This window comes from Vigna angularis, chromosome 4 (genome assembly GCF_016808095.1).
Source record: "Vigna angularis cultivar LongXiaoDou No.4 chromosome 4, ASM1680809v1, whole genome shotgun sequence".
Taxonomy (NCBI): domain Eukaryota; kingdom Viridiplantae; phylum Streptophyta; class Magnoliopsida; order Fabales; family Fabaceae; genus Vigna; species Vigna angularis.
Window position 1 is genome coordinate 14,061,883 of NC_068973.1, and position 72,089 is coordinate 14,133,971.

At 32.5% G+C, this 72,089-nt stretch overlaps 6 protein-coding genes across 15 annotated transcripts; 4 read left to right on the top strand and 2 right to left on the bottom strand.

Moving 5' to 3' along the window:
• Positions 1-10,720: 10,720 nt before the first annotated feature.
• Positions 10,721-18,566, top strand: LOC108332080 (lipase-like PAD4). The gene is made up of 4 exons (XM_017567187.2): positions 10,721-10,827; positions 10,959-11,283; positions 16,546-17,271; positions 17,517-18,566. The coding sequence occupies exons 1-4, from the start codon at positions 10,805-10,807 to the stop codon at positions 18,330-18,332; spliced, it is 1,890 nt and encodes a 629-aa protein (XP_017422676.2). The 5' UTR covers positions 10,721-10,804; the 3' UTR covers positions 18,333-18,566.
• LOC108332081 (amino-acid permease BAT1 homolog) lies at positions 18,543-21,827 on the bottom strand. 3 transcript variants are annotated; one of them, XM_017567190.2, is made up of 8 exons: positions 21,563-21,827; positions 21,403-21,476; positions 21,076-21,258; positions 20,747-20,866; positions 20,485-20,676; positions 19,586-19,891; positions 19,244-19,426; positions 18,543-19,084 (listed from the first exon to the last, which is right to left on the bottom strand). In XM_017567190.2, the coding sequence occupies exons 2-8, from the start codon at positions 21,463-21,465 to the stop codon at positions 18,593-18,595; spliced, it is 1,539 nt and encodes a 512-aa protein (XP_017422679.1). In that variant the 5' UTR covers positions 21,466-21,476; positions 21,563-21,827; the 3' UTR covers positions 18,543-18,592. The 3 variants fall into 3 exon arrangements, with proteins under 3 accessions (XP_017422679.1, XP_017422678.1, XP_052732884.1); XM_017567189.2 differs by having other exon boundaries at positions 21,403-21,482; XM_052876924.1 differs by lacking the exon at positions 21,563-21,827 and having other exon boundaries at positions 21,403-21,555.
• A 7,789-nt stretch (positions 21,828-29,616) lies between these two features.
• Positions 29,617-33,277, top strand: LOC108332008 (TITAN-like protein). 8 transcript variants are annotated; one of them, XR_008248557.1, is made up of 9 exons: positions 29,617-29,897; positions 29,989-30,115; positions 30,195-30,495; positions 30,626-30,699; positions 30,768-30,800; positions 31,034-31,079; positions 31,324-31,721; positions 32,675-32,786; positions 33,120-33,277. XR_008248557.1 is itself a non-coding variant. In XM_017567088.2 (8 exons), the coding sequence occupies exons 1-8, from the start codon at positions 29,644-29,646 to the stop codon at positions 32,708-32,710; spliced, it is 1,269 nt and encodes a 422-aa protein (XP_017422577.1). In that variant the 5' UTR covers positions 29,617-29,643; the 3' UTR covers positions 32,711-33,139. The 8 variants fall into 8 exon arrangements, 4 of the variants coding, with proteins under 4 accessions (XP_017422577.1, XP_052732885.1, XP_017422578.1 ...); XR_008248556.1 differs by having other exon boundaries at positions 33,138-33,277; XR_008248555.1 differs by having other exon boundaries at positions 33,045-33,139.
• Positions 33,278-35,575: 2,298 nt separating this feature from the next.
• On the top strand, positions 35,576-38,555 carry LOC108330269 (uncharacterized). Its single transcript, XM_017564764.2, has 5 exons — positions 35,576-37,494; positions 37,577-37,738; positions 37,995-38,070; positions 38,258-38,353; positions 38,428-38,555. The coding sequence occupies exons 1-5, from the start codon at positions 37,346-37,348 to the stop codon at positions 38,485-38,487; spliced, it is 543 nt and encodes a 180-aa protein (XP_017420253.1). The 5' UTR covers positions 35,576-37,345; the 3' UTR covers positions 38,488-38,555.
• Positions 38,556-40,103: 1,548 nt separating this feature from the next.
• LOC108331221 (uncharacterized) lies at positions 40,104-42,196 on the top strand. The gene is made up of 3 exons (XM_017565868.2): positions 40,104-40,578; positions 40,665-40,757; positions 40,841-42,196. Exons 1-3 carry the CDS (start codon positions 40,531-40,533, stop codon positions 41,774-41,776), a joined length of 1,077 nt encoding a protein of 358 aa, XP_017421357.1. The 5' UTR covers positions 40,104-40,530; the 3' UTR covers positions 41,777-42,196.
• A 2,354-nt stretch (positions 42,197-44,550) lies between these two features.
• LOC108329887 (acetolactate synthase 3, chloroplastic) lies at positions 44,551-46,825 on the bottom strand. Its single transcript, XM_017564258.2, has one exon. The coding sequence runs from the start codon at positions 46,803-46,805 to the stop codon at positions 44,823-44,825; it is 1,983 nt and encodes a 660-aa protein (XP_017419747.1). The 5' UTR covers positions 46,806-46,825; the 3' UTR covers positions 44,551-44,822.
• Positions 46,826-72,089: the final 25,264 nt, after the last annotated feature.

A 72,089-nucleotide genomic window follows, 5' to 3' on the forward strand; every position in this document is an offset into this window, starting at 1 on the left:
TATAATATATAAATTATGAAATTTCAAGTGTGAGATTTGGGGATGTTACATTACTTACTTAACATGTATACATTTTTTAAATTAAAATAATTAAAAAAAATGATAAACTTATCAATTAATTATTTATACAACGTTAAATTGAACATTAAAGAAATTAGAATGTTATTAAAAAAATATTAAAACTGAGTTGAGAAAATACTATTTCATTGCGGACAAAAAAAATTTAAGAGAAATTATTCTATATATCGAAACATTTTGATCAATTTTAATTCTTCTAACCTAAAATAATAAATTACAATCCTCGTCCTCTTTTTATTACAAATATTTATACAAAAACAACAGTATAAGGTGACAATATATATATATATATATATATATATATATATATATATATATATATATATATATATATATATATTAAAATAAATTATCAGAATAGATAATTACATTAATTAAAATAATTATAAATAATGAATGTATTTCAATTTTAGTTAACTAAAATAATATGTACTTTGTGAATAAAATTAGGAAAATTAGTCATTACTATGCTTTGCTAGAAATGAAGATAAGTTTCACACTACCATACAATTTCAGTGGTATTCAATTCATATTAATAAAAAATTATGTTAATTATAAAACTACACCATATTTTGATAATATATATTTTATATTAAGTTTATTTAAAAAAAAAATATGTGTTAGGTGTAATATTTTTGGTATATCTAACATGGTCATTATTTAGTTTTAGTCTCTTGATATTCTTTTTCGTTAATTAAGTTTCTTTTTTTAATTTATCAATTTTGGTTCTGTTAGTTTTATTCTCTGTTTGAAATGTTACCTTTTTTTTATAATAAAAATATTTATAAATTGAATTGTTTAGTTTTCTTCCGTCTGATATTTTCAAAATTTTGAAATATGAATTTAAATAAATATCTTTCTTCTAGGTAGTATTAGATCAAGAGTTCATGCCGCAGTTGCCAAAATCTGATCAGGAATTAACAGAGAAATTAACAGTTCCAGAGAGTGCTGGAGAAGTGAGTAATCAGACAATATTCTGGAATCTCGATTAGGATGAAAATAGCCACATTAATTGCTTCACCCATATGATGTATTCAAAATTATTCAAAAACTGCGGCATCCCAGAAAAGCAGAGGAGAGAAAAGAAAAAGTGCATCACATAACTTGGGAGTTAATTTTGTTTCTATCCATTTAACGGAAGAGACTTGATTCATACAATTTTAATAACTTTGAAATTCAATATATGCACTTTTAAAACCAGGTACTAAATTGAAAAAAAAAATACTTAACATAGAAACAAAGTAAACTAAATTCAAAAGCTACAACATTGAAACATGAAGCCTGAGCCAAAAAGAAAAGACATTTGGGAGGAAACCTTTACGGTTAGAGGTACACTACTCAAGCCACACCATGGACAGTTTATGAAAACAAATTTGCTTTTCTAGTTTTAAAGAGTGAAGAGAGATTTCAAAATAGACTCTTAGAGAGACTTTTAAAGAGTTTCTTAGACATTTACCTTTGTAAGTAGAGAACATTATTAGAGGTTGTAAGAGAGGATGACTCTTCCTTATTTTGTATTCTTTCCATCTACTATAAGGAGCTAATGTAAGACCCATGAAAAATATTTGCCTTAATAGTAACAATTTTATTACTAATAGTAATAAATTTCTTTATGAATGGAAAATATAATAAGTTTATAAAATGTGTAAAGTTAAATAAGAAATTTTGGTAACTTAATTGGTAGAAAAATTTGGTGATGGGTTCAAACTCTTTTCTACCTCTTTGTAAAAAAAAAAAGTAAAATAAAATTTAATGGAGAAAGCATTTATATTTGAAGTCATTATTAAGGAATCCATTATGAATATATTATGTAAGTGGTGAATCCATTATGTAAGTGGTGAATCCATTATGTAAGTAGTAAATCCATTATGTAAGTGGTGAAATTAAAATAATAAATAATATTAAAAAAAATGATGAATAGTAAAATTTTTGGACTATAAATTGCAAGCATGGGGGAAGGCTGAAACTTGCACCAAAAATTTAGAAAAATTTTGAGAGAAGAGAGTTGGAGGAAATTCTAGTTGCAAAGGAGAAATTCTGAAAGTTTTCGGGGAACAATTTCTAAGCACGAGATTAAGTCTGGAATAGAGATAGGGGAGCTAATCCTTCTTATATATGATTTTTATACATGTTATGATCATGAATATGAGTTATGAACATGTTAAAATTTTGGTAATGGTAGTTATCTATTCACTTATATAAATTTAGTTTTCATGATTATAATTTTCTTATTTTCGAATTACTATGGTAAAACCTTCCTTTTAATTATTTTTACCATTGGATTTAGCTAAAAGTTTAATATATGAATCCTAAGACCTATTTCTTCACTTTGACCGTTCGGATCATCAATTAGAAGTCTGTACTTGGAGAAATAAATCCTTCATGTTTGAGTAAATTAATTACCCCTGTAGTTCAGTTACTGAGTCCTCTCGGTAAAATATAGATTCTGACCTATTTGACCGTTAGATCAACATGAAAATTTGATATATTATTCTTAGGATATATTACTACACTTTGACCGATCGGATTTGTAATTGGAAGTCTATGTTTTGAGAAAGTAATTTTGAAAGTTTGAAAAATCTGATGAACACTATATTTCTATTCTTAAGTTATCATGGTAAAAACTTCAGATATATTTCATTTACCGTTAGATTGAGCCCAAACTTTACTATGTAGTTCATAAGACATATTAAGTCATCTTGACCGTTCCGATTTGTAATAAGATGTCTGTGCTTAGAGGAATTGGTTCCGCATTTTGAGTATAACCGAAAACCACTTAAAATTCTGTCCCTGAGTTACCTCGGTAAAACCTCAATATCTATGTAGTTAACCGTTGGATCAACCGAAAAGTTTAATATGTAGTTTTTAACACATAGTGAATTACTTTGACCGTTCAGATTTGAAATCCGAGTTACAGATTTAGAGATATTAATTTTGTATCTTCTTAGGGATCTTAATATTGCTTAATTTCTGTTTTTGGACCATTTATACAAAACTTATGAGTTCTGCCTTATTAACCGTTGGATTGGACTGAAAATTTTACCACATGATATAAACATGTTGTTAATTAGTTTGATTGGTTCAGATATTTAATTAATGATATGAGTGAAGAGAAATGTTTTCACGAAATAGTAAATTTATTTGAATTGAGTAAAATCTTGAATAATTATATTCTTAAATTTTATTTGTAGTTGTATTTTGAAGATTGGAAGATGAGTAATACAATATATTATATATTAGAAAATTAAATTATATTGAATTTCGGTGTTAATATTATATGCTGTTGTTTTAAATTTGTAAATAAGAAATTTGTTAAAAACTAGTTGATGAACACTTTGGCTAAGGAAAGACTTGGTACTTAAGTTGTCCATTGTGACACATCTCTCTTTCCTGGAAGTCTACTCGACAAGTTTTTAACTCAAATCATATTGAACAGATTATGTACTGTTAAATTATTGTATAATATATCTTGTTGGAATGGAAATGTCTGATGAATTCATGTTATTATGGTAGATATGGAATTATGAATTATAATTGTGATGATTGGATTTAAATTTATGCATCTGAACATGATATGAGAATTATGGAGAGATTTCGTAATCGTATAATATGAGTTGAGGAATGTGAGCATGGTATGAGTCTCGTGGAGAGATTCTGTAATGTCATGGTATGTATGTATATGTTGATGTTGAGGGTCATGAAGTTGGAGGTTATCCTGATACTTTAATAATCATCCAGTCTCAAGTAGAGAAGGATGAATTATGTTGTGAGAGGGGCAGAAGGTCCTGGTCTATGTGCCGGTTTTGGACATAGTGAGGGGACTAACCTTGTGGATGGTATGGAAAGCAGGATGTCCTGGTCTATGTGCCGGTTTCGGACATAGTAAGGGGACTAAGAATGACATCACAAGTGCGGAACCTCCCATTGATCGCTCATCAACATATCGTCGGGGATAAGTGTCTATTGGGTATTGTGGAATAAATGTCTATTGGGTATTGTGGAATGAGTGTATATCGAGTGTATCAAAGTAATGAATGAGTATCTATGATGAGATTGTTGTATGATGGTATGAGTGTGTTTTACATAATTATTATACGAGGTTGGTTGAGTGCATCAAAGTAAATATGCATGTTTCATAAATGATTGATTGCATGTTAGCTCACCCTACTTGTTTGTGTTTGTGTTTGGGTATGTGCGATGATCGTATAATTCGTTATACGGGAGCAGAGGAAGGAATGTCGTCTGACTCACTACCAATGAAGAGAAAGATAGAAGAATAAAGTAGAAGAACTCAACTCATAATGTTGTAGTTGAAATCTGAGTCTAAAATATGTATAGACATATATTAACTATGAATTTTTAAGTGTGAGATTACAGAATATTACCGTAAATGTAATGTTACAATATATAAATTATGAATTTTCAAGTGTGAGAATTTTGGGATGTTACAACTAAACCTCTTAAAGTGTTAAAACAAATATGTAATCCTTTGAACTCTCTTGTATTGATATTGTTTTATTTATCGAAGTATGCTTTTATTATATGTTTGTGAATTAGTTTATATTCATTGTTGGATGAACTGGTCACTCATCTTATTTCACTGACTTGAGATTGAGTGGGAGTTGGTTCCAAGTTGTGGTCCAACTAATTCTCCTATTGCTTTTAAATGCTAGGAATATACCTAAGGCTAGTTGGTTATAGAATCATGAACTTAATGCAAGCGATTCATTTAAGCAATCATTGAGGAATCATACTGAAGTTTGGTGATCTTAGGCTCTATATATAAGAAATGAACCTAGAGTTACATTCAAAGTGAACTCCCAAGACATGATTAATTACATCTTTATAAATAATAACTAAACCATTACAAGAGAGGGAACAATTGGTGAAATCTAGCTTCAACACATCTTGATCATCTTGAAGTCAATATATTTAATTACAAACTGCTTTATAGCTTGTCATTTTGGGAATTTAACTTTATTTTCTCATATAAAATATGTTTTCACACCTTTATCCACCTTTCTATTGTTTTATTCAAGTCAAGCTAGTTTAAACTTTGTGTATTCTACCAAATCCTTATGGATACAACTTATCACCCACAAACTCAATGGAAAATATAGTCACACACTCAAGGAAAGACTACTATTTGAAATTAACACATTAGGGGCTTACAGAACAACATTCAAGACCTTTATAGGTCTTACTCCATTTAATCTAGTATGTGGGTATCAATACCCAATTTCGTTCGGATAAATAAGGTTTCACAAAAATAAATAAAAAAAAGAACAAAAGAATAAAAAATATATATATTATTTGTTTTTCCACATCATATACCCTTTTCATTTATTTTTTCCACCTCATTTTCTTATTAATTTTTTATATACCAACTTCTCTAATTATTCCACTTACATTTTTGTAATCATATCTTCTCCACCAACATATTTTATTATTTCCTTAATCCATTTTCTCCATCTACTTTTCCACCCCACTTTTATATTAATTTCTCTTACTAACTTTTATTTATTCCATCTACTTTCCTAAATTATATTTTATCCACCACCTTCTCCACCAACTTATTTTATTATTTCTTTCATTCATTTTCTCCATCTACTTTTCCACCCCACTTTTATATTAATTTCTCTTACTAACTTTTATTTATTCTATCTACTTTCCTAAATTATATTTTATCCACCACCTTCTCCACCAACTTATTTTATTATTTCTTTCATCCATTTTTCTCCATCTACTTTTCCACCCCACTTTTATATTAATTTCTCTTACTAACTTTTATTTATTCCATCTACTTTCCTAAATTATATTTTATCCACCACCTTCTCCACCAACTTATTTTATTATTTCTTTCATTCATTTTCTCCATCTACTTTTCCACCACACTTTTATATTAATTTCTCTTACTAACTTTTATTTATTCTATCTACTTTCCTAAATTATATTTTATCCACCACCTTCTCCACCAACTTATTTTATTATTTCTTTCATCCATTTTTCTCCATCTACTTTTCCACCCCACTTTTATATTAATTTCTTTTACTAACTTTTATTTATTTCATCTACTTTCCTAAATTATATTTTATCCACCACCTTCTCCACCAACTGATTTTATTATTTTTTTCATCTATTTTTCTCCATCTACCTTTCCACCCCACTTTTATATTTCATATAATTCGTTATAGGAGAGCAGATGAAGGAATGTCGTCTGAACCAATGGCAAGGAAGGGAGAGATAGAAGAACTCAAGTTATAATTAGGATTTTTGAAATCTGAGCTTAAAACATGTATAGACATATATCAGCTATGAATTATTCAATGTGAGATTCTGGGATGTTACAATTTGCTAGTAGAGCTTGAGCACAAAGGGCTTTGAAGGCCCTTAATTTTGACTTAAAAGCTATTGGAGAAAAAAGAAAGATTAAGATGCAAGAACTTGAAGAATTAAGGCTACAAGCTTATGAATCCACAAGAATTTACATGTCAAAGATGAAAGTCTACCATGACAAGAAGATTTTAAAGTAAGAATTCAAAAGAATGGGGAGAAGAGAGAAATAGTAGATGCGTCAACATCTAGGAGCATGTACTAAGGGGAAGTACACCAGAAGTTAGGATAACATAGAATCTGAAGGAGTTTCTCCAGATTCTTAGAGTTCATCTTAGGAAGTCCATGTTTACATTCATGTAATCTATTTTTGTGTTTTAATAAAACATTGTTGGTTATTGTTTTTTTGTTTACTGTTCATTTTATTTGTTGTTTAATTTATATCGTCGCTTATCACTTCTATCTTTATACGCAATATTGTTAAGACAAAATCGTTTATACGCCTAAATGCTCTCATGTTTTGAAGTTTAATCAAATAACATTAAAACGGGATAATAATCAATGAACAATAGAAGGTGAAAACACAAGACCTAGAACTAGAATCCCCAAACATAGAAAACCGGTTACCAATGAGCAGTATTGGTGTCTTGAAGATATTATAGGTTTTGATGATACTACAGGATGAAGAACTTGAAGACTTTAGTTGTAATTTCTTTAAAATCATTTTGTAGAATTAATTGTATAGGAATAACTTTGTTTATGTAAGAACACTTAGAAGTTTTCCTGCTTAGAAGATGTTTGCGCAGATAATTGATTATTTCGTGTAATAATCGATTATCACGAGCTCATTTGAAAAAGAGTTGCTCGTGCAAATAATTGATTATTGCTCAGAATAACCGATTATTTCAGTATAAGTCAGTATTGCCTAAGTCGCACAAATAATCGATTATTCCTCAAGATAATTGATTATCACTTTTTGAAAACCCCATAACAAGACACAAATAATCATTTATCACTTATGATAATCAATTATCACTGGCAATTGAGAGGTGTCTTTTCAGTTTTTGACCCTGCACGAACCTAGGCTTATAAATAGAGGTAATCACAGCTCTTAGAAGGTAACTTTTCATTTTGAGAGTATTAGAGTTGTGTGCCTAATGGAAGCTTTCTGAGAGTGAAAAGAAATCTAAGCTACTTGAAAATATAGAAACGCTCTGAGGAAGTTTTCAAGTGTTAAAAGTTCTCAAATCAAGTCTTATGAATAGGAGAAGTTTGCACTTAGTGGGTCTAAGGTCGAAGCGGTTCTCTTCAAGTTGATTGAGCAATTTCTTCTGTTCGTTTGTCGAAGGAAGGTGTTTTCTGTTCTTACTTTTTATTCCATCCTATTGTAATCTATGAACAATATTTTAGTGAAAAGTTAATCACTATTTATAGTGATTAACGACTGGACGTAGAATCTTCTGATTCAAACTAGGATAAAATATTTTGGTGTGATCTTCTTTTACTCTGCTCTTGTTATTTACAAACTGTTCGATAAAAGTTCTAAGAGAAAAACACAATTTATAAAAGAACCATTTTATCTAGGTTATTGACTGTAACACGCTTTTTGGCTCTAAAAACTCTTTCTGCTACGTGAGACACTAATACCTACAAAACCTACACAAAGACTTAGGACTAGAATCAACAACATAGAAAAGCTTAGGAAAGAACTTAGGATCTTAGGTAACAGAAAAACATCTAGGCTAAAACTTCCAGATATATGACTGAATGCTATTGTGTCTAAAGCGTCTAAGAGAGTTGATGATAAATGCTTGATGCTTATCATACATGAAAGATGTATTCAACATAACTCTCGGAAGAAAAATAGTCGAGACGATGTCTCTGACAAAACACTTTAAAAGACTTTAATTATTAAAATATAAAAAGAAATATTTAACAAGTTAAATGTTATCTAAGGAAGAGACAAAACCAAAAGAAGCATTTACTTGACTAAATGATACCACAAGCTTAAACAATACTTCGTCCAACGATGAAGTCTCCATATAATTCTTGGTATCTTTAAAAAAAGCTTAATTGAAAAATTCTACCTAACTGTACAAAATCAAAAAGCATTTTGTGGTTATGAGTAAGCATTAAATGACATTAAATGCTCAACGTTTAAAAATAACAAAAGTGATAAGAAAAGACATATCTGCTGCATGCACAATTTACTCTACTATTTGCAAATAAGCTATTCTACACGCATCTAGAGAGCTATAAATCAAATATTAAAAGTGGACGTTAGAGACAAAGGAGACATTCACATAATGTTCTTCACTTGAACTCATGCCTAAAAGGAACGTACAACCTACTTCAAGCAAAGTACTGAAAAACATGTTTGCTCTAACAAGTTGACTTACCTAACGACTGTTGTACAAAGAAGAAAGAGAAAGCACGAGTATCAAGGCTAAAAGCTCAGCCTAACGGACAAATACTCATGAAATGTTTAAATTGAAGAACCTTCAAAAGGAAATTCAAGAGGATAGCTTAAGAGGATAGTCAAGTGAGAAGCTTACAACAAAATATTCATCCACAAGCATTCAAGAGAGAAGAAAACAAAGAGCTCAATAAAAAGAATACATCTGAGTTAAAGAAGAGAAAAATAGAAGAGAAAAGAAGAGAAGGGAAGAGAAAAAGAGAAAAGAAATCCTCTCAAACTTCATTGTTGTATTGCTTACTATTGTAAGAGAAAAGAGAGAAACACCTACGAGTGTTTAGACTACTTTGTATTGTAATCACATCCTCTTTGCGAGAGATATAGTCTGAACTACTTGTAAGTAATCATTGATTGCAATTCTGAAAAGAATTAAAATGCTTACAACTAAACTCAGTTTGAGTTAAGGAATCTTAGCAAGGTTGCTAAGTACCATGAGTGGTGCGAATACTCAAAGGAAATCTCGACTAGGGTTGTTGAGTATCAGGAGTGGTGCAAATACACAAAGGAAATCTCGGCTAGGGTTGTTGAGTACCAAGAGTGGTGCTAATACTCAAAGACCAGAAATGGTTCTAATACTCATTTGTAATCGTGTGAATATTATAGTGGAACCCTCTACAGAGGAAACTGGACGTAACTCCGTTGGAGCGAACCAGTATAAAATCACTTGCGTAATTATCTCTTCTCTTGTCTAAATGATCCTCTCACAAAAACTTGTAGTTGCTCTTTATTTTCTAAACAAAAGAATCTTTCAAGCTAAACGATTAATTTTCATAAAGGAAGTTCTTACAAAATGATATAATATATATTCTGAATAACATGTCAAAATTTATTATCGCTCATACATATTTATCAAGTCGAGCATCTAAGCATTTAAAAGAAAATTTCAAGAGCTCAACAATGTGCTATATCAGAAGAGTTGCGAAAAGTTTTCCATTAGCACTATTCAACTCCCCTTCTAGTGTTTTTCAGGTACTTCAATTTCGCAACTTGGATAATTTACTTTCATCCTTTGAATGATCAAACTTTAATTTCAATTGCATAAATAAACATTAGAATATCCAAGAATAATTTATGTAACTAAAAATCAATTTTTAAGACCTTTTAATTGTTAAACTCAATAAGTTCACTTAACACAAATCTTATTCAAATCAACCATTTAAACAGAATAATTTCATAAAAAATTTGAATTTAAATCATAAATGTGGACATAAATATGCACTCATAATCTATTTATTCTCCAATTAGATAAGTCTTGTAATATATATTAGATGAGTTTAATAATACACATTAGATAAATACATCTTGATTAGACGAGTATAATAACACATATTAAAGAAGTTTGTCTATGCATTAACTAGACAAGTTTAACAATACACATCATATTAGTTTGTTTATACACTAATTTATATTTTTTTAGGAAATTTACTCTACATATATTTATGCATATCTTTATATTTTTATAGGGAATTTTTATACTCTATATTTTTTTGGTCGAATTTACAACTAGTAATGTGTAAAGAAATTGAGAATATAAAACAAAAAGAAATAAACATACTAATAAATGTGAAGAATGAAAAGAAATAAAAAATAATATAAAAATGGTTAAATAAAAAAACATTATCATGAGACTGAATAAAATAGAAAATAAAAAAAAATATATTAATTCAAATTAAAAAAAATCTAATTTAAGTAATATTTAGAGAAAAAGTTAACAATATAAAATAATTATATATAATATATATATATATATATATATAAGAAATTTGTTGATGTTTTATATTAAATATAGCATTTTTGTATGAAAATTAATAATGGAGGAAATATTTGTATAAAAGCACCACCATTGAAAAAGTTCATCCCACTGTCATCTTCGATCACATAAATTCTCTCCACAAGACTTCAACCCAAGAATCTCCCATGGTGGCCGACGAAGCTTCATCGTAAGTCTTCACTCTCCTCACCACTCACAAACTCTTCAAAATCAAAAATAACTTCAAAATTTTCCAACTAAAACCAAAGTCGCGCTAATTTGTTAAACTTTTCTTGCTAATAACTTCAAACGATGTGTCAGATTCGAGACGAGCGAGATGCTCGCCACGTTCCTGGCTTCAACACCGCTGTTGTCGGAGTCGTGGAGGCTGTGCACCACCACGGCCACCTCCCCGCCACGGAGTTTCCTGACAGAGCAAGGTGTCGGCGGCGTGGTGTACATCGCTTTCCCCGGCATCGAAATGGTGGCGGCGGACTCTAGCTGGAGAACCTTGGTTCCGTTGGTTAGCATAGGTGACGTAACACTCTTCTCAGCTCGTCGCGACAAGGAAGACGATGATCCTGTGATGGTGCATGCTGGGATGCTGAATCTCTTATTCAACGTTTTCGATCAATTTCAAAATCAGGTTTCATAATTCTCAACTCTGATTAAAGATTTGTTAATTTTCATAGTATTATGTCAAAATTTAACGCTAATGATGCATAGTTAGGCTTATACTAACTCATAAAAAAAATAGATTATACATCGATAGTGTAATTATACAATATAAAATTATTTTCTCCTACAGTACTATTTTGATGGCCTTAAAATTGAAGATGATTTTTCTTTCCAAATAAAACGCAGTATATTCGTCGTTTTGTTATTGTTTTGGCATCAGTTTGTCTCTGGTATATTTGCAAAGTTTGTTCTTGTGCGTATGTTTGGTATTTTGATACACTAATAACACTGTAGATAAACTAAATAGTGTAAATAGCATGATCCTATACAACTGAAAGTTTATTTTGAGAACTATTCCAACTATATAACCACACTTGTTAAGGGTTTTTTTTTGGAAGGAATATGTTTTGTATTTATTAGTTTAAACATACTTTTGCAAGAGTTTAATTATTATAGCTAAACAGGTATTAAATTATTCACTCCACTTTAATTTTCTTCATTTTAAAAGTTTTAGTTTTCAAGTACACACAAAAGAAAGGCTAAGTTTTAATGTCTGTGTCGACATTAAAAAAAACTTTCAGATAGTATATAAATTACAACACTTTTTTATCTATAAAAAATAACGTAAGAACTGAATATCTTTCTTCGCTGTACAATATTATTTCTTTAATAATATTCATGTACTCAATTCTATTCTTTTTGTTTCTGTTGCATCTTTCATCTCTCCTTTTATATGTTAAAAATAATAGTCATTGTCCAGTATTTTTCTTTGGAGAAATTGTATTTATACATTTTCTATGTTAGCATTTTATTTTTTATAATATATATATATATATATATATATATATATATATTCTTTTCATCTTCATGATGAGTGTTATACCAATATTTTCTTCTCTGTTTTTTCTTTTTTTTTGAGATCTTAGTGGATCGTGTTACTCATTTTCTGAACTGTATACACTAAACACAGCTTACAAATAGTAATACGAAGTCAATAATAAAGAGAGCAACACATTGAAGATTAAAGTTGAAATGAACATAAAGAGAGTTATATATCCTACATTTTTTATCTTACTTTCATTTGATCATATTTTCTTTTCTTTATCTAATAATACATGATGAAATAAACATTTTACAAAAGAAAAGCATAAAGTGACATGATAAACATCAGTATATCAACATCCCTCCCATTCCCTTTCTCACCAATCTATTTTCCATTTTTTTTTGGCATTTTCACACCAATTCTAGGTACTTTCTGTTTTTTTCCCGGTGGTAGTTAAGCTGAAAGAATAAAGGCAAAGAAGAATGATATACTTTTCTTACAAGTGAGCAAAGAAGAATAATACATGGAATATTCGAAAATTTTAATAAATTTCCACATTCCATATCGTTTAATCAATTTATATTGTAGAATCTTAATATATATATATATATATATATATATTCTTATATTAAGAAAACACATTACTTTTTAAGAAATTGGGAACTCATTTTGAACTATCAATGGAATCTTATTCATATAATCTAAAAAATAAAATAAACAATTTTTTTTACAAATTACTAACTTTTATAAAAGAAATACAAAAATACAAAATTTTTATATTAATTTGAATATTTTCTTTAAACAACTAATTTTATATAAAATATATAATAAAAATAAAAACAATAAGAATAAATATATCCTAATTTAAATAATTTTGAAATTTTTTAACAAAAGAAATAAAATAAAAAATAATAGCTAATTCTATATAAAAAGATTAAAATATAATAACACTTATATATTAATTTAAACAATAATTTTGTTATGAGAGATAATTTTATTTAAAAAATAACATAAAATATTATGGTCACGGCAAGCAAGATGGCATCATGAAAATAAAATGGTATCACTCATTGGAACCATTAGTGCAAGAAGAAAAGAAAAAAAAAAGTGAAAAAGCATTTCACGTTTTAGTTTAAAACATTATTCACTAATCATCTACTTTCTTCTCAGTGTTAATTTTCTTCTACTACTTTTTAACTTTTTGTCTCTCCCATTCTTTTAATTATCCGATGTCATCTTCTTAATGGTCTATCTTGTTCGCAGCTCGTCTTCTTTGCTGAACTTCATTTTCTCTACTGAATTTTATCTTTGCTGAGTTTTTTCTTTTCTGTGTTTCTTTGTGACCTTTTATTTTTCGGGCCTTCTTCTCAAATCAATCGTGACGGAACTGAATTACTGAACTGCAAATCATACAATTAAGTTTCAATTCACTCTATTAACATTCGGGTTACAAAATATTTATCAAATGTATCACACAAAAATTGTAATAAATCACAGCTCAAATAGTATGATTCTTAATATTCTAACTATATTGAACCTGAGTTGGATGATATGATTTTTTATGAAACTGTACCAGTAAACAGTAACATTCTTTGCTTTTCAATTATCATTGCTTTAAAGATTTTAGACACTAGATACTAAGATACTAGTACACTAGTATGTATCATAAAACTTGTTTAACGAGTTGATCCTTACTCTGCTTCAAAGAGTATATGCATTATGGAACATAATAGTTCAATCAATCCTTAACCATGTTCTTACACTTTAATAACTATGTCACAATTATCAAACTAATATTAGTTCCATAGTTCGCTAACGTTCATTCTACAATAATTGTATATTTCACTATTAGATCCGTGGAAGATCAGCACTCCAACTCAATTAAACGTCCTAGGTGATTCAATAATGAGTGTCACCAATTGTCCTTTGGCTATAAATTGAAATCAATCTAGTTTGTTTCTGAGGAAGAAGAAGAAAGACTTTAAATTGGACTCTAGTCTTCAGCCCCAAAATATTTGCCCTTTCATGTCGTTTAGCATTATGCATCATGTCGCTCCGTGTTTCATTCGAAAAATTCTTGCTTTTCCTGTGCATTTCTTAACTCTATCAATTAGGGTACAAAAAGCAAAGAACACTGATGGCGAGTGAAGTGTTTCGGGACTAAAGGCTATCTTCCTACCAATCAAAATGGGTCCCCTTAAATATCTCTCAAGACACTACGAGAAAGACTCATTCCAATTTGAAATTGGAGACTCACTATTATGAAACAATTATTGGCCACAGCCACCAAGTAGATAATGCTACTCAGTATTGACTATTGACGAAGACTCTGAGTGGAGGGGATTTAGAGTCAACAATGGAAGTTATACACCTTCCATTATTCTTATTTTATATATTTGTCATCATTGTATAATATCTCTACTATATCTTAATATAACCACACCCTTCGCAAGGAAAACGGGAGAAAATATAATCCATATTAATTTATTCCCCATCTTAAAATAATTACACTTTAAAGTTTTTCATGCATATTAATAATATTAATAAATGTATATGTAACATTCCAATTAAATAGTCTAAAATACTATTTAGGAATATCACAAGTCTAATATGATAAAATCTTTAACAAGATAATAAATACATATCTAAACAATCATAAATTAAATTTTATTTACAAAATCCTAATCCAAAACTGTGTACTAAATAGGATTCTCAAATACAACCAAAAGAAAATAAAAACACATAAGTACTATATTATCTATACATCAACACTATCTACATCCAAAGCTTGCTCTAGAGACACATCATCATCCTCTGCTCACATCCATTAGATGATCATCGCCATAGAAAATCAACGCATCCAATCAAACAATGAAGAATATACAAAAGAAGGGTGAGTTAATAATAAAAAAAATTATTGCACATTAAGATCACATTATACATTTCATTTCATTCAAAACAAATCAAACATCCTAATCATGATATTAACCTAGGTAAACCCATTCAGATATATGTATTGATGTTAGACTATGACAAGTTTAGCACTTGTAGTAGTGAAATAACTGTCCCCCAACTACCACACAAGGTTAATTCATCTACCACATATGGAAAAAGAACACTAGTCCAAAGACTATGATCTCCTACTACTCCTCACCACATAATTGCATTCTCTATCTGAGATGACGCTCATTAAGATAACTTCCAAGACTGAGTTCCTACATCAATACATCACTTACTTGAAACCACCACTAAGAATTTCACCCTAGAAATTCTTTTCAAACCATTTAAAGTTCAATCACACTGTTCATACCATCATATCATTTAAAATCACATTAGTAAACATTAGACATAACATTCCACCATCTAGAACCAAGCATAAAAGAGAAAAGAAAAAAAAATAACCAAGGAACTCGAACCCACTGATCCAGTGAGCACAAACTGCTCGCCCAACAAGACCCCAAACAAGGGGCTTCCCAAGCCAAGTGAGGGAGCTCGCCCAGGCCCTAAACTTTACTGCCAAAAATCCTAAAAACTTGCCCAACGAGCAATCTCTACTCGCCTAACGAGAGCCAAAACAGAAAGCACCATGAGCTTAGCGAATTGGCTTGCCTAGCCATTAGAACTTACTGCCAAAACTCCCTTGGACTCGTCCAACAAGTCCTTCTTGCTCGCCTAGCCTTGCTGTATAATTCTACAACACCAAAACTACATAAATAACACCCTAGACCACTCATTACCTATTCTAACCATTTTTACCAACTTCTAACACTCATAGATTTATTATATTATTTTATATTGCATTATATCATATATATATATATATATATATATATATATATATATATTCAACATATTCTAATTCAAATAGTAAATGAAAATACACATGAAGAATCTTTAAAAGAACTTAAGCGCTAAATCATATTTGATTTCAAGTTTTTAATTAAAAATTATTATAACTTAAATGATTTAGTTATTATAATTAATCTTTATTGTTATAATTATTACAAAAAAAGTGAGTCAAAATAAAAATCTAACTTTTTTCATAAAGAACCTATTAAATGAATTTTTTTATGTTATATGATGATTATAAGCAAGGTTGTTAATAATATTTACATGGTAAAAACTAATATATATAAACACACATAACTTAATCAATGATGATGTTACCACTAGCTTTTTAATCGTGATCATTATAGTTTCATTCCTTGCTTTACAAAGAATATAATAACTTTAACTTCAAGAAACGTGTTTCATTTTAACAATTCCGGTATCTTCGTTCCAATTTCCCACCATATGAAATCAAAATCATTTTATTAACGATCCATGTTACAAAATTCTTGAAACAGTGCTTTTTGTTACTGTTCCTTTTCATACAATCTTGATGCCTAATTTACTCTTACCTTTCAGATGTTGGCACTCATGGGAAATTCCAACACGAAAACAATTGTCATAACTGGCCACTCCATTGGAGGAGCCACTGCCTCACTATGCGCTCTTTGGCTATTGTCTTACCTCCACCACATATCTTCTTCCTCTTCATCTGTGTCAGTCTTATGCATCACTTTTGGTTCACCAATGCTAGGGAATAGCTCTTTCTCCAATGCCATACTCAGAGAAAGATGGGGTGGAAACTTCTGTCATGTGGTCTCAAAGCATGATATAATGCCAAGGCTGCTCTTTGCTCCCATAACCCCTTACACTGCTCAGCTAAACCTCCTGCTTCAGTTTTGGCGACTGTCCACAGCTGCTCCAGGCTTTGGGAAGCTCGCAGTTCCAGTTTCTGACCAACAGCAGGAGTTGTTCAACGTTGTAATGAGTTCCTTGGATGCAGCCACACAAGATGGAGAAGGGTCTGCAATTTTGTTTCACCCATTTGGGAGCTACCTTTTTGTTTCATCAGAAGGAGCAGTTTGTGTGGATAGTTCAACAGCTGTTATAAAGATGATGCATTTGATGTTTACATCTGGTTCCCTCTATTACAGTATTGAGGACCACCTCAAGTATGGAGACTATGTTAAAAATTTGTCTTTGCAATTCTTGAACCATAAAAATTCCATGCATGGGAACATTCCTGATTCGAGCTATGAAGCAGGTCTTGAATTAGCGGTTCAGTCTTCAGGTTTAGCAAACCAGGTAAATGCACTATCTTATCTCAATTATGCATAGTTAACGCTATAATTTCTCCACCACTATGTGATGTTTCTTCATCTCTTCTTTCACGTGAACACCAAACTGCCAATTAATTGAACACATTTAGAGTGTAGCATGAGGAACTCTGTTTTCTTCTCACTGACAGAAATACTACACTTACACATGATTCGTAGTTTCTCCAGGAAGGAGATTTCACTAACAAATTACTTTCATTGTACTGTGTTTAGGAATCGGCCAAGGAATGCCTTAAGCTGACAAGGAGAATGGGTCCTTCACCAACCATTAATGCTGCTATGTTACCGATTAAATTATCGAAGGTCGTGCCTTATAGGACTGAAATAGAATGGTACAAATCCTGGTGTGACCAGCAAGTTGATCAAATGGGATACTATGACTTGTTCAAGAGGAGAAGGAACACTTCGAAAAAAATGGCCATGAAAGTCAACATGAATCGTCATAAACTGGCCAGGTTCTGGAACGATGTGATTGAAATGTGGGAGAAAAGTGAGCTGCCCCATGATTTGGCCGTGCGAGAAAAATGGGTCAATGCTTCCCATTTCTACAAACTCCTGGTTGAGCCTTTAGACATTGCAGAATATTATGGGAAGGGAACGCACACGACCAAGGGCCATTACTTACAGCATGGCAGAGAGAGGAGATATGAAGTGTTTGATAGGTGGTGGAAGGATGGAATTGCCGCCGCCGCCGCAGAAGAAAACAACGAGAGGCGAAGCAAGTTTGCAAGTTTGACCCAAGATTCGTGCTTTTGGGCAAGGGTGGAGGAAGCAAGGGACTGGTTGAATAGTGTTAGAAGCGAGAGTGACACAAGCAAGTTGGCTGTGCTGTGGGATAACATTGAGAAATTCGAGAAGTATGCTGTGGAACTTATTAATAACAAGGAGGTGTCTGAAGATGTTCTCGCTAAGAACTCAAGTTACAGTACATGGGTGGAAGATTTGAAAGAACTGAGGGAACTCAGAGCAAATGTGAAGAGGTTCCCACACAACTTTAACCCATTTCTTGATGGGGAAGTAATTCCTTAGAAATTTTAAATTAAACCAAGAAATAAGCTTAACTCCGTAATATGTCTATGAACCTCCACTAGTATGCAAAATAATCAGAGTGTTTCTGGCTTGGTTGAATTAGTATTTTACTTAAATAAATGCTCACAAAATCTATTAGAGAAACAAACTCTTACCCTTTTGAACCGAATGATGAACGTTTTCTCAATGGTTCCAATCAACACAGCAGAATGAGAAAAAGGATATATTGTACTATTATTCTGTCTTTAAACATCTATAAGTTACACTTTGTCATTTTGAATATCAATATTCCTGACTGGCCCTTTGAACCATTTCCTAGCATCTAACAGCCACCAAAGCATTATTAGACCCAAACCCACCCCCAAAGCAACTGGGGCATAATTGAAAGTATCCCAAGCAATTGGGTACAGAGTTGGCAAAAGGAATACAGAACATGTGTAACAAATCCATAGAAATGCCACCAGACATACTGGTCTTCTTGCTTTGCCTAAATAAAATGGCCCAGGCTTAAAGTTCTTCTCAGACATCACAAGTCTTGCAAAGATAGGAACTGCATAGCCACCAACCCATCCAATTGTGCATATTGATGTTATAGCAGTGAAAACTACATTGACCTTCAAAATTGGGAGACCAAGAAGAATGCAGATTGCCGCACAGAGCCACACTGCGTTTGAAGGAACCTTGTACTTTGGATGCAGTTGCCTCCATAAGTGGGAAAAGGGAACTCCCTTGTCTCTTGACAAAGCATAAACCTGAAAGTTGTTTGAGATACCCCACAAAGTAAGGAGTCATTATTCTCCTAATATCTTTTTCTGACACCAGTAGTCTCTAATCAAAGCTAAAATTTGGATAATCTAACACTTTCTTCAAAAGATAAATTCTACCAATTGCCAAAAAATAACTGTACTTACCACTCTGGCAGCACTTGTAGTAATTGAAAGCCCACCAAAAAAGAATGAACCCCAAATGACAAATAGTAGGATGATTGCTCCAGCAGAATTGTGATATCTTCCATGGAATGCATCATAGAGTATTTGTGCTGGAACGAATGCTCCAGCAGTCTCATTGTTTCGATCATAAAGGTAGCCAAAATCCTGAATAAGGGTTGAGAAGTGATGTTACTAAGTTACTATCATCCTTCGGATCATAAAATCATTTCCCTTGGGAACAAAGACCAAAAGAGGTGTCATTGCCTGGTTATATCTTCTAGATTATTGATTTTATATTATTTACTTAGATTTACATGCACTTACCTGAATGCTGAATGTAAGTGCCAAGATGTAGGCCCATCCAAATACTGAAATGATCCCAATACTACCTAGTATTGCAATAGGACCATTTTTGTCTGCACCTTTAGTTTCTTCGGTTAGATGTGCTGCAGCATCATAGCCATACAGAGAATACTGGCTGACAAGAAATGATAGAATAGCAGCATACGGTTTGCTTGATATTCCTGTTGATTCAGGGGCTAATTCTAAGTGTGTGAATACAAATGAAGCAGATTTCGTGCTTAGTGCTACCAGAGGTAACATTATGACTATCACCAATCCACCAATAACCTGACATCGAATAAATGAGTGTGTTACTTCCTAATACGCCCAAAACCCTTTAAATTGTAGACCATATTATGAACTTTATTTCAGAATATATTATAAAGAAATGAACAATTATTTGTGTTTAATAAAAAACATACGCAAACTCACAAGGGTATTTGTGTTTAATCAAAACATCAACTTAAAATACAACTTTCTCTCTCACTTCTTAGGGCTTCCACCGGTTTGATTTCGTTCAATTTGCGAGAATAAAAAGATTGAACTAATGAAAACCAACTGTATTGGCTTGTTTTAGTTTTGCAAATTCTTTTTTTCTTTCACAAGATCATACTGGTTTGGTTCGATTCATGGGTTTGATTTCTTAAAACATTTAAAATCAAATGATTAAACTATAGATAATCAAGTAACATTGATTACATTAAGTTTTTTACTTGAACATATAAACTAAAGAAAACCAACTTAATTGATTCGGCTTGTTGTGGTGTTTTCACCAATTTAACACCCCTATTCTCTGCTGCTGTTATTTTAATAACAGAATAAGCAAGCTTAGGCCATCTTATGCAAGATTTAAAGTGTATACAAGGACGTAATAATAGTACCTGCCACCATATTGAAACTATATCAATCAAGGCAATCACTTCCAAAGCAAAAGTGTTTAGAACTGCCCATATAACAGTAAGGCCAATGTACATACATAAGAAGAGCCATTTTGGGGCAAAGTACCCTCCACCTTTGTTTGTGCCTGTTGAGAGTAGGATTATGCTCTGCAAAGTTTGTGATCCTGCATATGCCTTTTCCAACCATTATGAGTTACAATATAACATTATCTGAAAATATTGACCAGAAATTTCACCAAATTACCTGAGTCCCTATCCCAGCTATAAGGCCTATGGTCTCAAGCCAAGCACAGCACCATGAAGAAAATGGTCCCCATTTTGGACCAGCTAAATGAGCCGCCCAAAAGTACAGAGAACCAGTCGTCTGTTAGATTCAATAAGAAGTGAGTTAGTTTTCTAAATTCATTCACATGCTCATCTTTGTGTGCAGAAGGAATCAACAAGTACTTTTTTCTTCTTCCATAGCTAATCCTATTTGAAACATTGTCGAATACTAAATATTGGGTATTTTAAAATTCTAAGCCTTGAAGAACTGCCACTACAAAGAAATAAACTTTTTGAGAAGAAACAAACCGGGAACGATGAGCATATCTCAGCCATTGCAATCCCAACGAACCAAGTGAAGAAAGAAACCACTATCCATCCCCATACAAGAGTTGCAGGGCCAGCATATTGAAGACTAGAACCATAGAGAGGTGTAATTCCAGTGAAAAGGGTCATTGTGGAAAATGATATGGCCAGAGTTTTGAACATAGTCTGCACCATAAAAGGAAAAGCTAAACAGATTTAATCAAAAGTTAAGCTATTTCATTTTCTTAAAGCTGGGATCATGATGAACTCCATCAAACACAAGATGGCAAAAAAAAAAAAAAAAACTTAAATAGAACAGAATACACACACCATTTCTCTTCTCAGTTCTTGCTTGTAGCCAAGCTCATTGAGCCTTTTCTCTGCTGAATCCATACTTCTGTCTCCTGGAACTTGGGCAAAATTTCTTTCACTACAGACTTCTATTGAGGAGTTCAAAAATAAGTAATATGAAAAAGAAAAAGAAAAAAACCTAGCAACAGAGTTCAGATAAATAACGATATTTGACCAATGTTTCAGTTGAAAGATTCAAACTTTGAAGTTGCAAAATTTGAATGGTCTATTGGGGCAAGTGACAACTACTACCGATATGCATCGTACTGCTGCCTTTTCCACTGAAGCGTGGTTGTTTTCTCTTATCCTATGAAAGAGAAAAACGATTAACAGTTGCTAGTATTTGTGTTGCTTTTACTTGTAGCTTGAAAAGTCAGTGCATCAGTGTAATTCTTCTTATAATAGGCCAACGTAGTAATCGGTTCGTTTCAAATAGTCAAACAGTTGGGTATGATTTTGTCGAGTTGTGTATTATATTATTATGGTACAACTATGAACTGGATTGATTTATGGCATCTAGATTTGAAATACGTTTCTTGATTTGCATAGTTGGACTTTGTCTATGTTGACATTTTCAGAGGAAGTGGATGATAAAGAAAAAGATACAGAAGGAATTTAATTATAAAGAAAACTGCTCAATTATAGAGGGGATCCTGAACATGTCCACACCTCATGTTCACATGGCCATGCACGGAATTTTAAAACAATGAAAGTAAAATAAATTTAGGTTTATAAAAGTATAACTAAACTTTAATATAATTACTCATTCAAATAATAATAATATTAAATATTATTAATATTAATAATTCAAGAAAAAACTAATTAAAATATATAATGATTGAATAAGAATAACATTAGAAATATATATATAATCATTGATTAAATAATAATAATAAAAATAGTAATAATAATAATAATAATAATAAATTAATATTAAAAATTAAAGAAATAAAGTAATAATTAAATAAATTAATTAAAATATAATATAACAATTGATTATAATTATAATAACAATATTAATAGTAATAATGACATTAATAATTGAAGAAAAAAGTTAAAATAAAATTTGATTATTTAATAAAATTCTAATAATAATAATAATACGAGTTATATTAATAATTAAGGAAAAGAGAATGTGAATCCAATTTTGATTTTGCTTTCCAAAATCAAATATAATTACTGTGATTAAAACAATTTAACGGTAATTAACAAGTTATATTAATATTGAAAGTGACCGTAAATGAAAGTAATAAAGTGTAATAAATGTTTTCAATCTCCAATAAATACCAATTCCTAATAATTAAACGAATAATTTAAAATAAAATATATTTATTGATTTAAATAATGATTGTAAGACTCGGAAAATAATTTATTGGCTTTTCTTTCTTTTGGTCAGAAGAAGAAGAATCCTAAGTTTTACCTTTTTTCTTTTTATTTTATTTTCGCGAACCCTGTGGGGAGAATGAGATAGCTTCGCAGCATGGATAAATTGATGTGAAGTTTAGGGTTCGGAGAATTAGCCGCAGTGCGAGAGAGAAAGGAAGGGAGAGAGCCTTTAATACCTATTACTTGATGTGCGTAATGAGTGGGGGAAACAACTCTGAGAGAGCTGGAAATGGGAGGGAGTGATCAAACTTGAGAGTGAAAAAGGGAAGCGAGGCGGAATTGTGAGAACCAGAGAATGCGAAGGTGAGTAAAGGTCAATATAGGCTGGAAGGTTTTTGGTGTTAGGGTTTTGACCGCGAGAAGAGCTAGAACCAGGTATGAGGAACTGATTTGTTTTTATTTTTATTGAGATAAATTGATTTATTTTTGTGTATTAAGTAATGATTTTAATATTATAACAATTTAATATTATGTCAAATCTATATAACATATTAATTATTTATATAAGTTCAAGGATTTTTAGTTTTAATTGAGAATTTATTTATAAAAATGAGAACACCGACAAATTAATTAATTAAAAATTTATATTGATTAATTTGAAATAATTAATTAAACAATAGTTTTTGAATAACTCAAATCCTATTTTGGAAAATGAGTGAAATGAACTTATATTCTTTATCATGGTTTTATATCTTTTTAAATCTCTTTATAAATTTCTTTCTTTCTATCTTTTGTTATTTCGTTTTTTAATCTTTTCTTTATTTTTATCTTCTTTGTTATTTTACAAACCATTTTGTATAATTTTTATAAGAACTAATTTGTTAAGAATCTTTGTTGGGTAACAACTTAGAGCTGAATTTATCCTTTCTATTTTTTTGGGTACTATCTTAACAATACTTAAGTTGTTATAGTTTATTAGTATTAATTTGATCACATCAACGACAACATTATAAAAAATCGTTTATGGAATAATAATTTATTAGTTATGATAATCTATTATCAATGACAGTTGTGAACCTGACTCTTAGTTTTCTGACATAGTTTTCAAATGTAAGAATCTATAAATATTTAACTTAAACCTAACTTAAAAAAACTTTTTCATCAGTATTAGAGTTGTGTCTAAGGGGTGAAGTATACCTATAAAGTAGGGTGAAGTTGTCCATCCTTTTGTGCGTCAGAATAGGTGTCTTTCATATGTTATTTGTTAAGAGAGGTGATTTCTAATCTCAATATTTATTTCTCTATTGTAAATTGTTACTTATTTAGTGAAAGGTTGATCTCTCTTTTGAAGAGATTAACAACTAGACGTAAGGTCTTTTTGATTCGAACCAGTATAAAAATTACCTGTGTAAATTTTCTTTTCCCTTTTCTATTTTGTTTATTTGCTTTTATTCAAATCGATTTTTCAAGTTATTTGAAAAAAAGTTAAAAAGGAAGCAATTTTTAAACATGAATCAATTCACTCCCTCTTGATTTTTTTTATGCGGTAATAATTCTATTGCGTGTTTTCTACGGTTATAAATCACAATCAAATATATACCTAAAGATCAATACAAAATATAATTAGCATATATAAATTTAAGATATATATATATATATACACTAATGAACTATATAAAATTAATTAATCTTCTTAAATGGTCAAACTGAACAATTCAAGATTCAATATATATAAATTGTTAATAATGTCTCTTATATAAATTTAAAAAAATATGATTTTTACAAAAAACTAGGAATCTCAAATGAAAAATTAAGACAACAACAATTCCAAACAAAAATTAATTTAAACATATAATTAAGAAATTTTAAAAAATAAATAATTCAACATATTAAGCATATAAAAATTATATTAACAATATATCAAAAAAGTAAATATTTCAAATAATAAAAAATCAAATAAATTTTTTAAAGCCATTCCATAAGAAGAACGTGTGGGAGCACAAAAATTAAGAACCACAACAATGGGAAGGACTACAACAACGACAATGATGGTACCAAAAACGCTAATGCAAAACCAGGACTCTAATGGTGGCACCAAACAACGAAATAGCAAAAATATAACGAGGAAAAGGTGAAAAAACCTTAACAAGCAACGATGAAGAAAAAATGGAAAACGTGAGTTTGCAGTGGCGAGGGAGAAGAATCACAACTTCTACTGTGTCGGGATGTAGCATGACCATTTGTGAACAAGTAAGAATTACACAAATTAACCATATTCATAAGGGTATAGGCTATAGTTCTTTCTAAAGTCATGCCTATACTTTGATAATTAGAGTATAAACTACGATTTTATGTGAATTGTAACCTATATCTTTTTATAAAATTACAAAAGTGACATCTAATTTTTGTAAGTTACATTATTTTTTCTTCTTAAAATCATAGCCAATATGACATAGTTAAATGTGATATTTGCACAGGTGACATATTGTTCTCTAAAAACTTATCTTAAAAGACATAGACCTAATCATGATTCATTAAATTCGGCCAAGTAAAAAAATTATTACTATTTCGGTTGTGGGGTTGAGTCACTGAGCACCTTCACAATTTTGCCTTCTTGTCGTCCGGTCTCGCTCCAAGCTCCGTTGTCCTGCTCTTCCGTCCGGTAGGGAACCTGTCAAAGATCTTCGATGTCAAAGTCAGTATGTGAACCGTTCGACAGTTCAATAGAACAGTAATAAATGTGCAATGCAACATACCTACCACTTACCTTTGATCTGTATTTATAGTTTTTGCCATGGGCTTGAGATTATTGAAAAGTTAATCACGGCCCAATTTTAGCCCAATAACTATAATCACTGCTTACCTTGATCATGGTCTTAATGACCTAGATAACCTACCCGTCGGTTATTCTGTCACCGTTCGGTTGGACTGATCCTGTGTGATCTTCCTTGGACATTCCGGTCTGTATGTACAATTATTATACTCAAAGTGTGATAAAAGAAATTGAATTATGATTTAACTGTTCATCCAATACCACCATCACAACCATGAACTTTGAAATAATGTTAATGTAGTCCATAATGTTAACGAATCTCCACAATCAATCACTAATAATTGAAAGACTCTGGACCAATAAGTGATAATTGAAAGAAGAATATCAAGACCACCTCGGGTATTTTAAAGACCTCGAGTAGAAGATTTCATGAATGTGTTTTATGATCTTAACATTGTTATACATTATCATCCTTTTGCATTCCAAAATCAATTAAATGCAAAATCAAAAATAATTAATTGAAAAGAAAGTCCAGGACAAATGCCTCACCTAGATGTTCATGAACCATACTTAATATAATATATTGAGTGATTAATTCTTTCAATTTGTTATTTGGAATCTCATTTTAAATGACCATATGTACTTTTAACTAACCTATTAATTCAATCCTATTTGTTAAAGTTAGAGAAAAAGAAATAAAAGTAACTTAAATTCTAATTTCAACATTTTCAATCTAAAAAAGTCAATATAATTAAAGTTAGGTTTAATAGTCTATTTTGTCCTTAGTTTTACTAAATAATATCAATTTAATTTCGTTTTAAAAATGTTTGAAATTGGTTCTCACTTATTAAATTTTATATCAACGTCATTCGTTAAATATCATAAACAGGTTAATTTTTTCTTTCTCTCTTCTATTTTTTTTTTTACAATGCAACATTTTTGTCACTAGCATAAATTATGGTGATGGTAGGTTGCTTGGTTCCAACAAAGACAAGAACATGAGAAGTTGATAGTGAAAGAGTAGAGTGTGGCAAAAGAGAAAGAGAAAGTGGAAGGATTGCTCCATTAGAGATGTTGCAGTATTATAGTGAGAATAACAGTAGTTGAAGAGGGAGAGGACAGGAGAGAAGAAATAGAAAATGATGAAATGAAGAGTGAAGATTTGCATAGGTCAATGGAAAGACATTTATTGAAGGTTTAATGTCTCGGTAGGTCCCTATTTTTGGCGTGAATCTCAAATAGGTCCCTTTTCTTTTCGGCGTCTCAATTGGGTCCTTTTTTGTGTAAAATTGTGGCAATTAGGGGTCTGCCGTCAAATTGAATAAACGGCCGTTTAAGTTTGGCCTATGTGGATAAATTCTTTTATTTTAAATTTTGAATTAAAAAATTAAATTAAAATAGGGGAAATTCAATTAGGGCAAAGTTGGCAATTCAATTACAGAACCCCATTCTCTCTGCAAGTTATGATAATGTATTCCGGCAACGTCTCCTCCTTGGACCCCATGTTTTCCGGCACCAGTCTACAGCCACTCCCCTCTCAACCCTTCCCTTTTCCGGCACCAGTCTACAGCAGTCCCTAAAACCGAATCCTCTCAACCTTTCAAATTCTTCCCCCAATACCATCCTTCCCCCCTTTCTCCGCCTCCCGCAGCTCCGCTCCCCGACAGTGGTCATCGACGGAGTCTAACTCTGCTAGTGATCTTCATCTCCAAGGAAGAGGAAACATTTGGTCAGCGCACTGGATTTTGAGACCGCCGAAGCCGGCGAGGGAAGTGCCGACGCGGAGGTTGCTGTCGCGCTTCCAGATTTTGTAGGTGTCGGAGGGGGCGATCTTTCATGCGCTTAGTGTTTGCAAATTTGGGGCTTTTGTTTGCAGGGTTGCATGATAGTGGAGACGAAGGAGGCGAACTCCGGTGCTCCAGTGATAGCGGCGCCTGGTGACGCAACGAAGGCTGATGGACAAACCCGATTTGGGGGTTCTCTCTGCTTTGAATGCACGCTGGATTTGAACCAGTCAAAGAAAGGGTACAAAATGATGGTTCCAGTGAAAAATCTAATTCTAGTTCTCCTAGAGATGTTTTAGGTCTTGGAAATTATGGTTTTGATGCTGATGATGAAGACAATGATATATCTGTTAATGGCATTTCACAACTTCATGAGCATAGTACATATGAAACTAATTTTGTGAATGCTCAGATCAAAACCATGTCTTTACCATCCAATGTTAGAGGACTGAGGTTTGGAAAAGGGAATAGAATAATGGGAAGGGGTAGGGGGAGGATGATTCAGAAAGAAGACCTGCAGAATTCAACACAGTTTAAAAGTTTATGTATTTTTTTTTCCTTTATATTCTCTCCTTCACTCCCTTCCACGGCAACCCTTGCCTCCACCGAACTAGTCCAACTGTGGCTCTCTCCGGCCGGCCAAAATCATCATCGGCAACGCCCTCCGCCCTGGAAGTGCCACCACACACCATTGTTCCAACTTCTTTCTTTCCCACGCGAGCGAGCAAGAATGTTCCAGCTTCTTTCTTTGCCCTTAATTTTATTTTATTTCTAACTTTGCCCTTTCAGCCCTATTTATCCTTCATTTTTTAATTCAAAAAAAAGAAAAAAAACACAGTTTAGTCACGTCAGCATGCCACGTAACACCCTATTTAACGGTGTTTGATCAATTTGACGGAAAGTCTTTATTTGATCAAATTTTACACAAAAAAGGACCCAATTGAGACGTCGAAAAGAAAATGGACCTATTTGAGATTCACGCCAAAAATAGGGACCTACCGAGACATTAAACCTTTATTGAAAGATTTCTTCACGGTTCTTGAAAGCAATTTAGCGAGCAAGCATTTAAAATTTTATACTTTATATATCCAATATATATATATATATATATATTATTATTTGTGTTAAGGAAAATTGGAAAAAATATAAATTTAGGAGTACATCTTAGTTTTTGTAACGCTTAAGTGTTAATTCTAGCAAAATTAAATATTTTAAGGACACTAGACAATCACCTACTAGCTTAGTTTATATATTGAATAGATTCATTGCAACAAAAAGTAAATAATTGGTTTAATATAACAAAATATTTGCATATTTCGCTTTTCGTATAAAAAAAGAAATTAAAATTTCAATATAAAAAATTGATTCTATTATTTTCTTTTAAACTCTTTTAATGTTTAATAATTAAAATAAATAAATATAAGTTTAATTTATAATAATTTTTATATATGTTTATTAAGTAAAAAATTAATGATAATATAATTATCTTTGAGAGTTCTCTCCTCTGTGTGTTTTTTAAATAAATTTCTCCGTAGTTATTTTAATTATATATTAACGTGTTAATTTTTTATTTAATAAGTTTATGTATGTAAAAATATTAAAAATTGAATATGTGTTTAGTTATATTAATAATTAACAAAATTAAAATTACAATCTTAAAAGTGTAAATTTTTATTATATTATAAGTAGATATATTAATGTTTATTTCAATCAATTAAGTTAATATATGTATAAAATATATGATAAAAAGGTCATATATTAAATAGGATTAAAGAGAGTAAAATAATTAATTATGGTACTGACAAAAGGCTCCAATATACAGAAAAGTAGAAGAGGAAGAAAGAAAAAATTAACACCGTTTATGCTACTTAACGAAAAAGATGATGTTGGTGCAAAATTTGATAGGTGAGGAACAATTTCAAACACTTTAAAACGAGAGACTGAATTAACATTATTCAACAAAATTAAAGACAAAATAGCTATTAAAAAGTATAAAATAATTTAGTCATGTATAACAATCTGTTATCAGAAGAGAGTGCAATTTTTAATAATATAATTATATGTTTAGTTAAATTCAACTAAAATATTTAATTGACTGAATTTTTATGAACATGTTTATCTACTAAAATATGATTCTAGAATATTTTATCTTATTAATTGATATCATACATAATAAGTAATTTTTTTTCCTAGAAAGCATTTTATATTTTATGACATTATCAATTAGGAAATATGCTAGATTCTTCAAATATATATATATATATATATATATATATATATATATATATATATATATATATATATTATAGACCAGTGGAAAGAAAGGGAAAGAAGAAGATGCAGCAGAAAAGCGAGTTCGAGTTCTGCAAAGCGTGCAACATAAACCACGACCAAGGTCTCCGCCACAAGTACTTCCCTAACCACAAGAAATCCCTTTCCAGCTTCCTATCCCGCTTCCGTAAAAAACTCTCCGACGTTCGCTTCTTCCTCAACGCCCCTATCCCTCTCGATCCCCAACTCGCTTCTCGCAATCGCTTCTGGTGTGTCTTCTGCGACCAAGACGTCCACGAACACTCCAGTTCCTTTGCCTGGTACATTATCTATCCACTTTATTTATTCAAATCAAATCACTATGACCAAGCTCTGAATATTTTCAATGGATGCCATCGGTTCTTGTGATAGCGCTAATGCGATTCGCCACCTCGCCAGTGCCCAACACGTGAAGAATTTGAGGCATTTATTCTGGAAATACGGCGCTGCCGGGAATCAATTGGACGCGTTTATGTTTTCCGATGATGATGTGACTAAGGTAATCCACGAATTGTATCAGGTTTAGGAAATTGAGAAATAATTTTTGATTTGTTGTTATTTCCTCTTTGTGACTTCAGTGGGAGAGGAAGTGCGAGGCGCGAAAGGATGAAGCGAGTGAGGGAAGTCGCAGAACGGTGGTGGGTCCTTCAAATGATGATCATATCCATAATCAACTCACCAGTGGAAATAGTGATAGTTTTGAGAAAAATGTTTATTCCCATTCTGTGAATTCGTATCCTTCAAATCCTGTTTTGCCTTTACAAAGCTATACAAATGAGTATCAGATATCTAGTTCAGGACTTTCTGGAATCGCGAATGTTGCTACCTCGTCGGAAACGTGCCCTGATTCAAAACCGTTTGCTTTGCCAGATCTTTTGGGTATATGTTTACCCTGTCTACTGAAAATGTGTTTTTTTTAACACTTTACAACTATCATCTATAGTGAGATTCGATACTGTTTGGTTTTAATTTGATATTTACGGTGTGCTTTTATTGTGTCGTGTCTCAGTTGAAAGGAGAAGCCATTCTCTCCCTCATGATGGTAGACAATGGTCAAGTAATGGTTACTCCGGTCATAAACAGGTTTGTTTGGTCTTTAAGCTTTAATTGTTTCAAATAAGTCATCAGAAATCTAACTATTCGAGTTTCAGACTATCAAAAGTCATTCGGTGGTAACTTCATTGGTAAGCAAGCAAGATGAACTTGTTTGGGTTTTTGCCTAGTTTTATGTCTTCTAGTTTTCGTGTCTTGATGATCAGGATTATGGTTTGTGTAGCACACTGCGTATTTGTACTTCTTTTAATTTCTAATTTATCTTTTAACACTTTTCATATTCTTCTATAGTGTTGTACTTGTCTAACCTTATTTTTAATTCGGTATTGATGAAAAAATATTGCATTTTGTATCAATGTACCAGGGGCGTGACAATGGTAGAATGGTCAGTGGTGAAAGCATTCATGAGGGTATCTATTTGTAATTATGAACATATTGTTTTGCTTCCATCATTATAGTACTGTAAAGATGAAAAGTATGTGCCTACTGAATATGTACACTTAGCTGCGCTGCTGATTTCGTGTATGTACAAAATATTTAAGACTAACATGAATGAGAAAGAGTTTTAAGATTTTACTACTCATACAGAGGTTGATTGAAGTGGTCAAGTAGAATGATGATGCATTTTCTACTATGATCCTTTTACGTTTTCAGGTGTACAATTGATCACTCAGATTTCTTCTGTGCCTACTGAAAGTGCTGATAAAAAAGTTTATTCTGAAGCACCTCCACCATGGATTGACACAACTGAGGCAGTTCAGATGCATTCTAATTCAAACAAGTTGGGGAAGTCCAAAATGTTGAATCCAAATCGGGTAGGAGCAGCTTGGGTTGGAAAGAGAAAGATTGAAATGGAGAAGGAAAAAAGGGGAGAGACAAAAAGGAATGGGTGTGATGCCAACTGGCTTCCTAATTTTGGTAGAGTCTGGCAATCTGGTAGCAGAAGAGAATCCAGAAAAGAGTTTGAGAGGGAGAAACAGTTACAGAACTTAAATGTTGAAGCAGAGTCTAAGATGGCAATCAAGATACAGCCTTATGTAAGCAAAAGAATGGTGAGTTCTATTCTATGGTGTCAATTCTATTTTCTAAAGATCACTGGTTTAATTACGTTTGAAATTGTCAGCCAAAACCAGCTTGATTTGGGATGACTTATTAAGTTGCCCAAATCCAACTGGATGATAGATGGGATGCAAAAAGGCCTTAAGCTCATTATACCAATCTAGCCCAGATTGTCTAAAATGGTGTGATGTATCCATTTGTTGATGGTGCACCTTAAGTTTTTAAACTTGGAAATGTTAACACATTTTGCTTCGGATAGGGTCATTAATGGATATCACAGTTGTTATAAATTATTTTTCTGGTAAAATGCCTGGACCAGCCTACTTGGTGACCAGAAACAAATCATAATATCTGTCTTAAGTCTTCGAGAAACAACTAATAGAAGCTGGTGGGTTATGTTAGGTAACAGTTAGTCTGGTTTGGCGTACGGCTGTTTATCTCCAAATAATTATTGTTCCTTATGCACTTTTAACTTAAATTAGTTTCTGTTTGTCTGGTTGATGAATGTTTTTTAACTTTTAAATGTTTAGGAATTGATCTCTTTCTTAGTTTATTGCCCATCTAAGGTGGCTTCATGGCAAATAGTACATGGTGTCGTGACCCTCCTGCCATGGATGAAGTGCAAAGCAAATTGGCAAGTGAATGAGATTTTTATTTAAACAGTTGTAAATCCAGGATATTTAAACAGTTTAACGCTGAAATAAAAAATAAAAAATCCATAGAAATCATTATTGCTCATCTCTTGGGTAGGTTCAAGGCAACACTGCATAATGTGCTCGCCCTGCCTTGGGCGAAATTAAAAACAAACTGGCAAATGGATATGTGAATTTATAGCGCTAAGTTTAGTTCTTAATTTTGGATTTTCCTTCTTCCATGTACTATCATATTGATATTTCAGTTATCATATGTAAATATTAGATCTGCTCCTTATGTGTGTTCTTTGCAGCGGATGGATTGTCAGGGTGATAATGGAAGCGGATGAAATTTCTTGTCGCAAAGATGTTCGGGGAGTGAAATCCGTATGGTAAATATGCATACCAACATCTATTGCATTGGAGGTAAGAAGACTGGAAAAAATTTACTCGGTGAAATGCGGCACGTTTATGTCAACCCTCGGAAAAAAGTACCTCAGTCATTTTGCAGTATTAAAGCATAACAATAGATTACTGAAATATGTACATGCATTAAGCTAAAAATGAGGGCTGTTAGTCTGCATGAATGATTATGATGATAGGGAAACCCATTTTACGACATTTCCATTTAAATGCCTTATGATAACAATTCTTGTTATAGTTGGTCTGCCCATTTTTGTGCAGTTATTGGGTGCCTATTATCGCCTACCAGTTTGTTTTTGAATGTAAGGATGGTTACTATTGAATATTAATATTCAGATCGGTGCTGCCTTTCAGCTTGTTGAGCTTTTACATTGAATGGAACAAAATTATCCAAAGATGTACAGAGTACTGGGATTATACTTGCCAGCTATACAAAGAATACCACTGTAATGTCCTGGATCTTAACTCCTAAATTTAATCTTACATTTCAATTATTTTTGTGCTACTAACTTCTGTCCAATATTTACACCAAGACAAAGTATGATAAATTTTTCATTAAACAGTAGAATCGCGACTAAAACCTATACTGATTTGTTTGCTCAGTGTATCGTACTATTAGGAGTTCAGTAGTATATAGACGTAAATAATTTACGAGATGAGTTCCTAAATATTTGAGCGTGAAAAAAAAATTGGGCGCTGCATCTCCAAATATTTCTAAAACCCCGTGGTTAAAAGGCTAAAAAATTTTAAAAAATTGAAAAGAATCTTTGACAATATTCTTTCTAAACCTAAAACAACTTTCTCTGTTTCACTTTCGCGCGCATTTCTCTCTCGACTCTCACTTTCTCTTTTGGCCCTTTTTTCCTTCTCCATTTTTTCTAGCTCTTTCACTTCTTCTCACTCACAGATCCATTTTCCTTCTTCGTGGATCAAGGTTTTTCCTTCTATTCTGTGCATTCCTTCCTTTCTCTTCCTGTTGTTGCATTTTTCGTTGAAAGTTGGTGCATTCCTTCAAAGTTCATTTATTTATTTATTGTATGTTTGTACATTTAAAATTAGAATGCATATGTAGAATTAGAATTTGTATGATTAGAAACTGTGTTTTAAGCAAATGAGTGTGAGGGAATAGGTTAGAAAGGTGTTTTGGACGGAAAAACACATTGATCTGGGAAATGAGTTTTTGTAAAATCGGAATTGGAAATGCGAAATTACTTTCATCGTATTGGAAAACTAATTTTTTCTTCATCAGATTTTGAAATTTGATGAACACATTTTTAAATCCGATTTGTTTTTTTAATTTTAATAATTTTTTTAATGATTTAATTTAATTTTAAATAAGATTTATAATTATTTAAATTTTTTCAATTTTTTTCAATTTTTTCAATTTTGTTTTTCAATTTTTTCAATTTTTTTTCTTCAATTTTTTCAATTTAAATAAGAAAGAATTTGGTAAAAGATTGTTTTCAATTTTTAAAATTTTTTTAACCTTTTGACCACATGGTATAATGAGTATTTTAGAAAAGTTTGGAAATGTAGAGTGAACTTGGAGGTGCAGGTGAAACGTAGAACAAATTTGAAGCATGTTTCAAGGCTGAACAATATAATAACATTTGATAGTTTTTTCTAATTTTGAACTGCATGGTCCTTATCGTGTTATCGTGTTCTTATCAAGATGATACCGTATATTTTTAGCCTGTATTCAATTTGAATGAGGTAAATTGAAAAATCTAAATTATCATCCATACATATTAAGATTTGTAAAAAAGTTTTTCAAGATTCATAATCCCTTTCACATACATTTTACTGATGCATCACTGATATTCATTGTAGTTCAGAGTAAAAGGACATGATTTAGTTTGTTAGCACACTATTTAGTATTTCAGAAAATGTTGTATCTGGCCATAATAAATTACCTATGTTTGGTGCACCATGGATGACTGCATGTGCACCTGCTTTGTTGATGCTATCTTTATTTAAAGTGTGTATTATTCACGTTTGAAAACTCGATTGCGTTTCTGTATCAAGAATTTTTAGATGATAATTCGTTTTGTAAAGAAATTGACATTTTTATAGTAAAATATAATGATTGGAATAAGAATTTTAGGAGAAATGCAAATTTTAAGAAAGTACGAATTTATAAGAATCATTTGATTTTCTAAAATTACATAATCTTAAATTTTATCTTAAAAATAATAGAAATATGAAATTTTTTACGTTTTCTTATTTCTAAAATTCATATATTTTTTTATATTTTTTTCAACTAGTTTGAAATCCATGTATACATTTTTTTTGTTTGTTTTTCATATTAATTTATTAGATTAAAAATGTTCAAGTTATAATTTGATATTGAGCAACTTTATCATTTAAGAAAAATCATACATACACATAAAGTGTAATTACAACCTGAAGTAGTCGTAAGAAGTTAGTCATATGTTAATAAAAAAAGAGACCTGCATTAATATATATATATATATATATATATATATATATATATATATATATATATATATATATATATATATATATATATATATATATATATATTATATCTTGGCTTTCACATCAATTCAACACTTACTATCTAATATCATTATTACTTGTAGCATCTTATATTTTTGTCAATAGTGATAATAGCCAAAAAAATGTAATAACCAATCAGAATAAGCTAATTATAATTTTTTAACATCTACAATTCACACATATTTATCAACAAACAATACATGTTAAAAGATTCATCGACATAATAATCTAAACTCAATTTTGAATTTGTGCATTAAATAAGATATAAGAAGTCATGCACGTGCCATGAAATCATGAAATAAAATGTCATGATCGATCCAAATTTATCCAGTCTTATTCTTTCATGATAGGATAAATTCATTTATAGCCTAATAAGAAAAGGAGTTCTTTGTCCTAGATTATGCTATAGAAACCTCATTCAACTCTCATTCCTTAAACTTCATCCTCTATGAGTTAGGATAACTTCACAATATATTCTCTACTCAATGCATAACACTATATGAACCAATATGACATTCTTCCTTAGAAACACCACATTAACACACACAAATCACTATACAAATTAATTTATTCTAATAACCTACTTTCATTATCTTAAAACCATTACACTTCCATAAAATAATAATTCTTCAACAAATTTTTCAAATTTTAAATGGCCCGCCCAGTGACTCAAGCCTTGGAAGAAAATACAGATAAATGCATATAGTGATAGTAGACTCACCAAGAGACCAAACCTCCTCTGACTCTCTCCCAAATTCAGTTTTAACTCTTACTAAGTGACCTTTTCAATCACCCAATGAATGAGGCCGCGAGAGTTGATTTACTCAAGCTCGCCTAACGACTCAAGCCTTAGGAGTTGATTTAATCAAGCTCGCCCAACTAGCTATGACTTTCTCACCGAGTGAAAGGTCTTGATGCTCTCTACGATATTATTTTCAAGGCTTGCTTAGTGAGAGTGTTGCTTCCCAACTAGTCTGCATAAGTCCGACACAAAAATATGCATATCAGATTATACCTTTAACTTTAATGAAACTTTTTCTTTTTCTATACAAATCATATACTGATAGCAACCCTCCTGGCTAGGTTGCCAAAGCTCCAAGAGAAGCCATGTTGATGGTGAAAATGGTGAAATGGTGCAGAATTTGGTGGGATTAGGGGAAAAAGGCTCACAACCTTGGTGTATGGATGGTGATGGGGTGGTGTGTGATGATGCTCTTATAGAGGTTAGGCCAACTTTAGAGGAAGAAGGCTAGAGGAGACCAAATGAGATGTTCTAGCCTTTGGTGACCTAAGATAAGTATTATGACACAAAAGTGATAGCATAACTTTACTCAAATTCAAAGATAATTACAAGAGTGGGAGACACCTCTATTTATAGGCTAAGGGTGTATTCAAATTCTAAAAGCTAGACCTAAAATGAATGAGAGGGGTTCTTTGGAAAACTCTTCCTTGACCGTCTCGACATTAGATTGGTAGGGGTTCATTTGGGTGAACTCTTCCTTAACTGACTTGTTGATCGCTTCAGTAGTTCGAGAAGGTGAAGTCAATAGGGTAAGGATGAGATTTCAAGAATGTAGTTGACAAATGATATGAGACTGAGAGGTTGAGCCATAGATGATGTTGATATTAAAGCCTAATGAGGCTGATATTAAAGCCAAATGAGGTTGTGGTATTGTAATTGATCGAGATCGTGTGGGAGAGGTCGAACGACCAATATGTTGAAGCTGAATGAGGTTGAGAAAAAGCCAAATGAGGCTATGATGCGGATGACACCAAGTGGTTGAGCTGTCAAGACTAAAGAGTTGATAGGTTGTGACTGAGAAAGGCCAAGATGTAGAAGAAGCCGATCGGTCGAGCTACTGAAGCCAAAATGAGATTGATATTGAAGTTGAATAAAGATGATATTGAAGCCAAAATGGATGCATATAATATTAGACTTATTTTGTGGTCAAATGTAGGACGTTTCTAAGAAGACAAACATTGTTACACCTCCACAACCACAATTATCTCCTCTTTAACAACTTGGTGCAGCGGTAGTTACAATGGGGAATAAAACTATTGAGATAGATATGTCTCATGAACTCACATGCAAGACTACTACCACCACTTTATTTGTATGTCATAGAGATATTTGTGAAATTGTCATTGGAAATGATCTCCTCTCTACAACAGTTCTACAACTTTGGAATTTGTAAGTAAACCTTCACAAACCATGAAAATACTATCATATTGCATTCGTGTATTTATTTTAACATTATTTGTTCATATTGAAGGTATTTGCATCACCTTTGCATTGAGAGAAGGAATGCTACTATCTATGATCCTATTGTAATTCAAAGTGTAGGAAATAAATCAGAAGAGGTGCAAAAAAAGTACTTGATAGAAATGTTTGAAAAAGCTGGTAAAGAGGTCTATTTAGCACCTTACATGCATAAGTAAGTACATATTATTTGAATTCTTCATGACTAGTTTAAAATTTTCTTTTAATTAATATTATTCTAATTTGTAGGGGTCATTGACAATTGCTAGTTATTGTTCTTGATCGTTCTCTTGTAGTTTTCTTATGTTCCTTGCATAAGAAAGCTAACACATTGTCCATGAAAAATATATTGGAGGCGTAATTTTTCCTTTCTATTTTGATTCCTTCCTATATTATTATTATGATGTAATGGATGTCTACCTTTTGTATAGGTCTTTAGAAGCTCATTCAAGGTTGCAGAGTGTTCCATCTATTTCTAGGAAGAAGATGCAAATAATCACACCTAATGTAAGAGAAGTTGACCTTTGTTTTGTCATTGCTATTTTTATGAGGAATTGATTGTGTTGTTGGTTTTGTGAAATTTGGTTTAGCAAAATTGATCAAAGCTACATGGTGCAAAGGCTAGCTAGAGTGTAATATGATATTTTGTGTCATTGGTTTGAATGAGTCTTGATTATTTGTATTTAATTTGCAGTGTCGACGTCAGTTGGACAGCTATGAGTGTGAGTATTATGTAATGAAACACATGCATACCATTATTTGTGCAAACATTACTGAATCATGGAATAAGGTATTAAAAAACTAACTAAATACTTATCCAACTATTCATTACCATATTGTTTAACTCTATTAATTTATTTGTAGATCTTTAATGATTCATCTCCCATGGAAGTTGCAGACATTAAAGACATTAGAAGGAACTGAGCTTCTTTTATTTTAAGTGTTAGTAGAAACTTGGCTACAATTCAATAGTGTATGTACATTAATGTAATATTTGGATTTAATAATATAGTTTCATGTATAAATGATGTATTAAATATTATTAGACAATTTAATGTTTGAAATGAATTCTATTTTGTTAGTTCCATTGAATTTCTTCATTTGAAACTATATTGATCATAAATTGATTGGATGAGATGATAATATAAGAATATGATTATAATTTCATGGATGTCAATTGTAATAATCAATTTAAAAAAAAAAAACATATTATGACGTACTGAAAACCACATATCAACAAATCTGCTTTACAATATCTTTCGCCATATTATGACTGATTTCAGAAACTACGTCATAATACGTAAATTTTTGCTATGTTCTAAAATGCACAGACTTACTATTACGTCCAGAATTATGTCCCCAGTAACTATGTCATAATATATCATTTTTGTACTTTATAAAATGTCATTTTTTCACTAGTGATAAAAAATCAATCTTATATTTACCTATATACTAATAGACTTATATAAAGTTAACTCTACCAATTTCCACATATATTGGATAATTTACCATTGAAGCATCCAAGTAATTTCCTATGCAAACATGCCCAACGGCATTCCATTACATATTACCTATCCTCCTTTTTTTTGTTAATGTTCGTTTAATCATAATATTATTATATTAAACACTTTATTGTGTCCCCCTTGTCCTTGTCCATATCTAATATTCTTTTGAAGGAATCTCTTAACGGTATAATGCCCTCTTCCTCCCTATAAATAAAGTTTGATTCGTATAATTATATTGGTAGATGTGTTTGTTTAATTATTTTTGAAAGACTAATTGGTTTTTCTACATTAGGGATATAAATAAAGGTCAAATCCTCATATGATCCTAACATTAACTTAATATTTTCGTCCTTATCAATGGTATCGCAAGTTGTAGCGTGACATATGGGGAATTCAATTAAGAAATTCAATTATATTTTCAATGAAGCTTTCCCCCATTTATTACATTAAATAGTTCTGGTTACATGTATTATATCATGGAGCTTCTTATTGCCAAAATTTCGTTTTATTGCTCTTTCTTATATGCATTAAATCTCATTCTAGTATTTTACTTACTAGTTACTCAAAGAATTTCATTTTTGTAAATAAATTTGCTGAAGTTTATCTGTTAAAAATGAATCAGTTCTCTTTTGAAGTGATTTCATAATGTATATAGGTTTTACCTGAGCAAAATTCAGTGACAGTCAATTTTGTTCAGGTTTAAGTAATGTCTTTAAATGCAGCTGTTAAAACTGTTAAAAAGCCTTTTTCAAGGAGCTAATAAAACTCAATTACCCAGTGATTTGAAAATTTGAAATATTCCATCTGTAAAGTATGCTAAGATATTAAAAAGAAAAAGATGCCACGGCTCTGTTGACATTTCATCAAGGTTCTCCAATGATCATTTTCCATTAAGAATATAAAACTCAAGAGTGACGTTTATTTAACAATTAAAAAATATGGTGATGCTGTTGCCAATGGAAAGCAACACCTCAAAAATCTTCTCCACCTCAATTAATTGAGTTTAACAATGAAACCCTAGGCTCAGATTTTAATTAAGGTTCAGTTTGAATTTTGAGACCAATAATTCTGGGTATACTAGGGAATAATTTTGGAGAATATTGCACAAACAAACCATGGTTAAGGCAAGAGGGACATGTCACCCCTTTCATCATCGCCTTCTATTTTAAAGCGTTGCTATTGTCTTTCTCGGTGTAATCATCTGACTTTATTTGTCTTCTTAATTTCTTTGTCTTAAGAAATTTCAGCTTCAACAAGAAATGTCATCTTTGTGAGTTTGGCTAGGCCATCTTAATCAAACTATATATATCTTCAATCTCTTAGAACAAACTTTTGTTGGAGGATCTTTCTGAAGGACTACTACACAAATTAGCTTCTCTTCTTTCCCTTTTGTTGTTTTTCGCCATCTACATAAGATTTTCTCAATTATCTTATGTTTCTATAAGTGGTGAAGACAATTGATATGGGAACTAACCGGCAGCAGCATGAAATTTCAGAAGGAGGGTCTGAGGTAAAGTGGTCACAACTCAAAGCTATGTTTGTATAGTTTATGATAGTTGTATTGTAAAACGATTCTGAATCCACTCCCTAATTCAGGTTCAATATCAAGAGATAGTAGAAAATGAAGAGAAAGGTCCAACACACAGATTAATAACTGAGAGCTGCAAATCAAACAGCATGGTTGTAAAGGTAACTATCATATTCCTACTTTTTCTACTTTCTTTTTGTATGCTGCATGTTGATTTGAAGCTGAAAAATTGTCTGAATTGCAGAAACGGCAAACGTTGATTCCTGCTCACATCATAGCTGAAGCCATATCAACTATCCCTGATCTTGACATTAGATGGTCAGGTCCAATCACACCAAAAGAAATGGAATATGTTGAACAATATGTGCTAGCAAAGTATCCAGAATATTCAGGCGTCATGGAAGGAGATGGAAATGGGATAGACTTGTCTAGCTTTATCATCTATGAGGAGCCATCAGAACCCATGATGGATGATAGGGGCAAGTCACCAAGAGAGTCTTCTACATATTTGTTTGGCAGTAATCTTCCTGAAATGGATAGGGCCAAGATCCAGTTGGAGCCATCAAGATTACTTGACATTCTCAACAAGAAATCCTCATTTCCTGGAAGTTTCATCTCTATCCCAGAAATCCAAGCTCGTAATAAGATTCTGAAGCATTATGGGTTGCCTGATGAAGAGTACCTTGTTCTCTTCACTCCAAGCTACAAGGATGCTATGATGCTGGTGGGAGAAAGTTACCCTTTTCTTAAGGGAAACTACTACATGACAATTCTTGACCAGGAAGAAGACTATATCAGGGAATTTGCTTCTTTTAAGGAGTCCAAGGTGATCTCAGCACCCAAGACTTGGCTGGATTTGAGGATCAGCGGGTCTCAGCTGAGTCAAAACTTTAGGAGGAGGTGTAAGATCAGCTCAAAAGGCTTATTCTCTTACCCAGTTGATGCAAATGGAACAATGCATTGGATTTCTGAGGCTCATAGGAACAACTGGCATGTTCTTCTTGATGCATCTGCTGTGGTAGTGGGAAAGGATAGGCTGCATCTTCTTGCACTTCACCGACCAGACTTTGTCATCTGTTGTCCTGACAACACTCATTCCAACCCTTCAAGAATCACTTGCCTCATAGTGAGAAAGAAATCATTTGAGAACTCAGCTGCTTCATCTCAGGTAGTTGAGTGAGTGATAAGAACGAGTACTTTCTTACGATTTTAGAGCAACTAGCAAATGGACAAAACTTCCATGCAGATTCTTAGTGTTTTTTCTCCTATCAGAATTGGAACTTCACCTTAAGTAATTTATATCAATCTTTATGCAGAAAAACTAAGGTGAACCTCCAATTCTGATTGAAGGAACCATTTAATAAACTGCGTTAGTTTTGTCTCAGCAAAATTGGGTATCATTGACTCTCAAAAGTCATGAATTTTCCGGGAGTACTTTTGTAGATTGAATAAATGAAAATAGGCATATGTATAAGACCACTTATTACTGGTAGGAAGGATTAAGCATTCCTAATCTTTTGGTCTGTTTGTAACTTAAAAAAAGCTATATAATTAATTATCTTAGTTTGGTATGTTATTTCTGCCAAACCCATTTCTTCAATATTAATTATAGTTCCGAAGAACTTTATCCTACTTTAGCTTCTGACTTCGATTCTGGGAGAGTAACAAATTACAAATGCATGTGTTGGTTTCAAAACTCTTTTATCAAGTTCTGCTATGCTTAGTCTTCAAACCTTTTGGCTCCAAAAACTTGAAGCTTGGAAACCCTGGTCATTTATATTTTATCTTGCAAGACACAAAAATAGAAATAGACACCCGTGCATATTTTAGTTAGCTGAGTGGTTTCACGAAATTCTGCGCTGGCATTTGGTAACTACTATGTTTAGGGACGTGTAGACCAAGACATGTCATGCATTAAGTTGTCTGAGTGAAGCATGTCCAGTCACGTTAACATGTTGTCTGCAGTGCAAAAGTCAAAAACTCAAAAGGTTCGTTTTGTCCTTCTTTGCTTTGTTCTATGTGTAGAGTACAAAAGCATAAGTTTCTTAAAACCAAGTCAGTGATTCAGAAACATAATTGTCTGGATCAGTTCAAGAAAATGTTCAAAAAGAAATGCAATAGATTCGCTATCTAATTTGCTACCTTCATTTCATGCTCAAAGTGCTTCTTTGTTTTTGAGGATCTGGTAGGTGGACATAGACTGTAGCATCATAGACTCGAAAATGCTTGATGGAGGACTTTTCTTTCAACAAAAGCCATTTTTCACCCAAATACACACATGGACCCAAACCCAAATGACTCAAATAGCATTCCAAATATTTATGCAGATTGCACAATTTTTTTAGATCACAATTTAGTACTAGAAGAGCCAAATTTTAAACTTTACTATTTTTTTGTGAATGATATTTTTCCAAAATTCTCTTCTCTTTTAAATGAAAAAGATAAAAGAAGTTAAAAATCCAGTTCAAAATTTCAGTTATCCGATAACTGAATTCTAATGTGTTTTTCAATCAGTTTCCTTTCTCTTACAATTCAAAATTCAATTATTGGAGAACCAAAATTTAACCTGAAACACTACTGTATCTGAATAATTTTTTAGTTCATGATGAAAAAATCGTCCCTAACAGCAATCATAGCATTCTTCAAAATATTCAAAAGGTAAAATAGTACTGAATGACAAATGTATGAGGGTCAAAGAATTATTATTTGTCATGTTAGGTTCCAAATGCTCTAGAGAAAAAGTGGCCACAAATGAATAAAGATAATGCATCTTTTTGTCTTGTCAAGATTGAAAGTTTATTATGGTGCACAAATAATGCAGTTCCTAGTAGATGATCTAAATGGGAGAATAGTAATGCTTTCAACATGATAGGTTACTTTAGAGTTTATTTGGATAATTTTTTTTAAGAAAATGATAGGTTTCAGCATAACTTGGCAAGAAAACAAGAATTAGCTTCATACAAAAATTTACCACATGCCTTTTGTGCAGAGACTATGGTTATTCTACCTGGCCCTGATTGTACGAAGATTCCTAGAAATTACCCTATTCGTAAATTTTTGAACTTTTTCTATGAAAATTATAATCTTCTAGTATATTGACATATCTTTTAATTAATTAACAAATTTTTAATAAAAAAATAAATGTTGAAAATTAATGAGAAAAGGCTTTTACTTTTGTATTAGGAGAAGAAGGATAACCATGAATTTTGTAATCATTATTCTCTTCAAACACTAATGATTGTATGCGGAACAATGTGATTAATTTTAAATATCGATTTTAAAGAATAACATTATATTCTTTTACAAATTAATGTCAATAAATAACATAAACACTAGTTATTTGAATAATTCAACTCAAAGACCGAACAATAAATAGCAAGTTACTTAAATCTTATTACTTCACTTAGTTATAATAATGTCCCCACATCCACCTTAAGAGTAGTTGAGAATACTCACAATCTCCCTTTAAATCTCAAGCTATTTGGCCATTCCTATTTTGAAGAAAACAAAGTAAATGTAGGTATATATGGGCTTCACGCATAACTAAAGACTTAAATAGGAAAATATTCTTTTATGGTTTACTGAAATGAAATGCATTTATTATTATTAGATATATTGAACTATGAACACCTATTTTTACTAAAATTGTAATTCCATGATGCCATTAACAATTGCCATTCAGTTGTCTTACGTGAAGCAATTTAATATAAGTGTTGACATATTGTTTTGTAATGTCAAGTTCATGACTTTCTTGCAATCTTTCTCCAATCCAATAAACATCCACATTTTACCTATTTGTAAGAAAATGATTTTAAGGAAAAAAGTGATTTTTCATTTTTACGCAGAGAACCCATTTCCTATAAATAGTCCAACTGTGCCATTTCCACTAGCTAAAAGAGGAATGTGCATATGGCATGATGTCTTCATTTCATTTTCATTGAATCCTGATTTCAATAGATTCTGCTTATACTTGTGACAGAAATAGTATGTCTTGCATATTCAGTCTCATTACTACAACAAAACTCAACGCTACAGTACATAAAACAGGGGATAGACGCCACTGCATATGACAAGTTAAATAAAAGGGGAAATACATAATCTTGCTACAAAAAACTACTACAAACTACGTGCCCATTGCTCACTATAGGCCAAACCCTGCAACTAGAAAAGCACTATATTTTATACATTGAAAAAACCAAGCATCAGGGAATATTTGGTGTTGACAGTCAGTACCTTGTTCTGCCATCACCCTCAGTAATCACATCCTTGAAGGATCCATTACTGGGAATCATCGGCAGCACGTGTTCCTGATGAGGCACTATGACCTCAAGAAGATAGGGGCCGGGAGTGTCCAGCATTTTCTGAATTGCCCGTCTAAGCTCTTCCTTCTTCGTCACACGCTCCCCGGGTATCCCACAAGCATCTGCAAACTTTAGCATGTTCGGGAATATCTCATTCTCCCTCGAGGGATCTCCCAGATACGTGTGTGCTCTGTTGGCCTTGTAGAACCGATCCTCCCACTGAACCACCATACCCAAGTGCTGATTATTCAACAACAATATCTTAACAGGGAGATTCTCCACTCTTATAGTCGCCAACTCCTGAATATTCATTATGAAACTCCCATCTCCATCAATGTCGACAACCAAAGCACCAGGGTTCGCTACAGCAGCACCAATAGCCGCAGGCAATCCAAAACCCATAGCTCCAAGACCCCCTGAAGTCAACCACTGTCTAGGCCTCTTGTACTTGTAGAATTGTGCAGCCCACATTTGATGCTGCCCTACCCCAGTGCTAACAATAGCATCTCCATTTGTTAACTCATCAAGAACCTCAATTGCGTGCTGAGGAGAAATCCCATCAGCAAACTTCTTATAACTCAAAGGAAACTTCTCTTTCTGCATATTAATATCTGCTCTCCAAGCTCCAAGATCTAGCTTACCCTTCACCCCTATATCCTCCAAAATCCTATTAATACCCTGTAATGCCAACTTCAAATCCCCACAAACCGATACGTGTGGCTGCTTATTCTTCCCAATCTCAGCGGAATCAATATCAATGTGAACAATCTTAGCCCTACTAGCAAATGCCTCCAGCTTCCCGGTGACACGGTCGTCAAACCTCACCCCAAAGGCAAGCAACAAATCACTTTTATCAACGGCGTAGTTGGCATAAACAGTACCATGCATCCCCAACATTTGAAGGGAATGTTCGTGGCCCATGGGGAAAGTTCCAAGGCCCATTAAAGTGCTGGCAACAGGAATTCCGGTGAGTTCCACAAATCGCTTCAGCTCGGCGCTGGAGTTCAAAGAGCCACCTCCCACATACAAAACGGGCTTCTGGGCCTCCAGTATGAGTCTGACAATCTGTTCCAACTGGGCATCGCTGGGGGGCTTGGGCAGCCTGGCGGCGTACCCGGGGAGCTTATCGGGAAGGTCCCAATTAGGAACTGCCAGTTGCTGCTGAACGTCTTTGGGAACGTCAATCAGGACTGGGCCGGGACGGCCAGAAGTGGCGACGAAGAAGGCCTCGCTGACGACCCGCGGAATATCGTCGACGTCGAGGATGAGGTAGTTGTGTTTGGTGATGGATCTGGAAACTTCCACGATGGGGGTTTCCTGGAAAGCGTCAGTGCCGATCATCCGCCGCGGGACCTGCCCGGTAATGGCCACCACCGGTACGCTGTCCATCATCGCGTCTGCTAGGCCGCTCACCAGGTTCGTGGCGCCAGGACCGGAGGTGGCGATACACACGCCGGGTTTCCCAGACGACCGCGCGTAGCCCTCGGCCGCGAACACGCCGCCCTGCTCGTGGCGCGGGAGCACGTTGCGAATGGCCGGAGCACGCGTTAGCGCCTGGTGGATTTCCATCGACGCGCCGCCGGGGTACGCGAAGACCGTGGTGACGTCCTGCCGCTCCAGCGCCTCCACGAGGATGTCCGCGCCCTTGCGCGGCTCACATGGCGCGAAACGCGAGAGGAAGGGCTCGGCGGCCGGTGGCGACACGACGACAGCTGTTGGTGTGGCTGCGGGAGGCTTGGGGTGGGAGCATGAGATTGCGAGAGGGTGAGCGTGAGAGGGTTTGGTAAGGGTTGGGTGAGAGAGAGGGATGTTGGATCTGACAATGCGTTTGGGGAAGGCCGAGTACGAGGAACAAGCAGAAAATGGAGTTCTGGACGCGGTGGCCGCCATTGTTAACTGAGGGTACATGGGAACGCTCTGTGTGTATGGTCATGATTTTATGGAGAGGGAAGAGAACTTTAGTTTTACCCTTTTACCCTTCCGTTTTGTCTATAAGTCCGATAGTTCTCTGTGGGTAAAATGAGAATTTCACTACAGTACACTGAGTGTGAGTGGTGTCGACTATAGAATGGGAGTGTGATGTGAAAGTGTGATGATACCCACACAGACTATGCAAATAATAGAAGCAGCAATTTTTTTATGGTTGTGTTTTGGCAGGGCCCCACCCACTTAAACCTTAAAACATAAATCACTTGAGGAGACAGGAAAAAACTAGACAATTAAAGTTATTTTAAATCATTTTAACTATACTTTATGAATTCCATAATAAATTCAAATGGCATGTATCAAATTTCAAATTTTATATAATACATCTATCAATAATTAATATATTTTAGTGCGGAAAGTCCATAATTAAGGATTAACTTATTAAAGAATATATGTCTAATGGAATTTGTAAAATCTAATTTTTATAGTATAAGATTATTAAATAATATATTTTAAAGATAGAATAGGATATTAATACAGTTATTTTTAGAAAAGATAATTATATTAATAAAATATATATCCGGATTCCATGATTGTTGAGTGAGTCAAGCTAGTCTGTTTCTAAACACGGGTGTATTTATCATTATATAAATAAAAAAAATCTTATTTTACTAATAGTTTTCTTACTATGGATTGTTTGATTAATGATTAAATAGATCTTCATTTTGATTACTACCCGTCTAAGGTATATATGATCAAAATATAGATAATAAGAGTTCTTAAAAAATTAATATCTCTAGAAGCAAAAGAAGTTACTCCATAACATGGTTATTCTTCATCATTTACTTTGTCATTTGTTCATATCAAGAGATAATCATTATAATATAGACACACAAACACGAAGAACAAAAAAAGGATAAGTTAGTATTCAAAAGTGTTATTTTAAAATAATTAAATATTTTCGAAACTCTTAACATCAGAATTCACTAGAGACATACACTTGTGGTGATGTCTATGCTCTTTAAAGCCACAGCCAAAAGGTTTATCACCCCACCCTACACAAGGTTAATCCTCTTTGTGCCTTGGAATAAACAATTACATTAACTAGGACTTCCTGTAACTCTCACCGCATAACTCATTCTATTATATTTGATTGTGAATGGCTATTAGAGTATCAAGATACTCCCTTACTGAATTTCATACGTCAATGCATACACTTAAGTTACTACCACATTTTTTTCTTGAAATTCCTTAACACCATTGTCATCATACATGCTCACAACAACATTTTCACCTCAATTAAAAACAATCAAAATCATAAAACATAAATAAGGTCCATTATTCTCAAATAGCCAAAGAAAAGAGAAGAACATCACACATCATAATCTCAAAACCCACATTAGAAATTCATCATACAATCAACCAATTTGCAAAAACAAGAAGAAAATTAACATGTAATTTTTATGAACCCTTGCTTCCCTTACCTTATGAATATCAGGTAGAATCTACCCTTGTAAAAATGCTCTAAGATTCCCAAGTCTCAAGGTACCTCTAGTACCACAAAGAAACTCAAATGAGTACTCTAAAAGGGCCCTTGGAGCTAGAAACAAAAAAGATTCTTAAAAAGCTCTCTAATGGCACATGCAAGAGAGAAATAGGGTGCTTGCTATTGACCCCAAGGTAACTCACGAAAAAGATAATAGATCAGCAAAAAACACTTATCGTGGGGTTGATCGGAGGTGAGTGAAGTTGAAAAGCTCTCATGTTCTAGTTGTGCTTCAAACCCTTGACATGGAGAAATGAAAAAGATGAAATGAGACTAAACTGTGGGGGCATGGGCTTTGTTGAACCAAAATATAGAGAATAAGTTTGGAGAGTGGTTGTAAGGGTTTTGTTTTGCCGTTATGAGAAAAGAAACAAGTTTTACACTCTCCCCAAAAAAAAAAAATCAACTTTGAATACTTGACTTACCAAAGAACAGATGTGGGTATGAATTCCTTATATCCTCCTCTAACTCCCAAGTAGAGTCATTTGTTCTCCTATCCCAAACAACCTTAACTAGACTAATGAGCTTTCCTCTAAGGTGCTTTGTTTGATAATCCTCTATACCAACAAGTTGCATCTCCACTAAGAGATATCCTCTAACTTGCATATCCTCTACCTTTAGCACATGAGGACGATCAGACACATACTTCCTTAGTTGAGAGACATGAAACATCGAATGAAGGTTTGCTAACTAAGGAGGCAAGGTGATCTCATAAGCCATTGGTTCAATTATTTTCAAGATCTTATATGGGTCAATGAACTAAGGAGAAAGGTTTCTCGAATGGATAGCCCTCCCCACACTAGTGGTTGGGGCCTCAAGAAGACATGATTCCTAACTGTAAACTCCAAAGGTATTCTCCTCTAATCAGCATAAGACTTTTGTGTACCCTGAGAAGCCTTCATCCTCTCTTGGATCTTCTTTAACTTCTTTGTGGTTTACTTCAACAACTTTGGCTCCACCAACACTTCCTCTTCATCCTAATACCAATACAAAGGGGTTTTGCACCTTCAGCCATACAAAGTTTCATACGGTGTCGTACCAATGATCACATGGTATTTGTTATTGTAGGTGAATTCCATCAAAGGTAAAACTTCATCCCATCCACTTAGATGATCCAACACGTAAGTCCTCAAAAGATCCTTTTGTGACTGAATCGTCCTCTTTGACTGTTCATTTGTCTAGGGATGATAAGTTGAACTCATCCTTAGCATGCTACCCAAAGCACCTTGCAGGGTTTTCTAAAATCTAGAAGTGAACCTTGATATCTATCTAACACAATGCTAGAAGGCATTCTATGTAACCTTATTATCTTCTTGATGTACAACTGTGCCAACTTGGTTATAGGCATCCTTAGATTAACTGCTAGAAAATGAACACTTTTCGTTAGCCTATCAACTTTCATAGATCGTGGCAAACGGGTAACAAAATCCATAATGATGTTATCCTATTTCCACTATGAGGATTTGAAGTATAAGGACTATGTTGTACAAGGTCGTGATGTTGAGGACTTTAATGTTGTGTTTGTTCTTCCTCTTCATCATCGCCGACGTCGTTCTGTCAAACACCATTGACATTAATAATATTCAATCTCTTCAAAGAATTAGTAGAAAAATGTTGTTTGGTCCCAATCTGAGTGTTGGCATCGGTGTCAAGATGTACTTCACTGTATTGCATGATTTTGGTGATCAAGACACTATATAGTAGAGATTAGTGCCGTCAAAATGGGTTGAAACCCGTGAGCCAACCCGGCTCACCATGGGTTTGAGCCGGGTTGGGTTGGAAAAAAATGCAAATTTTTTTATGCGAGCCAATTTTGACCCGGCTCACTAAGAACCCGGCTCATACGGGTTGAACCCGTGGTGGGTCGGGTTGGCTCACCAACCCACCAATTTTTTTTAATTTAATTTAATTAATTAAATTAATTATTCAAATCCTATTTTATTATTGAAATCAAATTAATTAAATTAATTATTCAAAATGTACAACCTTTACTTAGCAATAGCCTTTCCCGTTGTTGTCTCTCCAAAATTTCCTTCAATAAATAAAACCCTAAGATTATAGATTGGATAATATTATAGATGGAGATAAAGAAGAAGATACTTCAAGAGAGCATAATACTGTGAATTTATCCATTTAGGATTCCAATTTAATAAATGAATAATATTATAGATTGGATAATTCAAGAATATATCATTTGTTTTATCTTGTTTTTAGACCTATCTACAAGCCTGACAGTTTTATCTTGTGTTATATATTTTTGTTAACAACTATATGTAATTTCTTGGTCAAACGATTGTGTATGTCTCATTAAACTAAATTGGCACAAAATTTTATGCTTGATAGCTTATAATATATATAACAATATATTTCTTTTGTTTCATTTTCTTTTATATCAATTAGTCAAATTATTATTGTTTCAATTTGATCGATCAAAGTAATATGTTATAAGAATCTGAGAAGAAAAGGGTGAAAAAAAGTTAATTAAGTGAGCCAATGAGCCAACCCGTTTAACCCACCAACCCGTGGTGGGTCGGGTCGGATTCAAATTTTTTTGGCTCGCTAATAAATGAGCCGGGTTGGGTTGGCTCACTAAGTGACCAACCCGTGGTGGGTCGGGTCGGGTCGGGTTACCCGTTTTGACAGCTCTAGTAGAGATATGTCACCAGCCTTGCATTTAAGCATATGTTGCATGATGTGATAAGGTCAATTGATGAATATATTATTTTTAAGCACCCATAACATAAAGATATCTTCCTGCAACAATTTTGCGAATTTTCCAAGTCGTGGAGTCAACATATGCGCGATAACATAATGCAGAAGTCTATCATTAATGTTTAAACAACTAACCGTTCTAACATGTTGACCCTGTATTTATGGTCTGACCATATTAGCCAATGCCATCTTGCGGTCATAGGGAAGGTCATTTGGTATATTTGTAAAGGACAATTTCTGACCCTCGTACTTGAGATGAGCAACATTCAACCAATTTAGCTAGTTTCAATTTAATTCTTTTATTGTTTACCTCACTTTAAAGATATTCATTTGTTGAGATCCTTAGATTTGAATAGAAGACTTTTATCAAATCCGAATACAAGGGTCACTCAAATCTAGAAAATCTCATACTCCTTGAAAGACAAGGTGATGATGAAAATATAGGCCAGAGGTCGCAAATGATTTAAAATTCATAATTTTTGGAACCACAATATTTCTTGTATAGAAATTAGTAGCATAGTGTTCCATATGATTGCTATAACTGAAGTAACAATGTTGAACTAATACTTCTTCAACAGATGGCCTCGTATATGTAGGAGTGTTTGTCTCGGGTGCGAGTTCTTTTCCCTTAGGACTTTTTGATGATGCCATTAAGCAATAACTTGAACAAAACAAGAAAATTAAAATAACAAATGCCTTAAGAACAATTTAATATTAATAGTAACAATTGAAGTGAGAAAATGTCATAAGCATTAATGCAACATTGTTCAATATTGATAACAACAATATGATATTACAATACAAGGATGAGACCAAATGTTACAAATAGAAAGAACCTAAGATTATGATATAAATTAACTTAAGACTATGATAGAAATGAACCTAAGACTATTACACACATAGATCGATTCAACTACCATCCACCATCATGTTACACAACTTATTTCATATACGACGTGGGAGAAATCCCATTAACCTTTTTGTACATCCAGAATGTAAGACCCATGAAAAATATTTACCTTAATAGTAACAATTTTATTACTAGTAGTAATAAATTTCTTTGTGAATGGAAAATATGATAAGTTTATGTAAAAATAAAATGTGGAAAGCTAAATAAGAAATTTTGGTAGCTTAATTGGTAGAAAATTGTGGTGATTTCAAGAGCATGAGTTCAAACTCTTTTCTACCTTTTTGTTAAAAAAAAATTAAAATATTGATAGTGGATAAAGCACTCCATGTTTTAAGGCATTATTGAGGAATCCATTATGTAAGTGGTGATTAAGATATTAATATAATAAAATAATATTAAAATAATAAATAATATTAAAAATATTGTTGAATAGTAAAATTTTTGGACTATAAATAGCCATGGGAGGGGAGACTATTTTGCACAAAGAGAGGAAGAATCAAGTGAGAAACCTTGAGAAATAGAGAAGAAAGAGTTAGGAAGAAATTTTTAGTTGCAAAAAGAGTAGAGGCTTTGGAGGGTTTTCGGAGAAACAAATTCGGAGCAAGAGAAGTCTGGAATAGAGGTAGGGGAGCTAACGTTTCTAAGCTTTTATTTTATGATTTAATATTGTTTTATTACTATTCATGTCTTGAAATTCTGTGTGAATACTGTTAATGAAAAACATAGGTGCTTACTGTATATCTATCTATAGTGAATTTCTGTGCTAATATTATATGTTGTTGTTTTGAATCTGTAAATAAGAAATTTGTTAAAACTAGTTGAGGAACACTTTGGCTAAGGAAAGACTTGGTACTTAAGTTGTCCATTGTGACACACCTCTCTTTCCTGTAAGTCTACTCGACAAGTTTTTAACTTAAATCTTGTTGAACAGATTATGTACTGTTAAATTATTGGGCAATATATCTCGTTGGAATGAAAATGTCTGATGAATTCATGTTATTGTGGTAGATATGGAATTATGAATTATAATTGTGATGGTAGGATAGAGGAATCTTAAAAATCGGAGTTGGTACATCCCTGATCATAGAGCAGCCCTGGTCAAATCCAGTAAGTTATGACTAGTCATATGTACTGGCGTTTATGGTAAGATTGATTCGTCAAACATTTGATTCTTCTCCGGTGACCATTTATGGTGATATTTTAGTATTGTTAATTTATTTTTTGATATATTCATTTTGTATGATTTCTGCGATGATTGGATTTTATTGGATTTGAATTTATGCATCTGAACATGATATGAGTATTATGGGGAGATTTTGTAAGGGTATAATGTGAGTTGAGGAATATGAGCATGGTATGAGTCTCGCGGAGAGATTCAGTAATGATATGGTATTTGTGTATATGTTGATGTTGAGGGTCCTGTAGTTGGAGGTCATCCCGATACTCTAATAATCATCCAGTCTCAAGTAGAGAAGGATGAATTATGTGGTGAGAGGGGCAGGAGGTCCTGGTCTATGTGCCGGTTTTGGACATAGTGTTGAGGACTAACCTTGTGGATGGTATGGAGTATTTTGGAAGTGTATTTGTAAGAGGAAGTAGAAGTCATCACAAGTGCATAACCTCCCGTGACCGCTCATCAACATATAATTGGAATAAGTGTCTATTGGGTATTGTGGAAATAAGTGTCTATTGGGTATTGTGGAAATGAGTGTCTATTGGGTATTGTGGGATGAGTGTCTATTAGTAATTGTGGTATTGTGGTATGAGTATCTATGATGCGATTGTTGTATGATGGTATGAGTATCTATGATGAGATTGTTGTGTGATGGTATGAATATCTATGATACGATTGTTGTATGATGGTATGAGTATCTATGATGCGATTGTTGTATGATGGTATGAATATCTATGATGCGATTGTTGTATGATGGTATGAGTATCTATGATGCGATTGTTGTATGATGGTATGAGGGTGTCTAACATAATTATTATATGAGGTTTGTTGAGTGTATCAAAGTAATGGATGAATATCTATGATGTGATTGTTGTATGATGGTATGAGGGTGTCTGACATAATTATTATATGAGGTTTGTTGAGTGTATCAAAGTAATTATGCATGTTTTATAAATGATTGGTTGCATGTTAGCTCACCCTACTTGTTTGTGTTTGTGTTTGTGTATGTGCGATGATTGTATAATTCGTTATATGGGAGCAGATGGAGGAATGTCGTCTGATTCGGTGCCAATGAAGAAAGAGATAGAAGAATAAATTAGAAGAATTCGAGTTATATTTATGAGTTTATAGTTGAAATCTGAGTTTAAAACATATATATATATATATATATATATATATATATATATATATATATATATATATATATATATATATATATATATATATATATATATATATATATATATATATATATATATATCAACCATGAATTATCAAGTGTAAGATTAAAGGATGTTACCTTAAATGTAATGCTACAATATATCAATTATGAATTATCAAGTGTGAGATTTTGGGATGTTACACAAAATTTGTACAAAGGAAATCATAACACTATTCCATAAGTTTTCCGTCTTGAATGTTCATCGTAGATAACATTTCTCATATGTCACCCTCTATGTATTAGAATGTAGGAGTGCAACACAAGATTTCATTTCACTTTTCCATGGCAATCACTTGTTGCTAGACCATGTTTGATATTTTCTCAAAATGAGTAATGTTGGATCCCATTACCTCCATGAAGTCATTGACCTAGGTCATCAACTTATCAAATTGTAAGTCGATTATGTCCACCACAGGTGCCTTCCTCTTTGAACCATGTGAGGATGAAATGCCTCTAGAAGGGACGAAAGGCACAAAATGAGTTGCCCCTAGACTGTACTCGTCTATCAGTGGAGGGGATGGGGGAGTTGGGTCATTGAATCCTTAAAAGAAAAGTTCTTTAGGAGTGTATTCCATTTGCCCATTCAAATCAACTTGTATACGAGCCTCCTAACGAAGTCGTCGTACTTGTCGAGTTGTCCAGACTCCACTCCTAGTAGCTCGATCAGCAGCCCAAAGCTCCAAAATTAGATCGTAGTGTTTAATGGGAGTACCCTGCCTCTTAGTATAGAAGGTTTTGCCTGAAATGCAATATTCAACTAAACCAAGAATTAATAAATGCTTCACATGTCAAAGAAAAAAAATCCAAACCCTAACACGACTACCTGTATTAAGTCCTCTCAAACCTCGTCCTCTGCCTCAAATCTTTTCGATGTTCAATTCCAAGAAAATCTGCTGAGTGACGCAAACAAGTCATGCACCTCACACCACTTGTCGTTCAAAACTTTTTGCCTATTTTGGAAATTGTTCTTTGTAATGGCATTGTACCCAAAGGATTGAAGATTTTCAAAAATATTATTGTATGCCTGGGTTGTCCAACTACCATCAACCCTATTTCCCAAACGACATTCTTACAGCATGGCATTAAGAAGTCGAGCAATCATTTCCTCTCTCCATTAAGAAGTAGAGCATATTTTAGGATTCTTGAATAAGATGTTATCCCTTCTCAGCTAGCTAGAATGTATGAGAATTTCATATCGAAATCACATGCGACAAACACATTTTGAATTGGCCAATCTTTTCTTCCTCGAAATCTGGGATCATCTAATTTTGGAACCCTTATTCTTACATGAGTTCCATATATGGTCCCTAAACAATCCTATTACATTCAAATAACAACTCATGAAAAAGGTGGAAAACATTCTTGTGGTTGGATAAAATTACATATTCATTATTAAAATCATTACCTTAAAGTAAGGGTGAAACTGATTGTTGTTCGACACATATGGATTAACCTCTGAACCCGAGGCCTGAATTAAAAATTTTGACTCCAAACTTAAAATAGCATCCAACATATTATGAAAGTGTTTACTAATAGTTGATCCAGATCGATGGAAGAAAAATGCGACACTTCGATGCTTAAAGTTATTGTCAATTATTTGAAGAAATTGAGCTACTTGTTCCTCCACTATCGACTGAATTGCGTCATTAACTAATGTAGTTGTTCTTAGTCTTTGACAAAGAATAATAAATGCCTCTAGACCCAACTGAATAATGTCTCGACACCGATTAGTATGCATAAGGTAAGACATTAGTTGCTCCCTACGACGATCTTTGTCTGTTACCAATTCCATAACACTACTTGATGTGTTCGTAGACATATTCAATATATTCAAAGCAAATCCAACAACCTCAATCGGCCAATTTGAAAACCCTAATTTGGGTGGGAAGCGAACTACCACGTGCAAATAATGAAATTTTTAGGGCTTATATGCAATTTTGGAAAAATTCAGAAGGGCTTAAAGAGAAAATTCAGTTGTTGAAATAATTAATTTAAAACATTAACTGAAAATATTAACCAAATATTATGATAAGATATATTAAATATTTGGAAGATATTATAGTACGAGATAAAAAGATTTTATCAATAGAACATTCAGAATCCAAGCACAATGAAGTCCTATATAAAGAGACCTTGGGGAAGCAGATCAAACACTTATTCATTCACTCAAACTCTTCCACTAGGAAGAAATCATCCACCACTTCTCTCATTTTATTTTATCATGTATTTCACTTCATTAATGGAGTGTTTTTGCTTCTAGGGCTATTCCACTATATTTTCATCATGGATTGTGAGGTTAAGTTGAATTAATGTATTTGTTTCTTTTGATTATTGATTGAGAATCTACTTTGATTGAATTTAGGAACTTTCATATGATTAAACAAATTTTTGCTACTAATTCAAAATGTACTTTAATTTGTTGTAAGAATTTCAACTATAATTAATTGAGAATTTACTTTGATTAATTAACTTTTAATTAAGTTAGGAGATTTAAGAATATACATGATTAAACTCAGTAGGATTCGATTGAAAATGTACATTGGTTGAATTCATTGTGAATAATCTAGAAAAGTCTTGCTTTTGATTAAGAATCTACTTTTATCAATTGTAAGATTGCCCTCAGGTTAATTAATAATGTACTTTAATTAATTTGAAATCCGAACAATAATCTATTGAACAATTAATATGGTAATACCAATGATGAATATATCTTAGAAAAACAATGGAATTAGCCTATTTTATTATAATTATTTTTAAGTTTCTTATTTGTTCTTCAATTAAACTCAAACATTCTTCAAATATTAATTTCATTAGCATAACTTTTCACTTTTTTTTATGCATTGCATTGCATTTACTAACCTTTCAGAGTCTCCATATTATCAAATAGTGAAAAGCAATTCCGTATTTGTTGAGAAACGACTCAAAGTTACTTTAACCCTATCTAGTTTGTTGATTACTAACTTGACAATACTGAATTTGTCTTATAAAGTAGTTTTAATTTGATTGCATCAACGACATCGTATCAAAGGTCCAAACAACCACAATAACCACCACCACACAAGGAGGCAAGAGTAATCCTCTTACACTGAAAGTGAACAAGAGTAATCCTCTTACATTGAGAACTAACACAAATCCAAGTTCTCCACGTTCACAACAGTTGTGCCTTGCTCATGCCCACCATGCAACCAATATTGAGAGTGACTAAGAGAACACATATATCTTCTTCTTCCAACTAGGGAACACCTTCTTTAAACTACAAAAACAAAGAAACAAGGGAGAAAGCCATGAAAACCAGGTCCTCATTGGCTAGAATCGAATACCAAAGCCATTGAAATCCAATATCAAGCATCGTATTCGGTTACAATGAGCCTCGTAACCGAACACGAGGTCTTCATCCATTTTCAAAGGAGTTGGAACCAAATCCCTTAGTGTGGGACCGAATATGGTGTTGTGTTCACTTTACAAAGGAGCTAGAACCGAATCTCCTTTCCTGGAATCGAATATGGTGATGTGGTCACTATACAAAGGAGTTGGAACTGAATCCAATCTCCTGGAACCGAATATGGTGTTGTGTTCACTTTACAAAGGAGTTGGAAATGAATCTCCTCTCCTGGAACCGAATATGAGGCTTCATGACTTTGCACATAGAGTTGAAACTGAATTCACTCTCCTTGGAACCACATACGAGCCTTCAACACTTTGCACATAGAGATGGAACTGAATCCACTCACTGAAACCGAATATAGCCCTTATCACTTTGCACACACAAGTGGAACCGAATCCACTCTCCCTGGAATCAAAGACACATCTCCCTGGAACTGAATCCACCTCTCCCTGTATTCGGATACAAACTCTTCTTCTTCAACTCATCTCCTTCATTAATGAACCTCCATTGCTGCACCTTCTTCCATGATCTTCATCCTCAACGTCCACTCCCTCACACAATTATCCACGCAAGTTGGCCAACCATGAGGGTGTGAGAAACCCTGGAACTTGCATCATGAAACAAAATTCTCATTCAACCACCACTCATTGCAAATAGCACGAGCACAAACCTCCTTCTCCACCAAAGCTGCAAGCACAACCACACAACCACGAAATGCGAGCACCACAATAAAAGCTCGAATGTTCTTATACACCAAAGAGTTGTATTGCACACAACAAAACCAATCCTTAACTGCATTTTTAATTGCTCATGCATTCGGTCAAAGTGAAGTTCAAATTTGAGAGAATTTTCATATTGGCTTGCCTTAGTTGCTCATGAAGGAATCTCTAACTTTGGCAATCACGAAGCATGACCAATCTTTCAATGCATCTTCAGTGCATGTGACCAAACAATGAGTTTATTATTTTTTCATTCACATTGGAATCGATTCCCAACCTTCCTAGATTCGATTCCATACGTTGCATGCAATTCAATTAATTATAATGGCTTTGTCAAGAAAGGAGACAAAAGATGTATTTCACTCCTGATCCGCGCAAATCCCATAACTTTAGTGAAGATGGAATAAACCCTTCATCTCGCAAATCCATCTTTATCAACAGCTGCTTATTCGTTAAAACGAACATGATTTTGAATCACAATCCACTCACTGAATCATCGTAAATAGTAGATTCCATTCATCCGTAAAAGGGTGCAAAAGAAAAACTCCCTTCTTACCTAGCATTATAATAACATTTTCTTTTCTATTTTCACATGTGTTAGATCAAGATCTTCTACCTTTCAATTTTTTAACTACGGGAATCTGATGACGCATTGTTTAAATTTAATACTAATAAATAAATGTATATTATAAATTATGCGGTCCTCCCGATGGGTTAAGTTCTGTCTTCTAATAATGTTCAAAATCAACACAAGGTCTATAAAAAGAACAAAATGAAGATTTTTTTTTTTCATTTTAACTTCAGAAACATTAAATTTAAAATAGACATTTTTTTCACGTGCTAACCCCAAAAGAATATCATAAAATAAACTTTTGAGGGATTATTATTTTATAAAAGAAAACCTCGATTTTAATGGAATATAAAGAGCACTTATTTCGTTTCTGTGTGACATCCTTCTATTCTAAAAGATTTATTATTGACAAATAAAATTACTAAAACAAAAAATTACATATACCACCACTCTATTATTTAAAATACTTTAGAATTTAACTTGCTTTTAATTCATTTTTTTATTTAATTCTAGAATTGCATATACCACCACTCTATTATTTTTTTTTAATTTGTATTAAGAAAATTAACATAGTTATTATATTTAAATATGAATTTATTTATATAATTATATTTAATTATTATAATTATTTGAATTTATAAATATAATATTTAAATAAATATTTTGATAATATGAAAATAAATATTTAATCATAAATATTTTACTTTATAAAAAAATACTTAAAAATAAATAATACTATATGAATATTGTTAAAGCCATATAAAATATAACTAATAATATCAACAATAATAATAATAATAGATTATATTAATAATAATAATAATATTAATAATGATAATAATAATAATAACATTAAAAGATAATATTTGGGAATGAATTTATATGTTTTAAATTATAAAATTGACATAATAATTTATTAGTAATATGTAGTAAGATAATATTATTATATAATTAAAATTTATAAATAAATTTTTTAGTTATATATTATATTAAAGTAAAATAGAGATATATTGTTCAATATAATCATGTAAAAAATAAATACACGAACCAAGTTGATGTTAACACTTTTAAATAAAGTACATGTAGAGATACATAAAATTTAAAACATAATAAATATTAAAAAGTTATTGGCTATGTGGAATGGGACAAAACTGAAGTTAAACTTAAAATATTGTAGTTTGAGACCCATGCATATGGATGGATTGTGTATTTTATTTTATTTTTTTTCATTTTCATTAAAAAATTAATATAACTATCATTATATTTAAAAGTAAACATTGAGTCTTTAATAAGTAATTATTGATTCACACAGGGTTTTTTCTTTTAGAATGATAAATATTAATATTAAAGAAATAATATTTGGATATCAATGTGTTAAATTATAAAATTGACATAATAATTTATTACTGATGCAATAAAATAATAGTTATATGATTGAAATTTATCATTAAAGTTTTGAATTATATCTTATATTAAAATGTAACATATATGCACGGTTGTTAAAGTAAAATGTAAACAAAAAATATAATCTCGTACAAAATAAAAACAACATAAGTTGATCTAAAAATTTGTAAATAGAAATACATGCAGATTTAACAAAAATATATTACAAGATATTTACATATCTATAATAATTATAATAATAACAATAATAATAATAACGAAAAAATTTCCTTTTTTTTAAATGGTAGATATTAATATTAAAAAATAATATTTAGATATCAATATATTGTGTTAAATTATAAAATTGATATAATAATGCATAATAAAATAATGTGGTTATAGATTAAAATTTACTTTTAGGTGTCTTCACTCTAGAAGAATTATTTGGGAGAGAGTGAGTGGAATTTAATACATAATCTATTTTGTCTCACTACTTTTAAAAATTGATTTCAAAATTATTTCATTCATTTTTATGTTTTTAATTATGTCTTATTTTAATAATTTGTCATTATTATATTTAATGCTCATTCATTATTAATACTTGATTAAAAATTTATAATTATTTATAAATATACTGATAAAATCAATTATAGTTTATTTCCGTACTCCATAACCATATTACATTCACCTTAATCAATGCTTCTCATTCCATGAACTATAATTTCTTTATGAATAGAGCAACATTTTGTACTAAAGACTACTTTACTGTTCTCACCAATAATAGGGTTCTTAAAACGGTTCACTGTGACGACTAAGAAATAGACAAATTAAGCTCAAAAATTTGTCTGTTAAGTTTGGCCTGTTAGGTCCGAAAAAGCATACGGATTAAGACTGGGTTAGCTTGTGATAAATATTTCTTTTTCAAAATTTTATTTTAATTTGTCCAAACTAGTACATGGGTGACCTTAAGCAAAGAGAAAGAAAGTCAAATCATGTTTATTTCTTTTTGCTTGCGTTGCATCACCACAGCACCACAAATCCACCCATTAATCTAACAGAGATAAATTAGTAAAAGATTATAACCTCTATTCAGATAACCTAAACCTTTAAATTTTGTAGCTATACATTATGCTCAATCTCTCATTTTGGTAGTACTAAATAAACATCAACAAACACTCATTTTTATGCTAAGCTACAAGAGTCATGTTTTTGTCTCAAAAACATGTCAAGCGTGTATTTGTTTAAAAAATTATCATAGATTTGTTTGTTTCAAAAATCATGTCACCATATGTAAGTATTGTAATATCATGTGGTGAGATGAACAATAAAAGAAATTGAAAAAAATAGGTGTGCAATGAATAAAGATTAGGGTGAAATTCAATCCCCTCTATTTTTTTTTATTCACAAGTCTACAACAGCATCCCAATTATATTAATATTGGGAGACATTAGTATCAAGAAATAACATCTTACAATTTTCTTTTATGTTTGAAATTTTACTAAATATTGTTCAAATGGCAGTTTGTTTATTGATTAATAATAATATATGGTGCTCCCCTCCCCAATTGGATTCATATATGTTAGTGTCTAAATGATCATTTGTTCACTAGTGGAAAAATAACATACTATGACGACCTATTATGATGGGTGAAAACCATCAATCATAATAGGTTGATTGGTGGCAAAAAATGTAATAAAAGTTAAACATATTATGACTTAGTTTTGTATATTAGTCATAATATGAAACGCAGTGGAAAACTTGTAAATAAGTTTAAAACATATTATTACATAGTTATGGACACCAGTCATAATATGAAACGCGGTGACAAACTTGTAAATAAGTTCAAAACCTATTATTACGAAGTTATGGACACCTGTCTTAAGGTTGAAATTTTTTTAATGTATTATGACTGATTTTTAGAAACCAATCATAATATCTCTCTCTCTCTAATTTTCTCATTTCCCTTTCACTATCTCAAGTTCGCCCCTAATTTCTCTTCCCTCCCTCTCTTCCTCACTCTCATTCGTCGTAATACACCATAACCATTGAACCATTCTTCCTCTCTTCCTATCTTCTTCACTCTTCATCATTTTCCATTTACTCAACCATTCACTCTCGTTCTGTCATTCATCCACCATATTTCTCATTCGAATAGCCTCACGAGAGTGTTTCTCTCGTCTCCATCATCGAAGGCTCTCGCTGCCTCTCCATCATCTCGTTGAACCACAGTTTAAGCGGTAAGCACTTTCCTTTACCTCTCAGCCTCTCACATGCATCTTTCACCCTCAACTGCTAGGGTTTCTTCATATCTTCATCTTCTCACCTTTTTGTCAGAGCGGCTGCAGCGGAATGGTTAGCGTGGAATAACAAACCAAGAGGGGGGGAGGGGTGAATTGGTTCTTACTAAAAACGTGTGCCTTAAAAATTTCTACTCAATTAAACTTACTTAGCAGATAATAAAGACAATAAAATAGAGTAAGGTTGAGAGAAATTTGCACAGATGATTTTATCCTGGTTCGGATCTTACCAATCCTACGTCCAGTCGCTTATCTCAAAACAAGATAAACACTTCACTAATCACAAAACAATTACAAACTACAATCACACAGATACAATTTGTAAAAGTTTAGAAAACACCTCTCTTGATGCCACAAGAGATGAAGCAACACCTCCTTTGAATCTTCACAAAGGATGAAACACTTCCTCCGAATACTTCACGAAGGATGACTTCCTCTTCCAAACACTTCCTTAGATGCACCAAGGATGAACCAGCTATTCCTCTATCACCATAGCAGTATTTCACCAACTCTACAGACAGAGTTTCCTTAGCTAAGCAAGAGCACACAATTCTCAAGAGTTTCTGAGTATTTGAGCACAAGGGAAGAGTTGTAGTTCTTTTCTTGAGAGGAAAATGAGAGTCTATTTATAGACTCATCCAAAGGCTCTTCCATTCTTCGAAAATGAGCCATCTGACTGTTTTAATTGATTAAATTAAGTATTAATCGATTAAACTAAGTACAACGGCTAGTTTTTCAAATCTGAAACCCCTAACGGCTAGTGTTAATCGATTATTCTCAGGTTTAATCGATTAACTAATCAATTATTTTAGGTTTTAATCGATTATTCCAGTGCAACGGCTAGTCTTCAACTCTGGAACCTCCAACGGACTGTTTTAATCGATTAATCTCAGGATTAATCGATTATGTAATCGATTAAAACAAGCTTTAATCGATTAATCCAGAGGCAATTTGGTTTTCAGTGTCAGCCTCGTTTTAATCGATTAATACCCATTTTAATCGATTAAAACAATGCACTTTGGACTCTGGTTTTTGATTATATGGTATGGAATTACATGGAATCAAAAACACTAAATGTCTAAGTCCTAGACACTAAATTACAATTATTACAAAAGCTTTTCCATAGCAATACAAGTCTTCATAACATCTTGATTTCTTCTTGACTTGATTTGAACATCATCAAAACTTCATCTTCATCATTTTGCTAACACTTTTGACCGATTGTTTTTCCTTTTCCTTCATTTTTCACCGATTGAAATCGGTTCCCTTAGTGTTTGTTCCAGTTAAGCAGTGATTTGACCCGCTTCAAAGAAATCTCCATAGGAGTGGAGGTAGGAGCTAACCAAGGTAGATGTGGCTGATGCTGCAAGTGCAGCTGCGTTTTCATTCCCCTTTTGAAGTAAGGGTTTTTGTTTCATAATTACTCTCTCAGGTAGGCAACAACTTCTCTTGCCAATAACTTAATCTCTTCTTAATATAGTTAATTAATAGCCAACTGAATGAAGTATAATATTTATTTATTTTTACCTTAGCTTTGAAATGTTGAAGTTGTAATTTGTGAGTATGCAGATGGGTAATATGTCTTCCATGAATTGAAATTATATGTCATTTTACTCATTCAATTTATGCACTCTAATTGGCTATGCATTGTTTGTGATTCATTCTTTCAAAGTAGAGCCTTTACCAATTTTACAAACTTAAATGTAAGGTCTATTTTTAGTTCAAAATTATTTCTAGTACAAACTTAGATATTGGGTTTTTATCAAAAAGTGATGAAAGAATATGACAACAGAGTTTATCAGAAAAAAGTTGTGTCAGAAAGATAACTAAAAGCAATGTGTAATCATGGCTAGGAAGCAATGTGTATTCATACTTCCTTTATACACATAGAGGCACAGATTAATGTTTTGCATTATTATTCTCCTGTTGATACTGTTATATATGGTCAAGGGAATGGTAAATGAAACATCAAATTGGGTAGCTAAGTAGAGGTTGTGGATTATTTTGGTCGTATCTGATAATGGAAGCAAACTTTTGAAGCTTATGGTGATCATGGTATCCCCATATTACATAAAAGGAAAACAGAACCTACAAGAGAAATTAATTAATTTTAGAAAAATTGTGGTATGGTCTGCCTAAGTGATCTTTACTTTCAAGTCATTCTTTTCACCATTTGATCTCCACAATGAAAAACATAATGATGTTAAATAACAAAACTTCAAAACATTTAATCCATAAACCTAAATACTTCAACCTTCTCTCAATTCCTTTTTCTTCAAAATTCTGCAAGTGTTGTTGTTACCTTTTTTCCATGTTTAAACATTATTTAGTTGAATCCAAGACAACACAATTCATCTAAATCTAGGGTCATCCTTTCAATCAATCACTAAATCATATCCTCCTTATTTTGATCCACTGCTCAATTTTACTCAAATTATAGTTCAACTTGAATTGAGGAACAAAACATTGATTAAATGAATGATAAAAGGTAAAATCTACAGCAACAAAATTATAACTAATGATGAAACACATTAATTTTGTAGCTTCATTCTTATCTACACCTATTAAATTTTTTCACTACATGTTAACTAATACAATCTTAGTGTAAAATAAGTTGGAATATGAAACTAATAAGATTCCTTCATATCTATCTACAATTATGCAGACTCGTTATATGCTCTACATTGCACATGAAAAGAAATTTTGGTTTTTTGTCGCTGCATAATGTATCTAGCTTAACCATACAACCTTCTGACTTATTGTTCAGTTCCCTTATATAGATCAATATCCTACCTAACACTATGTCTAACACATCTTATTCCTACATCATTAACCATCATGATTGCAAAGAAATCTTATTCCTATTTATCTACCAATTTGGCATAACTATTAGGGGCATTCTAGTGTGTCTTTTATTTACCTCGTTACCTTACATCACATATGACCGACATAACTAACCCAACATTTTGCAGAACATACCTATCTCTCTTGTTTTGCGCTCTACAATGAACATCCTAGCCATACCTCTGTAACACCCCCAAAATATAAAACATCTCACACCCAAATTATTTCATTAATAAAGAAAACATCATACAATATTACAATCCTCCATTTAGGAGTAACATAGTTCACACATAAATAAAACACTCTTAATCTTATTTTTTTTTTCTCTTAAAATATTCTTCAATTTTCTGCTGCTTCCTTCTTCACTTGAATTGGTTCAGACGTCGTTCCCTCATCTGCTCCCGTATAACAAAAACATTATACGATCATCGCAAAAAGATTTTCCCGGCACAAACAAACAAGTAAAGGTGAGCTACCATGCAAAGTTCAAAGAAAAGCATGACACTATTATTATACGTAATACATTCACCATAAATTCTAGTAAGATGCAATTATCATACTAGACTCTATTATCCGGATATAATGTTGATGGAAGTCTCGGGTGGTCATGCACTTGTGGTGATTTCAACAACAAAATTTTTGGCCAAATAGAATATATCATATCACCCACAAGGTTAATCCATTAATGTCTATAAACATAGACTAGGACCTCCTACTACTCTCAACACATAACACATCCTTCTCTAATTGAGACTGGAAAATTATTAGAGTTTTAGGATCACCACCAACAAGAGGACCCTCAACATCAACATATACACTAATACCATGCCAATTTAGAGTCTCTCCCCGAGACTCCTACTATATTTCAAATGAATAATTTCCTATCAAACATCACGATAAACATTCATAATAGAATTCATATACAAGATAATTATAAACAATTAACAATAATAAAATATTACTATAAATGATCATATAAGAATACAATATTTGACAATCATAAAAAATAATCTTAATATAAAAATTCATGGGGAAACAAGAAGTTGAATCTGGCAGAGCCGGTTAGACAACTTCTAATCCATCCAAAAATACAATATAATTAAATAACAAGAACAATAACATGTCTGGGGAAATAAGAAGTTGAATCTGGCAGAGCCGGTTAGACAACTTCTAATCCTTCCAAAAATGCAATAAAATAAATAAGTAAAGCAATAAATAGTTTGGGGAAACAAGAAATTGAATCTGGCAGAGCCGGTTAGACAATTTCTAATCCTTCCAAAATACAATAAAAATAAATAAGGAAAACAGTAAAATGTTTGGGGAAACAAGAAATTGAATCTGGCAGAGCCGGTTAGACAATTTCTAATCCTTCCAAAATACAATAAAAATAAATAAGGAAAACGGTAAAATGTTTGGGGAAACAAGAAATTGAATCTGGCAGAGCCGGTTAGACAATTTCTAATCCTTCCAAAATACAAAAAAATAAACAACTAATAACATACACATGGCATAACATAATCAACATCACATTTTACAACTATCACACTTGGATATCAACACAAAAGCGTACTCTCATTTAAAATTCAAGATCATACAGAAACAAAATACTCCATATTCAAGATTTAAGATCAGACAAAAGCAAAATATAGCATATTCAAGACTCAAGATAATATAAAAGGAATACTCAAAGTTAGCTCCCCTTACCTCTATTCCAGAATTAGTTTCCTCTTCTCAAACCGGTCTCCGGAAACTTCCAGAATTTCCCCTCTTCAACTAGAATTTCCTCAAACTCTCTTCTCTCACAATTTCTCTAGAATTTTGGTGCAAATCTTCAGCCTCCCCCCCTTGGCTATTTATAGCCAAAAAATTTTACTATTCATTTTTACTATTCATTTTTACTATTCACTTTTACTATTCATTTTTACTATTCAAAAATTATTTTTTATTCACCATTCTTATCTCTGAATGATTAATTCTACGTGGAGTGTTCTCTTCCACAATTTATTTTATTATTTTTTTTTAACTATTCACTATTCACTATTTACTATTTACTATTTACTATTCATTTTTTTTAACTCTTAAAATAAATTCTCAAATTTTTAAACTCCTTCCTTTGAAATTATTATTATTGTTACCTATCATAAATTTTAATTTTTTTTTCTTACCATACTTTTATTAACTTTATAAAAATAAAAAAAACAACTATTTATTAAATTTAAATATTTTACATGGGTCTTACAACCTCTCTAAACTTTTGTATAGATTTTATACACAATTTGGCCAGTTGAAAAATGAAAAACTACTATTAGAAATTTATTAGTTAACTGTGAGGAGGTGTCAACCTGTCTTTCCTAGCATTGGTGATTCTATTTATGTTTAGTGGAGGAACTTTATTAAATTTGTTTGCCTCCAACTACATATGCCTTACATTGTTGTTGTTGAAATTTTGTCCACAAGAGGCATCAAACATCAGGATATTGTTTTTGATAGGAACAAGGATGTTTGGAGATAACAAGTGTTCAATGACTGCTTGCTTGATAATAAGTTTGTGTACCAAACATGAGAAATAGCAGTTCACCACGTCCTTATCCATGTTCTTGTTAGAGCGAATGAAATGGATGAAGATTACATGTGGTAGATTGAAAGGTAGGTCAGCCATTATATGGCATATAGCAAATCTACCCATATCAGTCACATGGTCTTTGACATTGTTCTTATGCAAGAATGTCTTAAAACAAACGTGTTGAAGAACCTTTGCATAGGGGCATAGGTCTTTGTAAAGTATTTCCCTGTTAATATACTCCTTTTGGAAATTTACACCATCAAAAGTATGTTATATGGTTCTGTTTGCAACAAACATTTCATCTCAGCCTTCAAAGTAACAATCGTCGTATCTTGGGCATTCGATTGCATCAACAATGACCTCGATGTTGGCAACCACCTCCTGACTAATAACCTTTGAGACAAGGCTGTTGGGATGCATCTCAACATTTATCCAAAATTGTCTCACCAACTCTAGCAGAATGAGAGTATCCCAAGTACCTCACGATGCCACAACAATGAGCATCTTGGAGAACATAGTATTCATAAGCTATGAGATCTTCAAGATCTACCCAGTGATCAAGATAAAGTCTTACTAGCTTTTATTTAGTTACATGAATAACAGAGACACGTGTTGCAGCTTCATATACCTCGTCAATTGAGATAACAACATTTTGTGTAGCAGTCATGGTAGTGGTTGAAGGTTTTCCTTAGATAGGGTTTTTAGCGATTTTAGGGTTTTGGAGAGATGAGTGCTTGAGAGAGAACTTAAAGAAACTTATGATCACTCATCTTATATCACTAGCTTGGGATTGAGTGGGAATTTGTTTCAAGTTGTGGTCCTATCAATTATCCTCCTACTTTTAGATGCTTGGAATAGATTTAAAGCTCTAGCTGATTATAATTAAAGTCCTGATCTTACGCTCTAGGTTCCAGGAATGGACCTATAGTTACATTCAAAGTGAACTTCTAGGACATGATTAATTACAACTTCATAACTAATAACTAAACCTTTACAAGAGAGAGAAAAAGTGGTGAAATCTAGCTTCAATACGTCTTTATCATCCTGAAGTCAATCCTTTTCAAATCCAAATTGTTTTACAACACATTTTTACTACCAAAGTAGCTATGTTTTCATAGATTAATTATGTTTTATACTTTATATGCAATCTTTTTACTATTTTATTCAAGGACAAGCTAGTTAATACATTGTGTTTTTTGTCAAATCCATGTGCATATGACACTTGTTATACTACAAACTATCCGGTATACTTGTTGAAATATTTGATTGCTTTATAGCAACCAACAATTACCTGAAAGACCAAAGGCAGAAAAAACTGACATAATCATCTGTTGTACCATTTATGGAGTAAGAGTGTTTGTAGAAGTTATAGGAACAAAAGCTGGAGCGGGCAATGTAGCATAACTCGGAGCACTAATAGAGGCATGGTAAGAAATGCATTGCTTCTTTTCAAGGTGATGTGATAATATCCCTTCTTTACTTGCAATAGGATCTTAGTCTGCCAAGTAGGATCTCGATCTTCCAGTGACGTTTGGTCTGTAGAGTAGGAACTTGATTTATCGAGTATGTGCTCGATTTGCTTGAAAGGAGCTCGACCAAACACCAATGTTATGAACCTATGTGTTGCATATAATGAACAAGGACGAGTTGCAAAACCTGCATTTGTGGCATAGTGAACTCGTGAAACTTTCTAGATCAAGACAAAACGATGATGGCAGAAGATCTATATCATTCACAAGAGGTAATTACTCCAACCTAAGATATGTTGGGAATCCAAGTGTGAGTCTAAGTTCCACATTGGATAGAAATGAGAAATTAGAGCACCTTATAAAGATGAAAGACCCATTAACTCATTGCCTTAAGGTTTTGGGTAGAAAGTGGTGTTAATTAATCCCTTATATGGTTGGACTGAGATCTCAGTGGTGTTTGTGTCTCCTCGGTGAACCTCCTCCTTAATAGACCAACAGTGGTATCAGAGCTGATGGTTTGTCTTGGTAACCGGCTCAGACAAGTATAATGGTCCCTATACTGAAATTCTTCCTAGAAAAGGTATTCAGGTAAGCAAGTGAACGACAGTACGAAAGGCTACTCGTTGTTGTGGTTGGTTGGGAATGCTTCCGCTAGAGGGGGAGTGTACTTATGTGGAAGAGTGTACCTATGTGGAAGGGACTCACCCTTGAGGGGAAGATTGTTGGGAATCCAAGTGTGAGGCTAAGTCTTACATTGGATACAAGTGAGAAACAGGAGCACCTTATAAAAATGAAAGACCATTAACCTATTGCCTTAAGATTTTGGGTAGAGAGTGGTGTCAATCCCTTATATGGTTGGTCTCAGATCTCAGTGGTGTTTGTGTCTCTCCCATGAACTTCTTCCTTGATAGATCCAATAAGATAACCATAAGAAACAACATTAGAACCTAAGATATGCATAAAAAACAACACAAGAACCCAATAAAAAGACATAATCAAATACATTAATAATACCATTGCAAAACAAATAGATCAATTTAACCCCAAAAGTAATGGAGCTACTAACGAACTACAACTATTTATAAAATTTGAAAACAATATAAATCTCACGCTTGCATAGCATTAATCAAATATCCTCCTGAATTTAGTAATGACAGAAATTTCATATAGGACATTAAGCTAGTGTTTCCATAATGGCCTCTAAAAAAGAGGCTTAAAACACACATTAATTTAGCAATATGATTTAAGTTGAAGTCATACTTACAAGTTTGTGCAGGTAATTATGCAAATAAATATGATTTCCATATAGCTAAAAAAAAATCAATCAAGCCCTAAAAGAGTTATCAGTGTCCTACATCCTTTTTGACTTCTAGCTTCTGCTCATAAAGTCTGAAAACTTCCTTTTCCAACACTCCCCAAAAGCAAGACAAATAAACAAAACATTAACAATTAAATCAATCTGATTGTAGAGAACAAATGACAGATTACTGGTTTGTAAGTGTGCCTTCTCAGTTGAGGACTAAATCTCATATTAGTTTTGTTATTCTTATTCGGTCTTTTTAGTGTTGGCTCAAGGTTTGAGGGTTGTGTACCCTAAACTGACGTCATACATCTTCGATACAATGACTTATCACCACATGTCGGACCTGTTCTAAATACCTCTAGAACCTTGGTTCGTGAGAAACTATGACAAAAACATATGTACATTTTTTTTTTATAAGCTGTGAGCAAATCTCACGATAATTAAATAATCAATCAATTAAGAAAATATCTTAAACTAATACAATATGGAATATATAGTATGTACCTCATTGTTAGCTAATGAAAGGGAATTAGTTTGTTTCTACTTTAAATGTAGAGTACTTCCACCAGCTACCTTAATTATTATGGCCTTGGCAAGGGTTAAACACTAAAACACTTCAATAACATGATGTTATTCATAGTCCTTACAAAAACAAAGGACAAATTTTTAGATAGGAAAAAAAAGTTGTCACCCTATGAGTTTTTACTTAATGATGAAATATGATAATGTCCAATACTTATATGCGGCCATTAATTAGAACTCAAATAAACACCTATATTGTATAAAAGGCTCATAAATCTCGGCTCTGATACCACTGTTGGGTCTATCGAGGGGGAGGTTCACTGGGAGACACAAACACCAAAAACATTTGAGCCCAACCATATAAGGGATTGACATCATTCTCTACCCAAAACCTTAAGACAATGGATTAATGAGTCTTTCATCTTTATATAGTGTTCTACTTTCTCATTTCTATCCAATGTGGAACTTAGACTCACACTTGGATTCTTAACATATGGGACTCATACAAGTTTGAGTATTCTTCCTTTTCCTAAACCTCAGAGGTATTTATTATTTACATTACTACACATTGTGTAGACAATATTGGAGTTGATGAGACAGATACAAGTTTGAGTATTCTTCCTTTTCCTAAATCTCAAAGATATTT

Bases quoted from the DNA above. Each gene is read 5' to 3' on its own strand.
- LOC108332080 (XM_017567187.2), top strand. From the start codon at position 10,805: ATGGTGGCCGACGAAGCTTCATC. The intron at 11,284-16,545 runs GTTTCATAATTC...CTTACCTTTCAG, and splicing joins TCGATCAATTTCAAAATCAG to ATGTTGGCACTCATGGGAAA. The intron at 17,272-17,516 runs GTAAATGCACTA...TACTGTGTTTAG, and splicing joins CTTCAGGTTTAGCAAACCAG to GAATCGGCCAAGGAATGCCT.
- LOC108332081 (XM_017567190.2), bottom strand. From the start codon at position 21,465: ATGGATTCAGCAGAGAAAAGGCTCAATGAGCTTGGCTACAAGCAAGAA. The intron at 19,892-20,484 runs GTACTATTATTA...ATTCGATGTCAG, and splicing joins TAGTTTCAATATGGTGGCAG to GTTATTGGTGGATTGGTGAT. The intron at 19,085-19,243 runs GTAAGTACAGTT...AACAACTTTCAG, and splicing joins CTACAAGTGCTGCCAGAGTG to GTTTATGCTTTGTCAAGAGA.
- LOC108332008 (XM_017567088.2), top strand. From the start codon at position 29,644: ATGCAGCAGAAAAGCGAGTTCGAGTTCTGCAAAGCGTGCAACATAAAC. The intron at 29,898-29,988 runs GTACATTATCTA...TTCTTGTGATAG, and splicing joins CACTCCAGTTCCTTTGCCTG to CGCTAATGCGATTCGCCACC. The intron at 30,496-30,625 runs GTATATGTTTAC...GTCGTGTCTCAG, and splicing joins TGCTTTGCCAGATCTTTTGG to TTGAAAGGAGAAGCCATTCT.
- LOC108330269 (XM_017564764.2), top strand. From the start codon at position 37,346: ATGGGGAATAAAACTATTGAGATAGATATGTCTCATGAACTCACATGC. The intron at 37,495-37,576 runs GTAAGTAAACCT...TTCATATTGAAG, and splicing joins GTTCTACAACTTTGGAATTT to GTATTTGCATCACCTTTGCA. The intron at 38,354-38,427 runs GTATTAAAAAAC...ATTTATTTGTAG, and splicing joins TTACTGAATCATGGAATAAG to ATCTTTAATGATTCATCTCC.
- LOC108331221 (XM_017565868.2), top strand. From the start codon at position 40,531: ATGGGAACTAACCGGCAGCAGCATGAAATTTCAGAAGGAGGGTCTGAG. The intron at 40,579-40,664 runs GTAAAGTGGTCA...TCCCTAATTCAG, and splicing joins TTTCAGAAGGAGGGTCTGAG to GTTCAATATCAAGAGATAGT. The intron at 40,758-40,840 runs GTAACTATCATA...TCTGAATTGCAG, and splicing joins CAAACAGCATGGTTGTAAAG to AAACGGCAAACGTTGATTCC.
- LOC108329887 (XM_017564258.2), bottom strand. From the start codon at position 46,805: ATGTACCCTCAGTTAACAATGGCGGCCACCGCGTCCAGAACTCCATTT.